Source organism: Panthera leo, chromosome A3 (assembly GCF_018350215.1).
Source record: "Panthera leo isolate Ple1 chromosome A3, P.leo_Ple1_pat1.1, whole genome shotgun sequence".
Taxonomy (NCBI): domain Eukaryota; kingdom Metazoa; phylum Chordata; class Mammalia; order Carnivora; family Felidae; genus Panthera; species Panthera leo.
Window position 1 is genome coordinate 15,531,949 of NC_056681.1, and position 70,770 is coordinate 15,602,718.

Sequence of the window (70,770 nt, forward strand, 5' to 3'; positions counted from 1 at the left end):
TGTTCCCTCCTCCCTTGGCAAGGACCAGCAGGTGTTTCAATGCAGCCCCAACAAATTAAGAAATATAGCAGCTCAGGTCCCATCCAAGACCCGCTGCATCAGAATCTGCGTTTTTTTCTTTTTTAATGTTTATTTATTTATTTTTGAGAGAGACAGAGTGTGAACAGGGGAGGGGCAGAGAGAGAGAGAGAGAGAGAGAGAGAGAGAGAGAGACAGAATCCAAACCAGGCTCCAGGCTCTGAGCTGTGAGCATAGAGCCCAATGCAAGGCTCGAACTCATGAACTGTAAGATCATGACCTGAGTCGAAATTGGACGCTTACCTGCCTGAGCCACCCAGGCACCCCAGAATCTGCGTTTTGTGGTTCTTTTCACATTAGTATTTGACCAGCCCGGCGTGCCTGTTTGTAGATTCCCAGGAGAGCATACACTTTATGTGGACGAGAGGGTCAGTACCAAGTGGGTGGGTGCATTTGTATTATAGATCTGTATGTTTACAGGCACCCTTGTGCATCTCTGTATGTAAGTGTGATGTGTCTCTTGTTTAAAGGTGGGCAGCTTTTCTTGAGGGCTGACTATACGTCAGACACCCTGGAAGTTCCTAACATGATCATTTATATCCTCTGTCTCATGTGATTTTCATAAAGGCCTTGCAGGGAACAAAGAGTGAGGATGATTTGTGTTGAAAGCCTTAAAAATATCCAAACCCTTTGACCCAGTACATTGCACTTCCAGACATCTGTCCTAGCACAAAAATCTGAAATAACGAAAAAAATGATTCACGTACAAAGATTTACATGTACATGTAATCTATAATAGAAACCAAGAACTGGGAATGACTGTTTGTCCAGTGGAGATACAGGAACGATGACACAGGCTTGAAGTGAACAATGTGGCCATTAGCTGAGTTCAGCTGAACCATGGTTTCCTGTCCATGCCAAGTACATGCTGTGCAAAAGGTTGATAGGGCAGATCGACCTGGCCCCTGCTCTCATGAAGATCATGAGAGCTATGAAGTTTGCATAACACTGGGAGATTGTGTTAGCATGTAAACCAAAAAAGAGGATCTGAAACGGTATATCAAATGTAATTGCAATCAAGGAAAATATGCACTTGAATCAGAAAGAACAAACCATATCTCCCCTCCAGACTGGGAGCTGGGAGGGGGCAGGTGACCTGCTGGGCTGTACACACAGTCCTGTGAAAGCCTTGACTTGTTTTCTGTATAAACTGTTTCCAATTCCCCACAGGTTGCAAGAGTCGCAGTTTGAAAGGAACAAAGGGAATGTTTTGTGAAATAACATTCAATACTAGCTCCTTTGTGGAAAGGATAGCTTTGCAAATTATGGGGAAAATTTTTAGGAAAACGTTTCTCTGTCTCTGTGTAGATTTAGACTGTACATTATCTGTGACTTGTCCATGCTTCAGGGTGTGCGTGTTGTAAGCCCGTCTGTCATCCGGTCCAACCAATACTCACTGGACACTTGGAAAATAAAGATTGCGTGGAAGTCACAGCAGATGGAGAGCTGAAGACGACTAACCATGTTATGTCAATGCCCACTCTGGATCACTTGAGGAAACTTGGAATGCCAAAGACCTCCTCCCTAGGCCATCTTGCGTCACCCTTTCCAGAATGAGGACCCCAGGTGCAGGGAAATACAGTGCTGGGCTGTGCCCACACATCACTTCATAGGAAAGGGAGGCTGAGCCCTGAAAAGAGAGGGATTTCTGGGTTACACACGGAATGTGCTGCACAACTTGCTCGGCTCTTTGTCTTTCTACTTGTCTTCTCCAATTGTTTGGATAATCATTACATAAAAAAAAAAAAAAAGAAACTCTTGGGGCGCCTGGGTGGCTTAGTCGGTTGAGCATCCTACTCTTGATTTTGGCTCAGGTCACGATCTCACAGTTCACGAGATGGAACCCCACGTCTGCTGACAGTGCAGAGCCTGCTTGGGATTCTCTCTCTCCCTCTCTCTCTGCCCCTCCCTCACGTATTCTCTCTCTCTCTCAAAACAAATAAATAAACATTTAAAAAATGAAACTCTCATCAACGAATTAAAAAATACTGAAAGAGTTCAGAAATTATATTTGATTCCCTAATTTTTTTTAAGACAGGTGTTTTTTTAAAAATTTTTTAAATATTTATTTATTTTTGAGAGAGACAGAGACAGAACGCGAGTGGGTTGGGGCAGAGAGAGAGGGAGACACGGAATCCGAAGCAGGCTCCAGGCTCCGAGCTGTCAGCACAGAGCGCGACGCGGGGCTCAGACTCATGGGCCGTGAGATCCTGACCTGAGTCGAAGTCAGACGCTCAACCGACTGAGCCACCCAGGCGCCCCTTAAGACAGGTTTTTTAAAGAGCAGTTTCAGATTCACAGCAAAATTAAGAGACAGGGACAGAGATTTCCTGTAGCCTCCTCCCCCACATGTGCAGAGCTTCCCCCACGATCAACATCCCCCACTAGAGTGGTACATTTGTCACAATCCATGAACCTGGGTCGCCTGGAGTCCACAGTTTCCATTAGGGTTCACTCTTGGTATTAAACATTCCATAGGTTTGGATAACTGTATAATGACATATATCCATCATTATCGTATTTCACAGAGTAATTTCGATGCCCTAAAAATCCTCCACCTCGTGATTTCCCCATCCCCCATCCCTGGCAACCTCTGATCCTTTTATTGTCTCCTTAGTTTTGCCTTTTCCGGAAGGTCATAGAGCTGGAACCATACACCATGTAACCTTTTCAGATTGGCTTCTTCTACTTAGTAATATGTATTTACGTTTCTTCCCTGTCTTTCCATGTTTTCGTGGTTCATTTCTTCAGAATAATATCCCATTGTCTGGAGGTACCACAGTTTATTTATCCATTCACCTACGGAAGGGTATCTTGGTTGCTTGCAAGTTTAGGCAACTATGAATATAGGTGATATTAACATCTTTGTGTAGTTCTTTTGTGTGGACATAAGTTTTCTGGTCCATTGGGTAAATACCAAGGAGGATGACTGCTTAGTCATATGATAGAAGTATGTTTAGTTTTGTAAGAAACTGCCAAATTGTCTTCCAAAGTGGCTGAACCATTTTCCGTTCCTGCCAGCAACGTATGGGAGTTTCTTGTTGCCTCACATCCTCGCCAGCATTTAATGTCGTCAGTGTTCCAGATTTCAGCCATTCTGATAGGTATACAGAGTATCTCATTGTTATTTTTATTTGCATTTCCCTGATGACGTATGATGTGGAGCATCTTTTCATATGCCTATTTGCCTTTGGTATATATCTTCTTTGGTAAGTTGTTTGTTCAGGTCTTTGGCCCATTTTTTAATCCAATTGTTTTCTTGTTGCGTTTTGAAGAGTTCTTTGTATATTTTATGTAACGATCCTTTATCAGATGTGTCTTTTGCAAATATTTTCTCCCAGTCTGTGGCTGGTCTTCTCATTCTTTTGACATCGTCCTTCACAGTGGAGTTTTTGGTTTTGTTTTTTTTTAACTTTAATGAATGTTTTTGCAGTGGTCCCTTTGAATATTCTTCCTTAGGTCAGATGCCCTGAGAAATGTGTCAGAGGCAGAGATTTACGTGCAAGAGGTTTACTGGGGTGTATTCTGAGGAATAACAGCTGTGAGAAGTAGAAGAAGCAGGGCTGGGTAGAAGGACAAGTGCACTTGTGATGCAGTTACAACAGGGGTTCAGCCGATCCCATGGGGAGCTCAGGAGTTACAAGGGCCCTTCAAAGGTGTCCCTAGTCAAACTAGGAAGCTAGGCCTTTGTGCCCCCAACATTCACCAGTCAGCAGACACAGGTTGCCCCTGGGAACAGGGCATTACCCTTGGATGAAGCAGATCACTTTGGCTGGAGAAATTCCCAGGGAGGGACTCAGCTGTGTGCGTCAGCAGCCAATCCTCCCTGCACTCAAAGGCATGGGCACCTCAGTCCCGTGGGAGGATCTGGACGGCACACCACAGCATCCACTATATCATCTGAAAAATATAAACTTGCAAATAAAGAAAAAGAATGTGAGGCTTTGAGTTCCACCACTGATTTGTTGCATGATCTCAGGCACATCCTCTCTTTGGACCTCACTTTCCCCATCTATCCACTAAGACATTACTAGACGGACAGCCTCTGATTTTCTAGGTATTACTAGACAGACAGCCTCTGATTTTTCTAGTTGTGGCTAATTGGGACACTCATAAGTCACAATCACGAGGCAAGCAAGTGTCCTGGAAGCTGGCCATGGTAGCCAGAGAAGAGGAGGCTGAGGTGAGGCCAAGAGATTGGGGGAGTTCCTAGAACAAGATGAGGTGGCCTATCTTACCGGGGGTTTCCCTCAAAGGTACTTCTATGAATCATTAGTTTGTAAAACAGCAGAACAACGTGTGGCATTGAAAGTCAGCTGAACCAACCCTTCATTACACAAATGAGAGGTCATGTCCAACATCACACACTGAGTCAACAGCAGATCTGGGGACAACCATAATTCCTGAAGCCTGGCCAGGTGGTTTCTCAATGTCCCCGCCACCTATACCTCCGGAGACTGAGTCAAGGTTTGTTTTGGCTGAAAGAAAGGGATGCCCCCTCCAGCCAACTTCCACGAAAGGAGATCTATTTGAAAAGAGTCAGGATGAGAGGAGATTTTCCCTATCCTCTTCTTAAGAAGGGGAAAAACCAGGGGATTGGAAAGAAGCAGTTTGAGCACAGAGCTGTCGGTCAGTGGAGGGCAAGTTCAAAACGTACCCAGAGTGCTGGAGACGCACACACTCTCTTAGCGTAATAAGGTCAGAATTAATAGACCCCATGTCATAAGGTCAGATTCCTTCATATAAACCTCAAGAGACTTTCTGGGAAAAATTCAGATTAATTTTGTGGTCTAGGTATTGGATTTTAGACAAGCTGCTCGCTCTCAAGTGACCTTGAGCCAGGGTGAAAGATTGCAACCTTTTCCCCTTACTCACCTCCAAAAGATTGTTTTTTCTCCCTCCCCTCTTCTAGACGATCACTGCTCTGGCCACACAGAATCCACAGACACTGAAATTTGAGTCCCATGCCTCCCCACCAAACACCAGAAGCATAGGTGAGAAAGTTACTTGCTATTTAGTGGACTGGAGGGGGTGGGTCACGTGTCGATGCATGGTATTCCTGTCGTGAGGGATGACATACTCCAGGAAAAGGAGATACAGTAGCACAGAGAAGGGAACTTCATAAAAAAGGAAAAGGCTTTGAAAAAGAGCTGGGAAGGAAGGAACACTTGGGGAGTCCTCCAGAGTTCTAGGGCCTATCCACAGGGATGCCCCAGAAGGCCTGGCCCCAGAGCAGGAGCCGGGGAAGGCACTGTGCGGTCTAAGAGAGCAGAGGGTGAACATCTGCCTCTCCTCCAGCAGCTCAGCATGGCTACAGATGGAAATGCCTGGTGAGACTGTCTAACCCCGCTCATGATCTGTCGCACATAATGTTGCATCAGGGAAGGTTCTCACCTGCAGTTGACAACCTGGCCAGAGAGAGCAAAACTGAGGTTTCAGGTTCTTCTCTCTTCTTTCCCATCCCCAACCCCACCCAGAGATGGACTAGAGGCCCTTTCATATGGCATCCATGATGAAATGAAGCATTACAAAGAACTCAAAGGCAGGAAATGAAGCAAGGCCACCCAGGGGGCTGAAAACAGACTCCAAACAGCAGTCAGGAACCGTACGATTCACGTAACACACAAATTCCAAATCTCAGTGCCTTAGCCCAGCACAAATTTATTTCTTGCTCATGTAGTAGTCCCAAGCAAGTGGGGAGGACAGGCCATGATCCACACAGAAATTAGGAATCCCAGACTCCGTCCTCCAGGTCCTTGACGTCCTCTCCATGACGCCAGCAGACGGCGAGAGAGTTTTATGGGGCAGGTCCAGAACTGGAACACATCACTCCCACTCTCTTTTCACTGACCAGAGCTCAGTCACTAGCTATACTCAGTTGAAAAGGGAGGTGAAAAACTCAGCCTAGCCGTGTGCCCGGGGAAAAGTGGGCACCGTGGGTACTGGCGATCGCTAAGGTTAGTTATCTTGAGTGCCGTCTCTCTGTGGCTGCAGGATCTTTGCTCTGGAGTAGTCCAGCTTTTCCAGAGAAGGATCCTCTCAGTCTCTGCCTGATGGCTTTAGGCCTGGCTGCAGAAGGTCTGCAGCTGGGGGGAGTGAGGCTGGGGTGCCGCTGAGGTGACGGGAACCTCACCATTAGCGAGCAGCTTTTCACCATTTCCTGTCATTAGGGGACAGTCAATGGGTTACTCATTTCACGTGTTGTACCTCCCATCCTTATAATTTTATAGAATTCACACTGCTATTATCCTCCCCATGTTACAGATGACAAAACAGAGACTCAGTGGGACCAAGTCCCACAGATTTGCCTCGAATTACAGAGCCCGTAATGTACAGATGCAGGATTTCTTTTTTATTTTTCTTTTTAAATTTTATTTGAGAAAGAGAGGGTGTGGGGAGAGGGGAAGAAGGAGACAGGGAGACAGAATCCCAAGCAGGCTGCATGCTCAATGCGGAGCCCAACAAGGGACTTGATCATGACCTGAGCCTAAATCAAGAGTCAGACGCCCAACTGACTGAGTCACCCAGGCGCTCCCAGATGCAGGATTTAAAGCCATATCTGCTTGGCTCTGAAATGCTCTCTTCTTTTCCATTTCCTAGCTTGGGGGATAAAACCACACACACGCAGATCTGTCTTTCTTCACCTCACCCCTCATCCCCTAGACCAGACGCAATGAGTCAAGGAAGACAGAGATGCAGAGAAAACGGTGTATTTATTTTTTCAAGAACCAGTAGACATTTCCCTCTTGTGTGCCAAGCCTCACGTTGGCTGCTGGGCACACGCAGATAAACCAAGCCTGACCTTAGGCCCCTGGAGGTGTTGGTCCCAAAGCCACACATTCATCAAGGCACTTTCCTCTTTCTCTGGTTTGGGGAGAAAAGGAATCCTCCAACCACACGTACCAGGAAGTCCTAATCTTGTTGAAGTGGTGAGAACGTATCTGTGGAAAGAAAATAAAACAGAACCTCAGCACAGGAACAATCCCAGTGATCCTCGTGTTCCTCCCACCCAGAAGGTCCTCCTTTCAGAGGGCCCTGTGTTCCTTGGGATAAGAGAGAGAACACGGTGCTGGAATGGTCAAAACAGCAGTGGTCTTTGATCTAGGAATCAAGAACGAATTCATGTTGTCCGTTGACTCTCCGCTTCCATCTTCATTCTAGTAAAATCAGGGCATTGGGCCAGATAATTCAGGAATGGCCTCTACACCTGGGCATCACACTGGGCTTTCTTATGGTTCCAGGTGACCTAGCCCTAGCGAGGCCACAACCATGGCAACGCTCTCTCAATGCACACGGCACTTCAAGTTTTAAGAGACACTTTTACATGTAGTATCTCAGTGGACATACTTGTATCCGCTTTACAGATGGGGACACTGGAGCTAAGAAGGATACAGGCATTGCTCACCGTCACATAGTCAGCCAGAGGCAGAGGTGATAGGAAAAGATCAACTTCTTGCCTTTGGTATCATGGCTCCTTTCGCCTGGCTCATTCCAGGAATCCTTCCCTTCCAGGACCCAGAACTGCCAGTCATAGGTGGCCCTGGGGACTGCTTGTTTAGAAAACCGGGGGTGAATGGTGTCGAAGGGCAGTGGGTCTGCGTGGTGGGTGGGGAGGATACGTAGGGAGAGGCCAAGCATCCTCCTTCACATGGGAGAGCACCAGGGAGTTGAGACCTGTCGTCGGCTAGGGAATACGGGTCTGTGCCAGATCTTACCTTTCAGTGGCTCAACACATGAATTCCCACATGGCCCCTTGCAGCACTTCAGACCGGTCAGGCAGTCACCGTCATTCAGGCAGGTGTCTAGGGGGTTGGGCTCCTTACACTCGCCAATGACCAGTGGACACCTCCCAGGATTGACCTTAACTGGTGAGAACAAGGCATGCCAATCACTTCCTCTCTACCTCAGCACCCAGACTGAGGCCAGTGAGTGTCCCGAAGGAGCCCCCTTTCCGCCAAGGGGGCCCTAACCAGTGCTGCAAGTGTCTGACAGACAGAGTGACTCATTAGCCGAATGAGTGGCTGAGGGGCTGGCCGGCTGCCCCCCCCCCCCCCCCCCCCGCCTCCCTCAACTTCTCCAAGATGTGTGTCCTCAAGTTAAAATCCCTCTGGTCCTCTCTTCCAGGACTCTGTTTCCTCACCTTGCTCCGATGGGTCTACAGGATCCATGCATTTGTTGCTGCAAATGCTGGGACAGCATTTCTGATCCTTTGGACACTGCCAGTCATTCAGGCATTCATGGGGCTCGTACACAAGGCATAGGCCATGAGGTCTGAAGGGGCAGGCTCCACTCTTAACTTTTTCTACGGGCAAGAACAAAGGAAGAAGAAGGAGATGATTCTGAGTCATGACCACCATCCTGGACTGCCACCATGGCTGATTCCCAGCTACCAATGAATGCAACGTGGACTGGCTCAAAAAGTCTTGAAAGTGTAGCCTTCAGCTGTTGCGAGCCAGTATGAGCCACCTCCGGCACGCAGCCGGATAGAGCTCATGGTCAGGTGCTCCCAGCCGGGGATTGACTGGGAGGGAGGCAGAGAGGGACTGCCATAGCAGGAGAGGCGACTCGTCAGAGCCCGAAGGGAAGATTGCAGATCGGTTGACAAGAAAATAGAGAAAGAGAGCGACCTTGAAAAAAGAAACAGTAAGAGAAAAAAAGAACATTTTGGAAGAGTGACCAGACAGAGACTGAAATGATGTGACAGAGAAAAAGACCAAATGGTAAAGAAGAAACTGTAGAGAAAGAAAAGCAAGCAATATGGGGGCTGGAGTCAACCGGTCCATCTGGCAGAAGGTGGGTTTCTGGATGCTCAGAAACTCTTAGCTGAAGTCTTCAGAGAGACACTTGAAATTAGGGACCAGGAGGGGCGCCTGGGTGGCTCAGTTGGTTAAGTGACCGACGTCGGCTCAGGTCACGATCTCACAGTTTGTGGGTTCGAGCCCCGCATCGGGCTCTGTGCTGACAGCTTGCTCGGAGCCTGGAGCCTGCTTCAGATTCTGTGTCTCCTTCTCTCTCTGTCCCTCCCCGGCTTGTGCTCTGTCTCATGCTGTCTCTCAAAAATAAATAAATGTAAAAAAAAAAAATTCTTTTAAAGAAATTAGGGGCCATGGGCCGGACCACTGGAAAGGTGGCTACAGGGTCAATCCCTGGATTAGCAGGAAGAGGCTACCGCCATGCGGAGCCATCACTGACCCTGGCACCTGGATACGGCCTAAGAGACTCCAACTCACCTGTGCTAGTACCTTCTGCAGTCCAGGGTGTGAGGATTTCAAGGGCAAGGAGCACCGTGAAGGTGATGAGGCTGCTCGGTTTCATAGTGACGGCAGATGGGGCAGTGGAGGCCAGAGTCAGCCTCTCCCTTTGTACCTCTGCCTGAGGGTGTGGTCTTTCCAGAACTGCCCTGGGCCCTCCCAGCTGCTCTTTGTAAGCAGGAAATTCAGGGGAAAACAGGAACTCCACTGTATCCATGGCTCTATCCCCCAGGAGGGACATGTGTAGAAAGGGGGGGGGGGGGTTGTCACCAGGCTGGTCAGGAAACTTCTGGAACCACCTGCCTTTGGCCTTTGGAGTGGAGTGGGGGAGGGGCCACGAGGGGAGAGCACAGGGTGGAACAGAAGGACATTACAAAGGAGCCTCTCTACTTGCCTTGACTGTCCCACACTCCTGGATTACCGGGGTCACTCCCTTTCCCAGACATCAGGGGACAGATTCGCCTGCTCGCTCCAGACTTGTTTTCACGTAACACATACAGTTCCAGGCACTCGGCCAGTCCCACCGGGGTTTCTCAAAGAGCCCCTGTAGGATGGTGAAGAGAGGACAACAACCCAAACCACTTCAGGCCTCAGTCTTCCCATCTAAGAGATGGGGTAATAATATCCAACTGGGTCACTGAGCAGGACTGGAGATAAAGGGGGTGGAAGAGGCTGGAGGAGAGGGAACACTTTCCCCGAGCACTGGGTGGAGGCGAAGTGCATGGGAATACACCCATTTTGAGCTACTTGGCCCTGAGATGAGCCCATAGAACTCTTCCCAGCTGTCAACTGAACAGCCGGGTAAGCAAGGAGGGTCGTTGAACGTGCTCAGAAAGTTTCCCCACATCCCAAATTACCTCCACCGTGCTTTCATAATTACACGAAGGTTCTCATTTTACTGAGCATTGGCTGTGTGGCAAGGAGTTCGTGTGGAACATTTCTAAATATCAAAAGGAAGCCCATTACGGTGTAACCAAGAAAAAAAAAAAATGCATGGGATAGCCAGGCCAGACTGGAAAGGGTCAGAGGGCTCCAGGAAATTCACCTTCTGGAAGGTGAAATTAATAACACACCTGATGCATACGAGCTCATGCGGAGAAGATTTCGGCAACCAGCGAAGAGCGTGCAGTTGAAAAGCGGTATGTGCTGGAAAACCAACCAAACACACCCCCTGACAATTTTTCATGTCAAAGAAAATACAAAGTTGCGCCAGAAAGGAGAAGTAGGCGGTTTGCTCCTAGCTCAGCTGTGGCTGGTGTTCACACAGGCATAGTAATGTAAACAGTAGTGCTGATCTCATCAAATTGTCACAGGACCCTCCCGGGAGGGAGGGGAGGGAAGGGTGAGCCTGTGTGCTAGAGGCCGAAGGGGGCAAAGGACGGGACGAAATCTTATTTTCTTTTTTTCTTTTTTTTTTATGCTAATTTTTTAAAATTTATTTTTGAGAGAGGGAGAGAGAGACAGAGCATGAGTGGGGGAGGGGCAGAGAGAGAGGGAGACGCAGAATCCGAAACAGGCTCCAGGCTCTGAGCTGTCAGCCCAGAGCCCGATGCAGGGCTCGAACTCACAGACCGTGAGATCATGACCTGAGCTGAAGTTGGACCCTTAACCAACTGAGCCACCCAGGTGCCCCAAAACTCAACCAGTTTAGTGTGCGGTTCTGAATCTTGACAAAGGTGCGAAGCCACATAACCACCATCACAACCAAGAGAGAGAAGAGTTCCATCCCCCTTCAAAATTCTCAGGCACCCTTTGGAGTCGATCCTGTGCTCCGCCTTCAGCTCTTGGCAACAATTGGTGTGTTTTCTGTCCCTCTCATTTTGCCTTTTGGAGGGTGTCATATGAACAGAATCAAACAGGATGTAACCTGTTGAGTCTGCCTTCTTTCACTTAGCAGAATGTCTATGGTCCCAGGAGTTCGTTCCTTTGCAAGGCTTAGCAGTATTCCCATTGGATGGAAATGTCCCAGCTTAGGCATTCCCCAGTGCAAGGAATTTTGGATTACTCCTAGTTTTTGGTATGATGAAAACAAAACTGTTGTCAGTATTCACGGACAGGTTTTTGTGTTCATGTGACTTACATTTCTCTTGGGTAATTTCTAGAAGCAGATTGATAGGTAGCGAAGAAATGTGTGTTAACTTTATACGAAATGGCCATCTCCGGAGTGGCTGTACCATTTTGCATTTCCACCAGCAGTGGATTCCCACCAGACTTGTCATCGCTTCGCATCACTGACAGCACTTGGTATTGATGGTGTGTGTGTGGTTTTGTTTGTTTGCTTGCTTTTTGTTGTTGTTGTTGTTTTGGTTTTTGGTGTTTTTTTGTTGTTTTTTGGGGTTTTTGTTTTTGTTTGTCTGCTTGCTTTGGGCCATCCTAATAAATAGGTAGTAGATTTCATCGAGCTTTTACTTTACATTTCCCTAAAGACTAATCGCGAAGTGATGATTTTCGTGTGCTGATCTCCTATCTGTATGTATTCTTTGGTGAAGTGTCTGTTCAAATCTTTTACCCATTTTTATTGGGTTGTTTTCTTATTACTGAATTCTGAAGTCTTTGTATATATTCTATATACAAACACTTTATCAGATATGCATTTTGCCGGTAGTTCTCCCCAATTGGCGGCCCGTCTTTATTTTCTTAACAATGGTTTTCAAAGATCAGAAGTTTTAGGGGCGCCTGGGTGGCTCGGTTGGTTAAGCGTCCGACTTCAGCTCAGGTCATGATCTCACGGTCCGTGAGTTTGAGCCCCGCGTTGGGCTCTGTGCTGACAGCTCAGAGCCTGGAGCCTGTTTTGGATTCTGTGTCTCCCTCTCTCTCTGCCCCTCCCCTATTCATGCTCTCTCTCTCTCTGTCTCAAAAATAAATAAACATTAAAAAAAAATTTTAAGAAAACAAAGATCAGAAGTTTTTAAAATTTTTGTTAAATTTTTAATGTTCTTATTTATTTTTGAGAGAGAGAGAGAGAGCGAGGGGCAGAGGGGCAGAGAGAGAGAGGGAGACACAGAATCCTAAGCAGGCTCCAGGCTCTGAACTGTCAGCACAGAGCCCGACGCAAGGCCTGAACTCACAAGCCGTAAGATCATGACTTGAGCCAAAGTTGGACACTTAACCGACTGAGCCACCCAGGCGCCCCCAGAAGTTTTTAATTTTGATGAGATACCACTTATCATTTTTTCTTCATTATGATTTTGCTGTTGCACCTGAGAAATCTTTGTATAGCCCAAAGCCACAAAGATTTTCTCCGTATGCTTTCTTTTCAAAGTTTTATAGTTGTAATTTTTGCGATTATGTCTGTGATCGATTTTGAGTTAGTTTTTATAAATGATGTGAAGCATGGATCAAGGTTAATATTTATATATATATGGATGTTCAGTTGTTCTGGCATCGTTTGCTGAAAAAACCATTTTCTTTCCTCCAGTGAATTCTCTTTGTACTTTTGTTAACAATTGACTCTATTTCCATAAATCTCTTTCTGCACCCCTATCGATGCACAGGCCTGTCTTTTGGCCAGTACCACAATGCCTGCGTTGCTGTAGTGCTATGGACTGAATGTCTGTGTTTCCTCAAAATTCATGCGTTGAAGCCTTGGTCCCCATTGTAGTGGCACCAGGAAGTAAGGCCTTTGGGAGATGTTTAGGTCATGAGGGTGAAGCCCTCATGAATGGGATTAGTGCTATTATAAGAAGAGATATGAGAGAGATGATCTTTCTCTCTCTCTCTGTCATGTGAAGACACAGTAGGAAGGTGTCCATCTGCAAACCGGGAAGAAGGTTCTCACCAGACACCAAACCTGCCAGCCCCTTGATTTTGGACTTCCCAGGCTTCAGAACTGTGAGAAATCAATTTCTGCTGCTTAAGCCACCCAGTTTAGGATATTTTCTTATAGCAGCCAGAGCAGATTAAGACATGTAGCTTTATAGTAAATCTTGATTCCAGCCCAAGTTTTTTGACTATAGTTTACAATTAAGTTTTATAGCTGACCCTGTCTGTGCCCTGTCCATAATTTCAAGGCATTCACCATCCCGGTACCTTCTAGTGGCATCTAATATAAGTACCTGGGCTATCCTGCCTGAAGGTTGTCTCTCAGCCCAAGTCAGGGGAGCCAAATGCTTCAGCCAGTGACAGATAGGAACTGGAGGATAAATACCCCATCTTTTTACCCTGGATGGGAAATTCCAAGGCAGGTTCTATACCACCTTCCAGAGTTTTCTGATAGTATTGAGCCCCAGTTGCCCATAATAGCTATCTTCTCAGTATTGCACTCTTCTTGGCTTCCTTCTTCCCTGTCTCACAAACCTATTCTCTGAATAGTGTTCCTTGGATCACCTCCTAAATAAGTTACTTGTCCTCAAATTACTGCCCCAGGGTCTGCTTCCAGAATAACTCAACCAAAAAGATATATCCCAGCACCTAGCTCAATGACTGGCATATGTAGACTGCAACTGTCATCAGACCAAAGACAATACCTCTTATGTAGTTCAGGAACATGACACGGTACATATTGAATGAGTGAAACAATAAATAATTCATTGAATGAACTAATGAAGGAAGCCTGGAACAGCCATTAGCCAAGCATGAGTCCCCCCTTCCCAATTCATGGTAGTCCTTGGGGACACTCATTCAAGTCCGGATTTGTAGTGCTCCTTTCTTATATTTGGAAGAGGTTCTCTGAAACACGCTAACAACAATCTCTAAGGGGAACGAAGGGTGCCTCTACCGTGAGGCAGGTCACTTGAGATGGTGGCCTGGTGCCAACACGTTGGTGGAGGGTGTCAGGATACAAACCTGCTGGACTGAGCCAGAAGGTGCAGATTGAGAAATGGGGTAAAAAATAAGGGAGCATCACATCAACCACACCCCCTCTCTACCAGCGATCTGATGGACAATGGTAGCTGTCAGATCTCCTCCCACCGGAAATGAACTTTACAGATGAAGTCCTTCCTGCTCAGGTTTTCCCTACCCGGCTCTTCCTAGAAGAGCTAGACCCTAGAAGGGTCTTTTGAAGCTTACAGAAGGTTTGAAAGACCTCTCGACCACCCCCACAAATCTGTTGAGTCTGTGGAAATAAACTTGCACAGTGCCATGCCATGAAGACTTTGCAATTGCTTGCTAATGCAGCATCAAGTACATGGATATTGATTATATCGTGACTATTGGAGTTCTTGAATATATATTTGGCCTCATAAATAATCATGTATGTAAAATGAAAGAAGACCTCAGTTTTCATCAGTGATTGATAAAAATTTTAAAGTCTGGGGGCGCCTGGGTGGCTCCGTCGGTTAAGCGTCCGACTTCAGCTCAGGTCACGATCTCGCGGTCCGTGAGTTCGAGCCCCGCGTCAGGCTCTGGGCTGATGGCTCAGAGCCTGGAGCCTGCTTCCGATTCTGTGTCTCCCTCTCTCTCTGCCCCTCCCCCGTTCATGCTCTGTCTCTCTCTGTCCCAAAAATAAATAAACGTTAAAAAAAAATTAAAAAAAAAAATTTTTAAAGTCTGATCATATATTATTATTCTTTAAAAGCAATAGATTTTTTAATTTCTTTTTAAAAATGTTTATTTTTGAGAGAGATGGGAAGTGCAAGTAGGGGAAGGGCAGGGAGAGAGAAGGAGGGAGAATCCCGAGGAGGCTCCATGCTGTCAGCACAGGGCCCGACGTGGGGCTCGAACTCATGAACCGTGAGATCATGACCTGAATTGAGGTCAGGTGCTTAACTGACTGAGCCACCCAGGTGCCCCATGTTGTAAGTGATTTTAGAGTGAAGAGGGCTGAAAGGTTTCACCTGCAATTAGATCAGAAATTTATATTTTTTTTAAGTTTATTTATTTTCAGAGACACAAGGCACCTGAGTGGGGGATGGGCAGAGAGAGAGAGGGAGAGAGAGAATCCCAAGCAGGCTCCATGCCATGAACAGAGCCCCACCCAGGACCCGAACTCACGAAACTGTGAGATCATGACCTGAGCCAAAACCAAGAGTCAGATGCTTAACCAACTGAGCCACCCCTGGAAACTTAATTTAAAAATAACAAACCACTAGGGCCACGTGGGTGGCTCAGTTGGTTAAGCCCGGACTCTGGATTTCAGCTCAGGAGATGATTCACGGTTGATGGGATGCAGCCCTGAGTAGGGCTCTGTGCTGACAGTGTGGAGCCTGCTGGAAATTTTCACCCTCTCTCTCTGCCCCTCCCCCACTCGTGCTAGCTCACTCTCTCTCAAAGTAAATATATAACATTACAAAAAGTAAAAACGTTCTTTAAAAAAAAAGCAAAAAAAAAAAAAAACCCCACTAAAAGCAAAATATAGGTCTCCTCTGACACGACCACACTCATTTTCATCCTCCCCTCCCAGAGGCAATCACAAACGTCAGAACACCAGTGGGGCTGAGGGATTCAAGAAATTCAAATACCTATAAAGAAGTAATCAAGATGGAATAGTAATGCCTCCAGGTGAATTTCATTATAAAAGTTTCCATAATCAACGAACAGACTTTGGGCAAGTGTGGAGAGAAGAAGGACGACCCAGAACCTACCTGTGCCAGCTACATAATCTGCGGGGCCCAGTGCAAACCAAAAATGCAAAGCCCCTTGTTAGAAACCGTTAAGGATTTCAAGGTGGGGGCAGCAGAGATTCACCCCAGTGTGACTGTGGGGGTTCCTGCACCCACGAAGCTGGTGCACCTTCTGGAAAGTCCCGGTGCCGCAACCAACCACCTCTGTGATGCTGGAAGAATCACCAGCCTTCTGAGGCACGGTCTCCTCTTGCCTCCAAGGAGGGCTTTAACTTCCTCACTCGGTAGAGTTGTTATCACATAGAAAGCCGTCACCGTCAGTAAATAGTGGCTATGATTTTTACCTTAAGGGCCCCGCACACATCACCGCAGCGGGTGCTGCTGAACTGCATTCGGGGCCTCAGGCCGTGGTGTCTGCACTGCAGTTGTTCTGTGCCATCCACCTCCTGCCCGCTCTTGGATCTGTTTCTCTCTGCTCTGACCAGCACATGCCCCTTTGCCTTGGCTGCAAGTCCCTTCCTCCCCCCGACCCACTGACACTGTGTCACCAACTTGTGGCTGTGCCTGGGGCCACCTGACCTTGTCCAGATATTGTCATTTTATTCCATGTTATTTAAGAAGGCTATTTTTTTAAAAACGGGACTTCAGTATTTCTTCTTTTTTTTATGTTTATTTATTTTTGAGAGACAGAGAGAGAGAGAGAGGGAAGGGGAGGGGCAGAGAGAGAGAGAGAGAGAGAGGATCCAAAGCAGGCTCTGACGGTCAGCACAGAGCCCCATGCGGGGCTCGGACTCATGAAATCACGACCTGAGCTAAAGTCAGACACTTAACCGACTGAGCCACTGAGCCACCCAGGTGCCCCAAGGCTATATATATTTTTAAAGGCAATTATGCCAGTTCAGAGATAGGACAAGTAGAGAATCCTTCTTTGGGTCAAGATCTGAGTGCACGTGGAGGCTCCAGGAAAGAAACCTGAGACCAGTGCCACAGAGAGATTTGGAAAGAGTGGGCAAAAAACAGGGAGTCTTACAGATAAAATTCTTCCCATAACACTGTATATTAGCTATACTGGAATTAAAAAAAAATACAAATAAAATAAAATACAAAAAAATAAATAACTAAGATCCTTCCCAATCATCAGAGGGAGACAGCTGTGACCCCAAGACTTCCTACCGTCCTCACAGCCTCATCGATCCCCACAGCCAGATTCTTCCTGGTTTGAATTTTGGAGGTTTTGACAAAGCTGAATTCAATTCCCTCCTAGGCACTGCCCCAAGTCTCTGCTGAAATGGGAACTGAAATGGGTCCCCAGGGGAGTGGCCCTGGAGGGTGGTGAGGGAAAGAGAAAGTACGATCGTCTGGGGAGCCAGCAGAGAGGACACGGTGGGACAGTTGGGGGACTCAGCCAGTCCCCCAACCACATAACCCCCAGCACAGAAGCTCTGTTAAGGGTGCTGGGACCGCACTGGAAGACTATAACCTGCCAGAAAGCATAAATGAGAAGATAAAGCTTGCCAGCTGTTTCATTATAGATACTCAATATTCTCATGTATTTACCCCAGCTTTTGTTCTTCTTCTTTTTTTAATGTTTATTTATTTTTGAGAGAGTAAGAGCACAAGCAGGGGAGGGGCAGAGAGAGGGAGACACAGAATCCTAAGCAGGCTCCAGGCTCTGAGCTGTCAGCACAGAGCCCGATGCAGGGCTCGAACTCACAAACTGCAAGATCATGACCTGAGCCAAAGTCGGACGCTTAACCAACTGGGCTACCCAGGCGCCCCACCCCAGCTTTTGTTCTGTGTGTTATTTTACAAAATTGGAACTATACTGTCTAGAGTACCTCAAATTAATTTGTTTTCCTTAACATAGCAATGCAGTACACAGCTTGAAGGTTAAAATGCTACTTTTATTGGTAAAATTCGTACTCAAGGATAACAAGGATAATTGTCACTACTGGGTCAAGTTGTATGCCATGATTACATTTCATTCTTCGTACAATTTTTGTTTCTTCCAGAGATGAATTGCCTTATTATTTCATTTTTCTTCCCCTTAAAGAAAAACAATTCTAGCGAAGTCTGTGAGTCTCCAATGGCACCTGTAAAATGCCTCTGACCAAGACAGTAAAAATACAGAAGATCTAAACAATATAATTCACACTGTACTTTTGTAGATGTGCGTTTAATTTTGGACACTGATAACAGAAACTGTACTGTTTCTCAAGCAGTGGAACATTAAAAAATATTCATTATATACCAAATCACAAAGAAATCCCCAGTATGTTCTCATAAAATAGAAACAATACAAATGATATTCTCTAGTAGCCATGCAACATAGTAAGAGATTAGTAATACTTTTTTTAAGTAATTTTCTTCCCAGAAATTTAGAAATTCTGTAAAACAATGGTTGGTTAGGTCAAAGAGGAAATAAAAACTAGAATCACAGAATTTCTAAAAATTACTCATAATGAAAATGTTGTATATGAGACTCTAAGTGATGTGAGTTAAGCAGTAATCCAAGAAGCATCCATAGTTTTAAATATGAATAGAAAAAAAATTGAAAGGGTGAAAATAAATTAAATACCCAGCTCAAAAAGTGTAAAAGAAACACAAAAGTAAACCAAAGTGAGAAAAATAAAAAGCATTACTATAGATAAAAGCAGAAAGTAACAAGTTAGGAACCCCAAAAGTATGCTGAACTAACCAATAAAATGGTATCTTCAGAAAAAGATCCATAAAAATACATCAATGGCGAGCTAATCTAATCAATAAAGTAAGGAAGCACAAATACACAACATAAGAAATAACAAGGGAAAATACCTACCTACCCAACAGGGAAAATTCTTTTTTTTAAAGTTTATTTATTTTGAGAGAGAGTGGGGGACAGAGAGAGAGAGAGAGAGAACAGGGGAGGGGCAGAGAGAGAGGGAGAGAGAGAATTCCAAGCAGTTAGCTGTGCTGTCAGCACAGAGCCTGATGGGGGACTCAATCCCAGGAACTGTGAGCTTATGACCTGAGTCAAAATCCAGAGTCAAACGCTTAACCAACTGAGCCACCCAGGTGCCCCTCAACAAGGAAAGTTTCTAAAATCATGAGAGGTTTATTTGCACAGAATTATGTAAGTAGATATAAAATTTTCTCACAGATGCTGAAAAGACCTTCCAAAAAGTCAACTCTCATTCATTCTTTTTAAAAACTATATACACATTTGATAAACTAAAAAATTGACCAAGACCTACTCCATGGAGAGACCCAAATCCTTTTCCATTAAGGTTAAGACACAAATCCTTTTTCATTAAGGATAAGACACAAATCCTTTTCCATTAAGGTTAAGAAGAAAGATATCCACTAACTTCACTACCATTTCATATTATACTGGAAGAATTAGCAGTGTGTTGTACAGGATTTTAAAAATTAGACACATGAAAATTACAAATAAATAATTAAAATTATCATTGCAGATGACGTGATCGTGTATCTATCAAAGTCAAAAGATTCTATGCTAAACCCAACAAAGAATTTTGTATTAATATTAAAAAATCATTGCTTTTCTTATGTATCAACAAGAAGTTAGAAGATTTAATGTAAGGGAACATTTCATTTATAACACAACAAAACATTTAAACACCAGAAATAAACACCATAAGAAATTACCAAAATTTTAAAGCATTTCTGAAAGACTCAAAAGTACACTTAGTTAGGAAGACATCCCTTGTCCTTGGATGGAATGCTTGCAGCATAATAAAACTGTCCAATTTCTTCAAGTTAATTTCACATGACCTCAACAAAGTACCGATTAGGTTTTTTTTTTCCCCCAGGGCTTAGAGGAGTTGATTGATTCTAAACTTCATATGAAAAGTAAACAAGCAAGAATAACTAGGAAATCCCTGAAAAAAGGAAAGTATCAAAGGACTAGCCTTACCATATGTTAAATGATAGTATCATGTCTCTAGAGTTAAAGCAGTGTGGTATTGGTATACGGATAGATTAGTTAAAGGAACAAAATAGAAAGCTCCAGAGAAGACTCAGCTACAAATGGAAATATAATGTATGATAAATGTGGCATTTCAAGTCACTGGAGAAATGATATAAGGAAAACTGTAATAATTTTTCAATGCATGTCAAAAAAAAGGAAAGAGAAAAAAGAAATTATAGTCAAAATCAAAAGACAGAAAAATTTGGAACAAATATTCTCCGTTAATATCATAGAAAAGGAGCTAATCCCCCTGATATATAAAAAGCTTTTTATTTTTTATTTATTTTTTTAACGTTTATTTATTTTTTTGGGACAGAGAGAGACAGAGCATGAACGGGGGAGGGGCAGAGAGAGAGGGAGACACAGAATTGGAAGCAGGCTCCAGGCTCTGAGCCACCAGCCCAGAGCCCCACGCGGGGCTCGAACTCACAAACTGCGAGATCGTGACCTGAGCTGAAGTCGGACGCTTAACCGACTGAGCCACCCAGGTGCCCCAAAAGCTTTCTAAAATAAAGAAGAAAATGATCAGAAACCGAAGAGGAATGTGGGTAAAACACAGGATAGAAGATTCATAGGAAAAAAATTAAAATTGCTCTTGAAATAAGGAAAAAATAAATATCAGCCTCTCGTATAGGAAAACCACGCATTGAAATTATGCTCTGATACCATTTTCTACCAGACTGGCAAAAATCTAAAAGTTTAACAGCAAACTCCATTGGCACAGCCGTGAAGAAGCAGTCTTTCTCAGACATAGCTGGTAGGAATCCAAAAGAGTGCTGTCCCCGGGGATGGGGATTTATCAGTGTTTAACCAAATTATGTATGTATCTATACTGTCAGTAATCCCATTCTAGGAATCTCCCCCGAGGACGTATGTCAACAATCATGCTAACATAATTAGTGACATTTGTAATAGCAAAGATTGTAAATGCAAGACAAGGAAATGAGAGAAATAAACTTATGATCTCTCCACACAATATTACAACACCATTAAAAAAAAAATCGAGTGATGGTCTCTATGAGCTGAGATGAATTCTCAGTCACACTGCTAAGTGAAAATAATGTATGTCCTAAGCTATCCTTCACATAAGAGACAAATGCAAATAAGAATATATATTTTTCTATATCATAATATATATTATTATTATTTATATTATTATATATTATATATATAATGAAAATGTAAGAAAGATAAAGCATAAATGAATAAATGAGTGAAATTGTTACTTAAAGGGATTGGGTGGAAGAGGAATGAGAAAAAGCTGCTATAACTGTAGCGTTTTATATAATTCTGATTTTTCACCCCCAGCTTTATTGAGATATAATGACCTATAATGTGTAAGTTTAAGGTGTGCAATGTGATGATTGGATACATGAACATACCGTGATGTTTTTCCCACAATAACACTAGTTAACACATCTTTTATCTCAAATAGTTACCATTTTTGTTGTAGTTGTTGTCATTAGAGCGAGAACATTAGAGCTCTACTCTCATAGCAACTTTCAAGCATACCATACAGTTCCGTGAGCTACAGTCACCATGCTCTACACCGATCCCTGGAACTTAATTCCTCTTTTATTTCCAAACTTAGTTATCTTACGACTGAACGTTTGTACTCTTCGGCTATCTCCCATTTGCCCCACCCCTCCACCCCTGGCAACCACTATTCTAATCTGTTTCTATGAGTTTGATGTTTTCAGATTCCAAACGTAAGTGGGACGGGATAGTGTTTGTCTTTGTCTGGCTTATTCCACTTAGCATAATGCCCTCAAGGGCCATCCATGTTGTCACAAATGGCAGGATTTCCTTCCTTTTTAACGTCTAGAGAATATTCCATTTTATGTATGTACCACGTTTTCTTCGTCCATTCATCTGTCAGTGGACACTTAAGTTGTTTCTATGTCTTGGCTATAGTGAATAATGCTGCAGCGAACATCGGAATGCAGGTATCTTTTTGAGATGGTAACTCAATCTCCTTTGGATATATACTCAGAAGTGAGACTGCTGGATCATATGTTAGGTCTATTTTTACTTTTTTTTTTTTTTTTTAGGAACTCTCCTACCGTGTTCCCTAGTGGCTGTACCAATTTGCATTCCCACCAACAGGGCACCAGGGCTCCCTTTGCTTTACATCTTGCCAGACTTTGTTATCTCTTGTTTTTTTGATGATGGCCATTCTATCAGGCATGAGGTGGTATCTCATTGTGTCTTTGATTCGCATTTCCGTGATGTTTAGTAAAGTTGAGCACCTTTTCATGTACTTGTTAGCCATTTGTATGCCTTTGGAAAAATGTCTGTTCAAGTCATCTGTCCACTTTTTAATTGTTTAGGGTTTTTTTTTTTTTTTTTGCTATTGAGTTATATAAATTCTTTATATATTTTGGATATTAACCCCCATGTCAGATATATGGTTTGCAAATATTTTCTCATCCTGTAGGTTCCGATGTCAGGAAGCTTTCCCCCTATATTTTGTTCTAGTAGTTATATGATTTCACTTCTTATGCTTAAGGTCCATTTCAAGCTAATTTTTCTGAGTGGTGCAGATAGGGGTCCAATTTCATTCAATTGTATCTGGATATCCAGCTTTCCCAACACCATCTATTGAAAAGACTATCCTCTCCCCACTGAGTATTCTTGGCTCCCCCGTCAAACATTAGTCAACCATGTATACGAGGGTCCATTTCTGGGCTGTCATTCCATTCGTCCATGTGTCCACCTTCATGCCAGTAATATGCTGTTTTCCTCTGTGCCCAATGTGGGGCTTGAACTCATGACCCCGCGATCAAGAGTTACACGTTCCACCAACTGAGCCAACCAGGTGCCCCAATACTACACTGTTTTTATTGCTATGGCTTTGCAGGAGAGTCTGATATCAGGAGGGGTGATGCTCCTAGCATTATCCTTTCTCAGAATTGCTTTGGTGCTCCAGGGTCTTCTGTGGCTCCATAGGAATCTTAGGATTGTCTTTTCCATCTCTGTGAAAAATGTCATGGGAATTTTGGTAGACGTTGCATTGAATCTGTAGATGGCCTTGGGTAGTATGGACATTTTAGCAATATTAACTCTTCCAACCCGTGAACACAAGGTATCTTTCCATTTATTGGTGTCTTCTTCAATCTCTTCCATCAGTGTCTTTAGTTTTCAGTGTACAGATCTTTCATCTCCTTGGTGAAATTTATTTCTAAGTCCTCTGCTTCTTATCCTTTACAGTCCACATGCTTTTGCAGGGAGGCCACACACGCAGATGTCCTGTCACTCATTTTCTACATCCAACCACCAGACCAATGAAGCTGTATATGAGGAAGAAGCATGTTCATTTGTTCATTTTCCAATCAATGGGCCTTTCCAGCGTGTCCACTCTGTTACTCAGAGTGTGCAAGTCCTACCCAGGCTGCTAGGGGCACACAGATGAGTCAGGCCAGATTGGAACCCAAAGGAGGTATTAGTGATAAAACCAGGGCTTCATCAGGGACGCTTGGGAAGCTTTGGGGCTTAGTGGGGAAAGAGAATTCAGAGACCACATACACCAGGGATTCGTCTGTGGAGAGAAAATCAGGTCAGAGTGATCAGACTAGAACTAGCCAGGTTACCTCCAGGTCCATAGGCATCCGTGGCCACCAGCCTTCCGCATTTCCTTAGGCCAAGCAGAGAGGGAGAATGGAGGTGGTATAGTTACATGAGCACTGCTCATGAGGTCAGGACGCTGACCTTCAAATCCTAGCTTTTTACTGCATCGGTGCCTTCATTTTTCCATCTGTAAAATCTGGCCATTGGACTAATCCAAGGAGTTCTTTATATTCTGGTCCTATTGGGTTTGGCCCTTGGTATCAGACTAGACCCATTCGACCTGGGGAATGACCACAGCCACGGCCCTCCGCATACATGAGCACCGCAGCACACAAGATTCCCTGCACCACTGTTGCCTTGAAGGATGCGATTATGGCCATCGTAATAACGAAGAAACTGAGTGTCACCGAGTCTCAGAGAGGTGCTGCCACCTGCCTGAGGCAACAAGCAAGTCAGAGGCAAAGCGGACATTCAAACCTCGGTCTCATGCGCCCTGTGACTGGGCTGCTTCTCCAAGCTTCTCCCTCCCAGGGCCCAGGTCAGAGAGATCGGGCCTAGAAGCACAGGCACAGGTGACCCTCTAGGTTCTGCGCCTGGAGGATGGCAGGAGGTGGTGTGGAAAGGCAGAGGTTCTGTCAGTTGTTAGGGGTGAGGCAGCCCCTGGCCAAGGACAGCAGAGCGTCAGGGGATTTAGGCCACGCTGGCGGAGGGGGGTGGCCGGTGTGTCCTCTATCTGAGCCTAGCCCTTCTTACCTTCCTCAGAGCCCTTGTACCAGAGCCTCAGCCCCGCCTTACCCGGCCCCACAGAAGCCAACCCCTCTCCCCAGTGCCCCCAGGCTGAACCATCTGGTAGAGGAAGGCCTGATTCCTTTAATCCAGTGGGCCCCCTGGTGGACCGGCTGGTGGTTGCCCTTCAGTCAAGAAATAAGATTTACAACGTGGGCAGTGGCAGAGACCTAGCCAGGCCTTGTCCCCAAGCAGATACAGAGCGAGCCCTGTTGCACCCCAAGACTCTGTCCTCAGTCTCAGCCTTTGCCCTTTCCTTGTAGATAGGAGCTTCTCCCCCAAGTCCAGAACATTCGTAGGATTCCTGCACCTCACGCAACAAGCACGAGGCCAGCATCGCTTCTTCTCTGAGCATGGCTGGTCATCCTGGCACAAAGCTGAGGGCCGACAGACCTGGCACCAGTCCAGGGAGAGGGGCAGGCTCTAGCTTTTTCTGCTTCTGGGACAACAGGGACAAGAAGGACAACAGGGACAAGAAAGGAGTGCATTTGACAAGTGTGCAAGAGACCATCTTCCCAAGGGGTAAAAGGAGTACCCAGAAGCCCAAAGGAAGGGGGGAGTGTCAAGATCCTTCAAGACCCAAAGCAGCCATGACCCAGAGACGGGCGAGGAGAGAGTGCCAGGGACCAGACTGATAGGTGGGCAATGAGAGTCACCGGCTCAGGAGGGAAGGTAGAGGGTTCAGATTCTGGTGCTCCTGGCCCAGGGAAAGAGACACACGGAACAAGGAATGGCAAAAACAGAGAGAGGGAGGAAACGAAGACAAACATCTAGAAACATTATGATGAAAACTGAGAGTCAGAGACAGAAAGACAGGCAGAGAGAGAGAGAGAGAGAGAGAGAGAGAGAGAGAGACAGTAATAAAAATTTAAATGACCCAGAACTTAAAAGAAATCCAGATAGATATCGAGAGGGAATGCGGTGAAGAATAAGGGGACAAGGAGATATACGTGAGGTGACACGTATACGTGGAGAGATACGTGAGGTGAAGGACAACAGAGAGACAGAGGGAAATGTGGCAGACAGAGCTGTTTGGTCAAAGGATGATTTCAGGTGGTTCAGACACACTCGGAAATGGGGCCCTCACAAAGAACTTGCCACTGTTTGCCAGGGTGCCCTTTCTTGGCCTGCCCAGTAGAAGGACTTTACTGAGCTCCTGCCTTGAGAAAGGAAGAGAAGGTCACTCCCAAGCTAGCCAGGAGCCCCTCCATCTCTGACCCACTCGGAGAGATGTAGTAGGTGAAATTCATTCAGGCACCCTCTGTCAGCGCGGCCGATGTTCTAGATTGTTCTGTGTTCTGAGACTTCCTCCACCATCCCCCATCTTGTGCTCCTCCTCCAGAGGAGGCAGCCCTGCCTTGTGGTCTGGGGGCTCTCCTTGTCTCCTTGCCTCCCACTGACCACCCCTGCCCCCAGGCATTTCTCCCAAAAAAACTCTTGATTATCTAATCTTATCTTGACATCTGCTTTTCAGAGGTTCCAAAGAACGCACACATCCATTTGTTTTGACTTGAATTATTCAAGCAGGGACGGAAAAGAAAGTGCGGAGGCAGAAGAAGTTTTGGAAAAGTAAGAACATGTGTTTTTCTAATACATATCATTATTAAATGAAGACGGTTTTCAGATTTCATTAGAAACATTAGAACGAGTGAGGTCCCTTGGGTGCCTGGGTGGCTCAGTGGGTTAAGTGTCCGACCTCGGCTCAGGTCACGATCGCACTGTTCCTGAGTTTGAGGCCCTGCATGGGGCTCTGTGCTGACAGTTCAGAGACTGGAGCCTGCTTCGGGTTCCGTGTGTGTGTCTCTCTCTGCCCCTCCCCTGCTCGTGCTCTTTGTCTCTCAAAAATAAACATTGAAAAAAATTACAAAAGGAAAGAGTGAGGTCCCCGTTGTATTTATTTATTTTTTAAAAGTTGATTTATTTATTTTGAGAGAAAGGGGGGGAGGGGCAGAGAGAGAGGGAGACAGAGAATCCCAAGCAGGCTCCGCTGTCACTGCAGAGCCTGACGTGGGGCTTGATCTCATGAACCATGAGATCATGACCTGAGCTGCAATCAAGAGTCGGATGCCTAACTGACTGAGCCACCCAGGCCATTGTATTTAAATGAAAATACTCATCATATCCTTAAAATTTTAGCACTTGCAACCATGTAAGTTATGATGAAAAATATTATACGTCAACTTAAAACATTCTAGGCAACGGCAGCTTCACAAAACTTTGTTTCAGGTGTGTGTGTGTCCAAGAAAAATAAATTTTTTGAAGGCCACGTTCCCCGACCTGAAATCCTTGTGTGACCCCTAATCAAGACTGAATCACATAGCAGAAGGTAAGAAATGCAAGGGTATCATTTCATTATTAGGTAGCTTAGGGGCTGCACCCCCACACTAAGACTTAAGGTAGCTAAAGTGGGTCACAGTGTTTCTTTTCCTGATTTATGATGGGTCTACATTTGAGACCCTAAAGTAGCTTGGAACAAAGGCACGACCTGCTCCATTTCCAGCCCTAAGTTCCAGACGTGGCCCGAGAACACTCTACTCGCACGAGTGGAAAGGCAGCAACACCAGAGACAATCACCCGTCTTCCTCATCCACCTGGGGGTAATGTGTACAGCTTTCACAGGATCCAGACCCAGAAGATATGACTCAAAAATGCCCCTGGAATCTGACCAACAAAAAACCTGAAGGTCAGGAGACACTGCGAGAGAGAAACATATCCGAAAAAACAGAAGTGCAAGAACCAACCAAAATGAAATGTGAAACAGTAACTTCTACCCTTTTTACAAACTCTAAAGGACCCCCCCCCCCCCCCCGGGGAAAAGGCTGAAAGAGAAGCGAGGTGGGGGGCGGGGGGACATCCAGGAGTCATAGATTTTCATGTAGTTTTAAATATACAACACAATTTCTTTCTGTTGTTTTCATATTAATAAGCATTTAACTTTTGATGAAAGAAAGTTTGGGGAGTGAGCAGAGTGTGGAGGAATTGGGGGTCAGTTATCCAGGTCTCAGCCGGTGCCATGGGTCTTCTCAGGTCTGGTTAAGAAGGGGTTTCTACCTGGGGAGAGAGGAAGGAATCAGAGATGTGGGAAGGTGCAAACTGTAGTGGGGTGGGTGGGGGGCATAGATTGGGTCCCCAGACCACTCAGGGCCTGAATCCTGCCAGCTACTCTCTTCCCAGGGGCACTGGGAGGTGCTGCCCGGGAATCAGGGACAAGGGAGAGAGAATTCCAGGAGAGACATCCTCAGGAATGAGAATCTTAGAATCCCTTACCTCACATTTTTAATGTGGAGAGGAAAGTGATTCACTATTATAAGCTGTAAGAAAAAACAATGGCAATTGAAAATAATCATACTAAAAATTCGGGAACAGTTGAGGGGCTTGGAGATCATCTCATCCAAACGGCGCCACCATTCAAAAGAAAGGCGTGATGTCTATTACAGGAAATTAAACTGCGCCTTTCCTCGGAAGGGGGTCTTGGGGCCTCCCTCGCTAGGGCCCACGAGACGAATTTCAGGGTAGATCCCAATTGTAAAGCTCTGTTCTCCAAGGTTTCCCAGGGCAGTGACCGTTCTCGATTCCCTCCGGGACACCGTGTTCTTCGGGTACATTCCTGGGGCAGAGGCTAGAGCAGCAGACGCGGGGTTGGGGCGGGGGTGGCCGTGTCTCACCTCAATCCCAGCTTGTCAAGGGCTCCAGACACTGCTTCTTGCAGTTGTAGAAACAACACTTCTTCGTCCTGGGGCAACCCTTATCGCGCTTGCACGCAGGGAAGAGGGTGAAAGGGCATTCAAGAAGAAACTCTGGGCAATAGCCAGGTTTCTGGTAAGCTGGGGAGAAATGCCACAGGGTGAGGTGGGGGCACCGGAGCGTCGTGGCCAGGCATCGAAGCCGGCAGGTCCCCGGGACCGCTCCGAGGAATGTTCCCCCACCCCGGCCACACGCGAGCCCGCTGCGCCCGGACACACTCACGCCTCTGCCGCTTCCGCCTCGCGGGCTGCGCCGTGTGCAGGCAGACGAGGAGGAGGAGGAGGATCACGGCGAGCGCGTAGAGGCCAAGCGGCTTCATGGCGCGGCCAAGTGTGCGCCTAACGCGCGGGCAGATTCTTGGCTTATATCGCCTCTGGCGGGGGCCCGCCAGCAGGGGGCGCTGTGGTTCCCAGGGTCCAAGGTCACAGGTGCCTCTCTGGAACCGGGAAATAGCAGCGGTTTCCTTCCCCACACCCCCTAGGAGAGGCTCTGCAAGAACTCCTAGGCGTCACTTTGTAACTTGCGAGAGCCCAGGAGAGCTCCCGCCTTTTCAGGGAGGGTCCGGGCTGGCCTGGCCCCTGATTCTTCGTGCTTCATGGAGTGGATTTTGAGGCAGTAGGAGGGAACTGGCTTTCCCCAGGGGCACTCGTTAGATCGGACAGACTCTGCTCTTCTCACTGTGTATCCAGAACGATGTAAAACCCATCCCTCTGAGCAGATTTCAGAAATGGGTACATTTGAAGAGCTTACTTTGAACAAATGAACATTGGAAACACACACAGGCACAAAAACAGGGCAAGAAAATGAGCTATTAGCAAGATAATATCTAGATTTATGGAGACTATCAATACATTGGGCACTGACGAGACAGAACTTTAAGATGTGTGATGAATGTTTTCTACCCCCGGTCTTTATGCCTCCATGACCTCGTATAAACTTCATTTGCTGCTGAGGTCAAAAGTCTAACTGCAGGTCACTTTGGAATGTGAAACCAAGGCCCCAAGACCGTGCTGGCTCTCCCTGCCCTCCCATAAAAGTGTATGATGTCCCTGCTTGCTTGGTGGCCCTTTTCTTTTTTCTTTTTTTTAATTTTTTTTAATGTTTATTTATTTTTGAGACAGAGACAGAGCATGAACAGGGGAGGAGCAGAGAGAGAGAGAGACACAGAATCTGAAACAGGCTCCAGGCTCTGAGCTGTCAGCACAGAGCCCAACGCGGGGCTCGAACTCACGGACCCTGAGATCATGACCTGAGACGAAGTCGGACGCTTAACTGACCAAGCCACCCAGGCGCCCCTTGGTGGCCCTTTTCTGCAGCTCTCTGCCTCCCACAGCTGATCCCGATTCTCCTGCGTGTATCCATAAATCTGTTTCTTCCCGGAATTGCTTAACATGGGTGTGGTTTTTTTCAACACTATATGGTCGGTTTAACTCTCAGAAGTCAGTAGAATACTTCTTATTAACAGATAAAGGGAAAATCATGATCATCTTCACATCAGCAGTAGAATATATAAAAAAATCATTTCTCTATTGATGGTAAAAGAACATACTGGCACAGGGTTAGAAGTTCACTGAGTTCATTTGATAGCAAGCGTCTATGAAATCCCTGTTACGGAGGTAAGTACTTTCAGAATGCTGGAGTCAGAGCTGCTCCTCCATAAAAGCTGTTCGAACACTACAAATATTGTCAAAATCAACCTTTTCAGAATGTTGGAGCTTACCAAAGGCTTGCAACAATCTATGAAGTCTTTATTCAAGAAGAACAGGTGAATCTCAGCGAGAAGAGAGAGCGCTGTGACCAGTTGATTTGCCCTGTTCCCATCCCTTTCTTCCTGGCTGTGCGGCAGCCCGGAGGCCAGCGGGCTTGCGCTGTGGTAGCTCTGAGGACCAGCAGAATGGCAGTTGCAGGAACAGAGAATGGATTTGATGCTACTCAAAAGCTCCGTCTCCAGAAAATTGTCACTATTTGACCTGTCTGGCACCTTCCTTTTTTTTATGAAGAGCCTGTATTTATTCCACCTAACTCAGAGCTTGCTTTTTGTGCTCAGTCCTCTCCCTGGGTCAGTCCTTTTGACATCGTGGCTTCTTCAGACAAGGAGACCAGTTGGAACTAGTGAGAGGCTGACCACAAACCCTAAAAGGAGGAAGTGGGGAATGAAATGTCTAGGAGGTTTTGAAGATTCTATCCTATTCACGAGAATTCATGGGAATCGAGAAGCCCACACACACGCGTGGGGTTGTGCTTCTGTCTGGGGCTGTGTACGTGCCTCTGAATAGAGGCCTGCTGCTCCATTTACATATTGGCCACATCCTTAATCTCGATTAGGATTTTATGGAAGATTTTGATGGTTGTCATGAACTTACTATTCAGGTTGGATACCATCACTATCTTGGGATCTCTCTTGGTGTCCACCTTGTTGTATATGATTGAGTGGTTCTTGTTTTGTTTTGTTTTTTAATTTTGTAATGTTTATTTTTGGGAGAGAGAGAGAGAGAGAGAGAGAGAGTTGTGGGGGGAGGGGCAGAGAGAGAGAGAAGGAGACACAGAATCTGAAGCGGCCTCCAGGCTCTGAGCTGTCAGCACAGAGCCCCGCATGGGGCTTGAACCCACAAACCACAAGATCATGACCTGAGTGGAACTCAGAAGCTTAACTGACTGAGCCACCCAGGTGCCACGAATGGTTCTTGTTCTTGATATTAGCCTGGCATGTCACTGTATATAGGCCGTGCCCTTGATCTTGATTAGGATTTTGTGTCTGATTATGATCACTGTCACATACTTGCTTTAAAGTTAGTCTCCAAAGTTGGTCTTTGGAGCCAGCCTGGTGTCTGCCTTTTTGTCCAGAATCGTGTGGACCTTGTTTTCTCTTTAGAAATCCATATGATCCATCTGGTAATTGATAATAAGAATCTTGGGGCTCAATAGTCTCCAAAGTTCCCTTCCATTTCTTACCACTACCCACCTGTTCCCAACCACTCATGATATTCCCCAAAGGGCTGTGGTTTGTGTGGTTTGTGTTGTGGAAGACTTTGTTCCAAAAAAAAAAAAAAACCAAAAAGAATTAGTTCCCATCAGGGAAGAGAGTATGTGGTTCTCTCCTAGCACCCAGGATACCCTTAAAAGCCATTCTCCTTGACTAGCTTTTCCCCTAAGCCCACCTCCTACACTCACTACTGAGTCCCTTCATAGCTGCATGCTTCTCAAAAATGAGGAGCAGAGGAAGGACAAAGATATCGGACTTCATCTTGCCAGGAAAGCCTTGGCTGAGAGCTGAGTTGAGTTTCTCATGTATGCCTTCCCTTGACTGTGTGTGTCAGGGGTCAGCCAAAGTTACAAAAGGCCCTGCCCTTTCTTCGCTTATCAGTAAATGCCAACTTCCTCACTCCTGCTCAACAGGGGCCACTGTCAGAGTCCCCAGGGACTTTGCAAAGGGATACAACGTTGGAGGCCTTTGTCTTCCCCTATAAGCTCCAGCAAATCTTTACCAACACTCATAGATCATCATGCTAAGCCTTCTGTATTTACAGAAGAAACTCAGTCCAGAGAAAAGAGACTTACTTCAGGTTACAAAACTAATCCTTCCATGATGCCATCATTTATTTTTTTTTAATTTTTTTTAACGTTTATTTATTTTTGAGACAGGGAGAGACAGAGCATGAACGGGGGAGGGTCAGACAGAGAGGGAGACACAGAATCCGAAGCAGGCTCCAGGCTCTGAGCTGTCAGCACAGAGCCCGACGCGTGGCTCGAACTCACGGACCGCGAGATCATGACCTGAGCCGAAGCCGGATGCCTAACCGACTGAGCCACCCAGGTGCCCCCATGATGCCATCATTTAAATACTCCATCACAGAAGCGCCTGTGTGGCTCAGTTGGTTTAAGCGTCCAACTCTTGATTTCAGCTCAGGCTCATGAGATCCAGCCCCTTGTTGGGCTCTGTGCCGACAGCACAGAGCCTGATTGGGATTTTTTCTCTCCCTCTCTCTCTCTCTCTCTGCCCCTCTCCTGCTCACTCTTACTCTCTCTCCAAATAAATAAATAAACATAAAAAATTTAAAAAATATTTAAATACTCCATCACAAATGTAACCCTGTACTTCTCCTTGTTTCAAAATGGTCTTGAGACAACATTCTATTTCACTGAGGAGGAACAGTCATAGAGGTAGAAAGACATTGAAGACAAATGAAAGCCAAAGAAAGAAGACTTCAAGAAGTAAACAGTGTGCACCAATTACAAAACTGACTGTGAAGTTCATCACAATAAAGACTGACATGTGCCCAAAGCTTTACTGTCTCCAGCTGCTGCTAGTAACCTTAATTACAGAAGATTAATACAATTGTTGGGTTGAGTTGTCAGTTGGAAGATAGAGAACAGAAGTAGTCTTTTCAAGAAGTCCGAATTTGCAATGGAATGGGAGTCTGGGCTGTACCTGTGGGTAAGGTGAGCTCCAGAGATATTTTCAAAGGATGGGAGGAATTTGACAGGTTTTAATGGTGATGGCAATGAGTATTGGATAAAGAAGTAAGAGTGTTGGTTTTTCTATCGAGTTCTTTTCAGTAAATCTACCTAAAAAACAAAATTAAATTTTTTAAATGTTCATTTATTTACCAAGAGGGGGTGGGGAGAGGAAGAGAGAGAAAGAGAGAAGGAGAGAGAGAGAATCCCAAGCAGCCTCTGTGGAGCCCAACAGAGGGCTCGATCTGTGAGATCATGACATAAGCCAAAATCAAGGGTCTGATGCCCAACTGAATGAGCCATCCAGGTTCCCCCACAAATTAATTTTTTAATAAAAAAATTTCCTGCATCAATAGTAAACAGCTACAGCCCAATAGTCTGTGAGGAATGTTTGCCACCATCGATGAATTTATTAATATATTGAGAGAGGATGCAAAGAGAATATTTCCAACTTATCTGGAGAAGTGCAGCTTTCTGCAAATGTGAGAAGGTCCTGAATAGTCCAAAGAGCATTCCTTTACTTTGACCCATGAAATTGGCTAGTGGACAGACCACAGGACCAGTGAAGCATCCCAATAGTGACCGTGTGTGGATTCAAAACACCATGGAAGGTGGTTCTGAAGGAAGGATGGCTTTGACAACATATTTCCAATCATTCTATCCTAAAATCCTGATCTACTTGTAAGGAATGCCATATGTAAAGGGAAAGATCAACCAAGCTTTTTATGTAAAGAACAGAGATTAAAAATTACTAAGTTGTCAAACATAATGCATGTGGGCTAAATGGTTTCACTAAGCCATTCTGAGCTCCCACCAAGGTTATGTGTGTGCCCCAAGGGTGGTAATATCAAAAGCTGAGGGGCAAAATTTCCCTTGGGCAGAGACCTGAGCAGATTAGGTTGAAATGTTCCTGAACTGTAATTGTCTACAGTGCCTACTGTGCCCTAATTACCTTTGTACTCCTTCCTGCCATTCCCTCAGGAAAATGCCAGAAACCACTCTGTTCCAGGTGGGCCAGTAGAAGAAAGGATCTGACAGCATTAATTTTAGTTATGAATCCAAGAACAAAATCTTTGTCGCATCCTGTGTGCAGAAGATACAGATAAAACAAAGGGGCTGAAGATTTGCAAAAACAAACCAGAAAATCGCAGACCAAAAATAGCATGAGATTATGATATTCATATTAGAATACAATTCAGGGGTGCTTAGGTGGCTCAGTTGGTTAAGTGCCCGACTCTTGGTTTCAGCTCAGGTCATGATCTCATGGCTGTGGGATCGAGCCCCGCAACAGGCTCTGTGCTGACAGCAGGGCTGACAACATGGAGCCTGCTTGGGATTCTCTCTCCCTCTCTCCCTGCCCCTCCCCTGCTCTCTCTCTCTCTCTCTCTCTCTCTCACTCACTCTCTCTCTCTCTCAAAAAAAAAAACTTTAGAAAATAGAATTCAATGAAATTTGAAAAAAATGCATTTCAAAATTTAAAAAGAATGTATTGATACAAATGAAAGAAGCAATCAGTGTTTTCAAAAGCAGAAAAGTGGTAGTATCGGTGAATAAGTCCTTGGTACGATGTCTTGATAGGGAAAGGAAAAGCTCCTCCTGGAAAAATCAAGAAGAGGGAGGAAAATATTAAAATATGTAAGATTTGATATGAGAATGGGAAAATAACATGCCCAAAGGAAAAAAAGAGGGAATTTCACAGTGTTTTGCTCAGTTCAATGCAAAATTACTTGACAACATAGAAAATGTTACAGAATGAATTACCTCATTGCTTTAAGAATAGATAGAAAACCCAAACTGTACAAATATGAAAGAGGTACAGGAAATTGTCTATTCATCTCTTGCCTTAGTGCCACAAAGCGCTAGGCCTAGATGATTTAATATAGAGCAATAGGATGAGAGAAATCATAGTGGAAAGCTCCTGCAGAAACTTCCTTAAGACTGTGGAAGGAGAAATGGTTGCGGAGAAAGTTCAAGCCCCACATTAACATGTACAGGAGCAGGATGGGTGACAGGGACATTCACCGGGCTGATAATTTGGATCAGCTGATACAGCAAAGCCCACCCCTCTCTACCACTTGTATTTGGAGTAGTGTTCATCTCCAAGAGTTTTACAGCTAGCAAGACTACCCATCAAAAATGAAAGAGAAATTAAGACACTCCCAGAAAAATAAAAACTGAAGGATTTCATCATTGCTAGATATCACCTATGAGAAATGCTAAATGGAGTCCTTGAGGAGAAATGGAAGAACACTCCACAGTAATCCCAAACCAGAAAAAGAAACAAAGAACAATAGTAAAGGTAAATATTTCATCCACATTCCTGGTTACAGCTGCCATAATAATTCAGCGTATACATGTGCCACCATTGATTAATCACCCTCCTTCCTGTGTGTGGGCATTTAGTTTGTTTCCAGTACTTTGCATTTGCAAACAATACTGCAATTAATACATTTACTTTAATTCCACACTTTGGCTTATATTGTTCTATGGGTTTGGAATTGCTACTGGACAAGTATCACTCGCCACCGGAAGGTATAACCCTATACTTTCGTTCAGGGTCAGGCTAAACTAATGTGTCAATGGTCGTTTTTGAAAAACTCCTAAATCCCCCTGCCTTGGTCTACCTCCTGTGGAAAGAAAAATGATTTGAAATCAGAACAGATAGTTCCCATTCCCAGCTCTGCTCCCGACTCCTAAACAGTTTTCCATCTGTAAGGAGGATGTGGTTTTCTGATCCTGTCCACAGGGATTTCAACTCCAAACTCAATGTAGGGTTGTGGCTTGGGGCATCTGTTATGAGCTGCAAAGAACCTGGATGCCTGGGGACAGACACACATGGCTGGTTAGAACAGAGTCTGCAAGGTCCTGGAAAGTGGCTCAAGTGTAGCTAAGCTTATAGCGATACTCGTTCTTCTAACCCCGGGGTGCACAAAGACCCTGGAGAGGGGTATCTGATTCTTTGTCTCAGCAACAGATAGGTGGTACTGGGGAACTGTGGGTCTCTTGTGGAGGGTGGTGTCAAACAATGACCTATTTTCTGGGCTCTTTACTCACAAGCCACACTGAACACTATCTCCAACACAGCTCCATGGATGTAGCTCAGAGATTCTGCCCAGGGTAAGAGGCAGTCTGTAACAACAGAGAGCTCTGAAGCTCTCCCCCCAAAACTGACTTTATTTAAAACAGAACGTGGGAAAGTTCAAGCCTATAGGCGCTCTTGAACACAATGAAGATTTTGGTGGTAAGCAATTAAGAAGAAGTTGGCAGCTCCGTGAGAGCAAAAAGCTCAGTGACAGGCCAACTAGTTGACTAATTTACAACTAGTAATTCCCTGAGAGATTCATGGAAAAAGAACCCTCCTGGGTGGGAACAAATCTCAAAGACTGACCTCATAGACTACTTCTGCAACGGGGCTCAAATAATTGGATAAAACTGTGAAACAATTTCTGCCACAGGGAATGTTTGGAAAAAATAGAGCAATCAATTGTCAATTTCGTGGAGCCTACAAGCTGGGTGTGATGCTGACAGCCACACAGCTTAACAGACAGCCTGGAAGAATGATGGTGATCTTTCTAAAGTAACACTCACAGGCTGGGACATGGGAAAGGACCTAAGCTTGTTAGAAATTTTCAGTATTTGAGTGTTTTTGGTATTTGGAGGGATCCAACGTGCTCTCACCCAGGGCAGTTTTGCCCCCCTGAGGACACCAGACAATGCCTGGAGACATTTAGTCACACCACAGGGGGATGATCTAGGCAGAGGCCAGGAATGTTGCCAAGCATCCTACAATGCACAGGAAAACTCTGATCCCCACAAAAAAAAGAATTATCTATCCCAAAATGTTAACAGTGCCAAGGTTGAAGAATCCAGGGTTGGGTGTCGTGGACCAGTACTTGTGTTCATCAGGGACAGTTAAGGAAAGGATGTGATTGGGTGTTGAGTCCTCCCTGAAAGGATCAGTGTCAAGCAGACTTTGGTCAGCTGTCCTTCTGCATCTTAGTCTTTTTTTTTTTTAATTTTCTTTTTTACATTTACTTATTTTTGAGAGTCAGAGACAGAGCACGAGCGGGGGAGGAGCAGAGAGAGAAAGAGACACAGAATCGGAAGCAGGCTCCAGGCTCTGAGCTGTCAGCAAAGAGCCCGATGCAGGGCTTGAACCCACAAACCGTAAGATCATGACCTGAGCTGAAGTTAGACGCTCAACCAACTGAGCCACCCAGGCGCCCCTGTGTCTTAATCTTTATGAGACTTTGGTTCTTCCAGTGACTCTGTTGCTCACAATACCTAACGGTGTCCTAATCCATAGATTCCAGATTCTCAGCAGGAGATCTTCCGCTCTTGGTTTTATTTTGAAGATCAATTTTTTAAACCAAGAGTTTGTTTTGATTTTTAGTTTGTTTACTTTTTAGAGCCCATTGAACATATTCGGCAACATGCTTGCAATCTTCTAACTGGAATTTCCCATTGCAATTAATGTTTTCATAGCAAGTGCCCTATTTCAAGTAGAAGCCTATTTATGAAGGGACAGGACAAGTCTCCCTTTACTTCAGCTGTTAAGTCCACCCACAAAATTGTTTGAAAATTTTCAGTCTATTTTTAAAGGCTCTTTATCTTTATTTTGTTACAGATTTGGTTCTTTGTGCAGTTTACCCTTGAGAGACAGTGTTTCTGAAATGGCCCTAGTGTGTTTCCTGCTTTTCTAGTGCTCTCGAGGCCATTTTAAATAAGAAATTACCATATTTCATAGATCAAGTAACTTTCCTACATTCAATAACCAGTGAGAAAACATAGCAAAAGATAAGATTCCATTCACAAAAACAGACATATATATATATATACAAATAATTTTTTATTATATATATATTATATATATATATATATATATATATATAATTTTTTATTATTATTTTAGAGATAGTGTGCAAGCATGGGAGAGGAACAAAGAGAGAAAGAATCCCAAGCAGGGTGTACCCTCAGTGCAGAGCCCCATGCAGGGCTCGATCCCACAACCTTGGGATCATGACCTGGGCCGAAACCAAGAGTTGGATGCTCAACCTACTGAGCCACACAGGTGGCCCAGATACACTATTTCTTACACTATAAATTTGATGCATTGCAATGAAATAACCAATAGTTAGGGTTTCTAAATGATTTAAAATTGTTCTAAATGCCACCTGATAAAGAAAGCATTTGAGATTTGCCAGGACAAAACTGATGATAAGTTACCATGGGAGGAGTTACCCAATGACACATTTTCCCCCTTGTGCTAGACTGTCAGGAATTTTATTTTATTTTGTATTTTATTGAGGTATAATTGACACATGACATTATATTAGCTTCCAGTGTATGGCTTATGACTACATATAAATATGCACTGCGAAATGATGACCACAGTAAGCTCAAGGACACATAAAATTTTTTTTAGTGTTTATTTAATTTTGAGAGAGAGACAGAGTGTGAGCGGGTGAGGCACAGAGAGACAGGGAGACACAGAATCCGAAGCAGGCTCCAGGCTGCCTGGAGCCCGACGCAGGGCTCAAACTCATGAACCATGAGATCATGACTTGAGCTGAAGTCAGACGCTCAACTGACTGAACCATCCAGTGCCCCAGCTCAATGACACATATTAATGCAACCAAAATTATCATAAAAATACACCAACATAGTTAGGACATACAGTAATGGTGGGGGCATACAGACACATGTCAACGGAAGAAAAGGGAAATTCAGGGCCTATAGGAATTTATAAATGGTAAAGGCAGAATTCCACATCACCAGAGAAGTGTCAGAAAATTCAGTACGTGATATTGAAAGAGATGGTCGGCAATTCCGGCAGGAAATACTGGATTTCTGTCCCATCCATTATCTCAAAACAAGTTTTAGATGATGAAGGATTTAAGTTATAAAAATACTCAAAGAAAACATGACTACAGTTTTGTATACTACTGATATGGAGACGACCTTCTGAAAGCCAGTTGATATAGCTAAGCACATACAAATGGAAAACTTTTGTAGGGCAAAAATCAATCAGAGAGTAGGAAAAACAATTCGAAATTGGAAAAATAAGAGTAAAGACATATGATGGAAATATACATTCTATAATGTATCAAAAGACTGTTTATAAAATAATAAAGAAAAGAGATGACCTAATAGAAAAATGAGGGGCGCCTGGGTGGCCCAGTCGGTTAAGCGTCCGACTTCGGCTCAGGTCATGATCTCGCGGTCCGTGAGTTCGAGCCCCGCGTCGGGCTCTGTGCTGACAGCTCAGAGCCTGGAGCCTGTTTTGGATTCTGTGTCTCCCTCTCTCTCTGACCCTCCCCCATTCATGCTCTGTCTCTCTCTGTCTCAAAAATAAATAAATGTTAAAAAAATAAAAAAATAAAATACAATCTTAAACAAATAAACATGACTCCTTTTTTATTTGGGCCTATGAGACTGGTTCCCCACCACTGATTTGGGCCAATTCCGTCTGTCACTGGCCTTTGCCTCCCTTACTGTGAAATGGGTGGCTTAGTCGCTTAGGACCTTTCTTGCTTGAGAAACACTCCAAGAGTCTCAGCAAAGGTCTCTCTGCCCTGTAAGGAGGAAATTGGCAAGAGAAGAGCAGAAAGATCAATGTGAGGACATCAAAATGATGCGAATGCCTCGTGATAATGGCTACCCGGGCCTTTTGTGCACTGTCTTCTTATCTTCTCCCCAAACCTGCATATCTTTGATTCTACTCTTTGTCTTGAGTGATGTTGTGACCATGGAATGCCTGCTGGGAACTTGATTTCTGGTTCAGGTAGAATGAATAGATCAACAAGTCTTTTTGGAAAGGCTACCAGTCCCCCAGGGTTAGTCAGCTAGTCGGCATCCTATGGAAAGAGAAAAAACAGTATCGGGACAGGTAGTTCCTGGCCCAGCTGTGCCCTTGACGCCTAGTGTGGACTTTGATGGCTCCCCTAGGCTTCAGGTTTCCCATTGCAGGAATCTGGATTATGGCGGAGGGGATTTCCAATCCAAATGCAGCAGAAGGTTGCAGCTCAGGGCATCTGTGACAAGCTGAGAAGCACGCGGTGTCGGTGCATGACCCTTGTCACGCTGACCTCCTCGGGGCAGACACACATGGCTGACTGGAACAGAGTCTCCCCATCTGAGGATATTCTGGACAAGGAGAGCCTAGAAAGAGATCAAAGAATGTCCAAAAATTATCAGCGACCCTGCCTTTTCAGCCCCCAAAGTGCACACAGAGCCTGCAGATATGACATCAGGGTTTTATCTCAGCAAAAAAACTCATCAGCTGGAGAACGCTATGTCTTCGGGAGAAGCGCGGTAGCAGTTGAGCTGTTCCCAATTAACCTCTCAGGGTAATTTCACTAATATCACACAGCCTCTCATTTCCCGCCTTTCCCATCGTCACCACTACATGCAGTTATGAGGCAGTGGGTGGTTTCGAGGATGCCGGCCAAGAGGCCTTGGAGACCCTCCTGCTCCGATCCCCTTCCTTTTCACACGTGGTTCAACTACAGGCAGCAAGTTCGGCCAGACCCTTGAGGTGGGAGTGTTTTAGACAACGTTCATTTCTTGACTTCTAACCGTACACACACCGTTCCTGTAATGAGGGAGTCTCCTGCCAGGCTCGTCTTGGCAGTGGGAGGCTGAGGCCAGGTCCCCCGCAGATGATGGAAAGTTCAGATGCCTGCTGTCCCTGCCTTCTCTGCAGCCACCAAGTGTGGTTCAAACAGCACATGCATGGACTGTCACGGATGTGAGGACTAGTGGAAGTAAGCAGTAGACACGGGGACAGAAAGAAGTGAGGATTTATTCCGGCAGCCAATGGCTGCAGCATCTCACTGCCAGGGAGGGGGGTGAACGCGATGGCCAAGGCTTTGGCCGCGTAGGCTAACAAGATGTGACGTCAGCTTGCCCGGAGGCAGCAGTGCTGTGCTTTATTGTGGTTCAGGAGGAAAAGACCGTGGGACAGTGTTATTGAATAAGTGTTCCCATAAAAACACCAGGCTGCAGACTAGGGAAGACCAAGCACCGTGTAGTGTGGAAAAGCGGAGAATGTAAACCAGGATTAAAATAGGAGCAGACCGGAGTCGGGCTCTGTGCTGACAGCTCAGAGCCTGGAGCCTGCTTGGGATTCTGTCTCCCTCTCTCTCTGCCCTTCCCCTGCTCACATTCTGCCTCTCTCTCTCTCTCTCAAAAATAAAACATTAAATTTTTTAAAATAGGGGCAGAAAATTGATTTGGGGTTTATTAAAAGTCGCCTTGTGAAATAAATGACTGTCAAGGGAGAAACTGGTAAGACAGCTGTCTCGGTGTGTATTTAGCTCAGTATGAGAAGGCACTTTCCCAGGACATTCCCATGGTGACTAGGGAGTGTGGCCTCTGTTTCAGAGGCAGGAACCTTTATGCCATTCCCTTTGCAAATGTCACCTCAAAGAGCTTCGTGGGGAGTTTGGAACCTTATGGAAATCCACCGTGGAGAAGCTACTTAATGTCTGTTGACTGCCCACTGTGTGGGACGCCCTTCTTGTATGTTGGGCGCCCTTCTTTCTGAGTCTGTATTTGAGTCTGGATGAGAGGCAGAGACGGTTTCCCATTGCAGGAACTGAACAAACAGACTCACTTTCATTCGCCCCCGACCCCCAGGGCTGCTCAGCAAATCCGAAGTTCCCCCTGGCACGTCACATCTCCCCGAGTGGCTCCAAGCAGCAAGGACGAAGGGGCATTCTTCCCCAGGGCCACACAGTATCACTGTCCACACCAGCGCCTGAGTCACGGGCACCGGTGGCCCCAGGGAGTGTGCGGCAGCCAGGTGTCCCCATCACACAGCTGTGGAACTGGCTGTGTTTCTGGCTGTGGTCACACTGGACGCTCTCGTTCTTACGATACACCCCGCAGCCCGAATCTTCATAAATCCCTGGAGGCACATTTTGCAGACTGGGTTCTTAGCGTAGCAGTGGCTGGGACAGAGGGAGGGGCGCAAGTTCCATTGCAAAGTGCCACCAGCAAAAGTACCGGAGAGAAGCAGGACTGGGCCCACGAAGGGAGCCAGCGCCATGCTGACCTGACCGCGTCTCTGCCGGCCCCACCGGGAGCCCTGGAGCAAGCATTTTCCACGAGGAGTCCTCCCTTGGGCAGAAAGTACCATAGCCCTACCCTGTCCCTGGCTGGGGGGCCCCAGCTCGAGCACCAAGGTGGTGCCTGAGAAGCATTTAGTTACGCTTGCACAGCTGGGCCGAGAGGGGCTCCTTGAAGGGGGTCTGGGCTGCACCCGTCCCAGTCAGACCCAGTGCCCGCCTTGTGCTGCAGTCACACTGGGGAGCAGTACCTCCAGATGGATGCTTTTGCGGAGGGAGACGCCAGAGGATGGGGGTGAGTGGGACAAACTTCAGCGCCAACCCCTGCTGTTGGCGTCAGGCCCACAGCCACTCTTCCTCGTCACCCTGCTGGCCACTCCATTCCACAGCCTCCTTGTCCTTGGCCGCCATCAGTGTTACGCTCAGTGGCTTACCTGGTGGTGCGACCAAAACCCTTCTTCTGAGGGTCACCACACCTTTCTCGGGCCAGGGAAAGTGGTCCTGCTGGGACCACTGGGACTGCTGGGCTGGTCCTCGCTGAGATCCGGTGCAGGTTTAGGAAACCTTTTCAGATTGGTTTCATGGATCAGCTCAAGAGTCTGCCCTGGGATTCTCCTGACATTTGTCCCCAGCCCCGCTCTGTAAAGCTGAAACATCATTCCCCATCAGCCTTGAAAATAGCAGCCCGCCTGTGCATCGGGAGAGACAGTCGCTGGTCCCCTCTGTCCTCACCCTGACAACAACCATGCACGCGGCACCTGACAGCCTCCTCACCCTGAGGACAGCAGCCAGAAGCGGTGAGGAAGGAAGCTGGTCTGCCAAGTGGTCTCAGGATGATTTTGTCTCTCTCAATAGCGTTTTCCACTGTTGTACTTCATTTTATTTATTTTTGCTTCCTTTCTTTTTATCAAAGAGGGGCGCCTGGGTGGCTCAGTCAGTTAAGTGTCCGACTTCGGCTCAGGTCATGATCTCGCAGCTCGTGAGTTCGAGCCCCGCATCGGGCTCTGTGCTGACAGTGTGGAGCCTGGAGCCTGTTCCTGATTCTGTGTCTCCCTCTTTCTTTCTCCCCTTACCCCACTCATGGTCTGTCTCTCTCTCTCAAAAAATAAATAAATAAATAAATAAATAAATAAATAATAAATAAAATAAACATAAAAAAAAGCAAAGTTAAGTAGGTAGAGATTTGTCTATTTTGTAAATATTTTTAAAAATAAGATTTTGATTTATTAACCAGAGCTACTGTTTTCCTAGGCTCAACCTCATAAATTTATTATTTTGCCCATATTATTATCACTTTTTTAAACGTCCTCTGGTTTACTCTGTCCTTTTTTTCCTGACTTTTTGTTTGTGTGTGTAAATTTTGATCTACTTGTTTTTTTAAAAAATGTGTATTTACTTATTTTGGAGTGGGGGAGGGACAGAGAAAGAAAATCTCAAGCAGGCTCTGTGATGTCAGCCAAGAGCCTGACATGGGGCTCGAACTCACGAACTGTGAGATCATGACCTGAGCCGAGATCAACAATCAGACCTTTAACTGACTGAGCCATCCAGGTGCCCCCATTGTTCCTTTTTCACTGATGTAAGTATTTAAGGATACTCTCCTCTGATCTTCTGTATCCTTACTTTTTGTTGTCCGTTTGAACCATCTTGCAGTGATGGTGTGTTAAATTCTCCTGTGGGTGACCTTCAATCTACGTCTCCCTGCATATCCTGTAGATCCTGATTTTTTTTTAATTGAAGTACAGTTGATATATGATATTATATTAGTTTCAGGTGCACAACATAGTGAATCACCGATTCGATACATCATGCGATACTCACCACAGTAAGTGTCGTCACAGTCTGTTGCCATACAACGTTATTAAAATATTATTGACGGGGCACCTGGGTGGCTCAGTCGGTTGGGCATCTGGCTTCGGCTCAGGTCATGATCTCACAATTGGTGGGTTCAAGACCCGCATGGGGCTCTCTCTCAGAGCCTGGGGCCTGCTTCCGATTCTGTGTCTCCCGCTCTCTCTCTGCCCCTCCCCTGCTCACACTCTCTCTCTGTCTCTCCAAAATAAATAACAATGTTTTTTTAAAAATTTAAAAAAAGTATTGACTGTATTTCCTATGCTATACTATTCATCTCCGTGACTTATTTACTTTATGACTAGAACTTTTTACCTCTTATTCGTGTTTTGCACATCCTCCACTGCCCTCCCCTCTGGCAACACCAGTTTGTCCTCTGTATTTATGAGTCTGTTTCTGTTTTTTGCTGGTCTGTTTCGCTGTAGTAACTTCTTTATAAAGGAACATGCTGTATGTATTATGTGGTGTTTATACACTTAAAATGCATATCTTAAAAAAATAAAAAATGAAAATAAAAAATAAATTAAAAATTTTTTAAAATTTTAAAAAGGGGCACCTGGGTGGCTCAGTCGGTTCCGACTTTGGCTCAGGTCATGATCTCATGGTTTGTGGGTTTGAGCCCTGCATCGGGCTCTGTGCTGACAGCTCAGGGCCTGGAGCCTGCTTCAGATTCTGTGTCTCCCTCCCTCTCTCTCTCTGGTCCTCCCCTGTTTGTGGGCTCTCTCTCTCTCTCTCTCTCAAATAAAGAAATAAATAAACATTTAAAAAACTGTATATCTTTACTGTGAATTGTGGTTATTAACATTAAAAATGTCCTTCTGACAACTTGAGCCACAAAACAAAATACAACCCAAAATCATAATGTCTGCAAGTCTACACTGATATAAATGGATAGTTAAGTAAAAAAAAAAAAAAAAAAAAAAAAAAGCAAAAAACTAAGGAGAATAGACAAATCTTTCATACAGATTAATTCCAAAGAATGTCTTGAGCCTCCTCTCCCTCAAGGAGTATCGTAAGTGTGGGGTATGCAGAGTGACTTTCTCCCTGAGAGAATAACATGGAAAGAGAGGAAAAAGAATAACTTTACAGCATAGAAGCCTGACGAACCTGACAGCCTAATCATCAGGTCAGCATCACCAGCGCTAAGTCAAGTGATGAGAAGGGCACTTTGCCTTGGTGGTCTTCCTCCGAAAAACCATAACCCCTGTCTAATCATGAGAAGAACAATCAGACACACCCAACAGCCTAACCAGTGCCCCTCTAAACTGTCAAGGTCATCAAAACATGGAAGGTCTGAGAAACTGTCACAACCAAGAGGACCCTAAAGACCCTCAACAGCTAAATGTAACATGATATTCTGGGTGGGATTCTGGCAGGAAAAAAAGAACATAAGGCAATAAGAATAAAGTATGGACTTTAGTTTGCAATAATGTATAGATATTGCTTCATTAATTGTGGCACCTGTACCATAGAAATGCTCTACTCGGGACTTTTTTCTGGTATTTTCACACTTACCGGAGACATCTTCTTGGAATGATTTTAGTTCGGTCCTAAGTTCTCCATTCCTCTCGTCTTCTTTACAGATATTTCTGGACCTCGCTTTTCTCACGGAAAGGGGTAGAAGCAAGAATTCAAGAGACGTCTCCTTGAAAATCAAGAGTCTTTTCAGTAAAGGTAATTTGAAGGTTTTGCTGTTCCCTGACTTCTGACTACATTGATGTCAGGGGGTTTATGTGGTTTTATTCTTCTTCTTGTTGAATTCTATAGTTACGGAAGAATGGATTTGGAGATTTAAATTTACAAGGACACCAGCTGCCCTGGAAATCTGGTGAATTTTTTTTCCCAGTTATAGTGAGATGTCAGTGTCCACTGACAGATGTGTGGATGAAGAAAATATGGTATATTCAGTGGAATATTATTCAGCCATATAAAAAAAAGGAGTTCCTGGATTTTTGACAACATGGATGGACCTTGAAGGCATTAGGCTAAATGAAATCAGTCAGACAGAGAAAAGCAAATACTGTATGATTTCACTTATGGAGAATCTAAAAATATCAGCTCATAGAAACAGAGTAAAATGGTGATAGCCAGGGGCTGGGAGAGGGGAGGAAATTACCTGGTCAAAGGGTACAAACTTTCAGTTATAAGACCAACACATTCTGAGGAGCTAACGTGGAGCTTGGTGAATATAGTTAATAATGTAGTATTATATCCTTGAAAGTCACTATGAGAGAAGAGTATTAATGTCCTCATCATAAAAATAACAAAATGGTAATTATATGAGGTGAAGGATTTGTTAACTACCCTTATCATGGTAAACATTTTGGAATATATACATGAATCAAATAATCACACGTACCCTTCAAATCATACCATATGTAAGTTTTATCACAATAAAGCTGGGAAAAAAGTCAATTGAAGAGGTAAATATTGGTATCTTCACCATGTGGCATCTTCCCACAGATCAGTGAGTATTCAATCCTTTTTTTATGTACCTCGTGAACACTTGTATAGGTTTCTTTTTTAAAGTTCCTCCCGCCTCTTGTTACATTTATTTAAAGGAATGATATAGGGATGCCTTGTGGCTCAGGTGGTTGAGCATCCAACTTCGGCTCAGGTCGTGATCTCGCAGTTTGTGGGTTTGAGACCCGCACTGGTCTCTGTGCTGACAGCTCAGAGCCTGGAGCCTGATTTAGATTCATATTCTGTCTCCTTCTCTCTGCCCCTCCCCCACTTGCACTCAGTCTCTTTCTCTCTCTCTCTCTCAAAAATAAACATTAAAATTTTTTTAATAAAAATAGATAAAGGAATGGTATAATTTTGTTGATAGTGTAAGTGCAATTTTAAATTTTTTATTCTGATTACTGCTTGTTTATATTAAAAATAGGATTTATCATTTACTAACTGTGTGACTTTGGGTGGTTACCAAACCTCTCATGGCTTCAATCTTTTAACAAAATTAAAGATGTGTGATAATACCCATTTGAGAGGGTTCTTCTGAGACACAAATAAGACAGTACATATAACACAGTTAGTATAGGGTCTGGAACAGAGAAATAGTACATAAAGTAATCCTCGTGGGGTGCCTGGGTGGCTCAGTCGGTTAAGCGTCTGACTCTTGGTTTTGGCTCAGGTCATGATCTCACAGTTCGTGGGTTTGAGCCCTGTGTTGAGTTCTGTGCTGTCAGCACAGAGGCTGTTTGGGACTCTTTGTGTCCCTCTTTCTCTGCCCCTCCCCTGCTCATGCTCTCTTTCTCTCAAAATAAGTAAATAAAAACGTTTTTAAAATGTAATAAAAAAATAAAGTAATCTTTGTGCCAGTGCTGCATTTTGCACTTGTCAGGCCAGAAGTTTGGGCACGGCTCTTGCCTACTGTCCAAGGTGTCCTGGGATCACGGCTTCAGTGCAGTGCAGCCGGTCCCCTGGAGAACGAGAGGGAGCCCTGGTTTGCATGCTTCTGGAAAGGGCAAAGGACACTGCGCTCCCTGTTCTCTCACCCTGAGTCTCTGCCCCCCACTTCCACTCGCAGCAGGAACTCAACACAAAAAGAGTTGTCTCAGGTCCAGAATGGCTAAACTGTACTTCTGAATAATTATATCCAACCCCCTCAAATTTAATAGACAAATGAAGCTCAGGGAGGGAAAGACATTTGTCCGAGGTCATCCAGCAAGTGGGGAGGCTGGACTGGGACTAGAACAAAGGTCCTCTGATTCCTAAGCCTGTGCACTTTCAACTCCACCCCGAATTCTCCTCTTTCTGTGAGAGCCTCCTTGTTCAAGGGCAGTGGAGCAGGTGGGTCAACAGCAGAGCCATGAGGTCATTCAAGTTTGCCTAACACACACCATCCACGATCTGCACTACTCGAGTCTGCCTGCCCCCATCTTGTGTGTCTCCGGAGGACACTGTTCACCGTCCACACTAAAGGATCAAGGACTTAGTGCATCTTGTCTCCTCATTCACATCTTAAAATAGAAAGCTGGGGGAGGGTATGGCTTAACCCAGAGGAATTATGGGTTAATGGAGGCATCTCAGGCACGGACAGGTGAGCAAGAGGGGATTTCCAGTGTCTCTCTTGAGAAGATCCCTGGGGAACAAGAAAGGAAAGGAGGGAGGGCCACTGGAGCTGGCTGGTCACACTGGCGGGCTGGCAGTAGCGGGGTCAGGATGTGGGGTCGATTGGAAAGAAACTGCCTGCTGTCTGTGCAACCTTTTGTTTTTTATTCCCTGGCCTTAGGCGAAAGGCAGCATCCCCTAAAGAAATGGAGACTCCAGTTGTGGGGTCAGTTAGTGGAGTTCTCATATTAAGCCCTAGGAATGGGCCTCTTCCACCCCTGCTCTCCTTCACATCCCGCTGAGGGGAGGGACACTCAGCCCCTCACCCATCTCCCTGGGGCTTCCAGGAGCACAAAAATCATGGGAGCCAGAAGCAAATGGAGCAGAAAGTGGTCTTTTATTGCAAAGTCAACGAGAGAAGCAGCCAAGTCCGGTCTTGGGCATCCTGAGTGAGAGCGAGAATGCGCTGGCCGGAGAGGGTGGTGCGACAGGGCCAGGGCCAGCAGCCCTGGGGACTTCACAGGGGCAGCAAGGACACGCCCCACCTGGCCGGGAGAGAAGAGGACCAGAGAAGTGATTCGGCAGGTCAAAGCACTCAGAGGCAGTGGAGGGCAGGATCACGTCCACGTGACGGCCCTCTCAGGTCGTCAGTTACAGGCTCAAAGAGCCTCAGTCCCTCCATCCCCTCTCCACAGCCTCCCTCTCACCCACCCAGGCTCATTCCCATTGCTCAGCCTTCTCTGTGCCCTCGGGGTCTCCTCCTGCTCCACCAGGTTCTCACCTCACTGGGGATCCAAGCAGGCCAGCCCACAAGGGCCCTGACAGCACTTCTTGGCCCCGGGGCACTCGGTATCCCTCAAACAGCGGTTAGGGGGGTTCATCATGGCGCACCGCATCAGAATGTTGGGGCAGGAGCCAGGCTTAGTGGACACTGGAACTTTGAGCAGATCTTTGGTTTTGACTGGATCTTGACCTCTAACCGGATCTTGTCCTTTGACCAGAACATGACCTTTGTCTGTGCCTTGCCCTTTAGGAGGAACGGTTGAAAGAAGAAATGTAGCCACATTTAGACCCAGTGCACCTGCTTCACTATCTAGTCTTTCCTCTTCGTCCAACCGCTGCTCTCTGCCGTGTTTCCCAAACCATGGCCGGAGATGGGGCAGGGTCATCTGGGCTAGCTGGGGTCTGTGCCCTAGGAAAGCTGTGCTCTGGGCTTTGGGGAGAGGGTCTACAGGACCACGGTTCCCTTGGGTATCCATTTCTCCCCCCGCCCTCCATGACAAGTCCTCTCAGGAGGAGAGGCCAGACAGGGGTGACTTCCAGAGGTGAGAAGGACACATTGTCATCTCTGAGGCAACTTGGGGGGTGGGGAAAGAGCCCTGAAACATACACCAGGAGCCCTGAGCTCCCTCCTGGCTCTGGAGGTTGTCTGGACAATCAATGTCCTCCTTGGTAAAATGGGGGTCTTCAAACTACAGGATTTCTGAGGTCTTGTTGGTGTGCAATCTCCTTTTAGAGGCTGATTACTCAGGTGCTTTCTGGGGGCAGACAGGCAAACCCCACACCCAGACCCAGACTCCTGGGGTTCCCCACTTCATTGCACATTCTGCCCAGCTATCAACCCCTGAGGCCAACGCCACATGGCCACGCTTTGTCCGGCAATGGTCCTGATAGCTCAGTCTTAGCATGGAAAGCACATGATTCTACTGGACAACTTCTGCTCTCTCTGGATACAGCGGAAGCAGCCACAGACCAAAGCATTCGATCCAGCCTGCCTGCTGCCCCAGAGTGCTCCCTGCCAGGGCCCAATCCAGCCTCACCCAGGCCATTTGTCTACTCACCTGTGACAGCCGCCTGTGCTGCCAGAGTCCCAAGGATAAGGAACACCGCCAGGACCAAGAAGCTGCTGGGCCTCATGATGTCAGGAAGATGCGTGTGGCCAAGAGCTGAGGCCACCCCGTTTTATGCTGTCCAGCGTGGCCTGGAGCCAGGGGGCGGGCCTGTGCTTGTCTCTGGCACAAGACCTACATTTTCTTAATTCTACCAGGAAGTATCCACCCCTATCCTGGGAGGGGCCGTGGGACTTTCCCCAAGGATTGTTCACAGAAGAGAAATGGCAGATACCATGTCACATCAGCCTGGGAGCTGTCCCCCTTTCTCACAGAGAAGCAGGGCTGGCTGGCAGGTCCAGTGTTCTGAGTTCCCCCATTACTCCTGTTCCTGCGGGCCCCACCCAGATCCATCCTAACTGTTCACCCCTCCCAGCATCAAGGCTTTTCTTTCATGCCTTCCTGGCCCTGAGAAAAACTGTTGAAGGGAAATTTGCTTTGAAAGTCTAATGACAAATCACCTCACTTTGCTATTTCAATGGGTAGTCTCTGAGATGCACCACGAAAGTAATAGGGAAGGCGGGATTCTAGATCTCACAGAGCGACTCTAATCAAACTAATGCTGGGTGAAAAATTCAAGTCTCACAAGAACATATTTTGTTCTTAGACACGCTTGTGTCTAAGGCTCAAAACGAAGGCAAACTAATAGATTGTCTAGGCGCACTTAGATATGTGGTAAAACTCATTTACTCGGGGGGTAGATGAAAATGAGGAAGCCATATACACACAAAATCTAGGATCGTGGTTAACTCTGGAAGTGAGGGAAGAGACGTTCTGGATGGGTGAAAAGTACTCAGGTTGGTTTAAGTTTTTGGTTTCTGATAATGTGCTAGTACTTGGGTTGATTGGTGATTTCCCTTGGGGTGTGTGAGTGTGTGGGGGTGGGTGGATGGGTGCACGCACGTGTGCGTGTGTGTGTGCGCGCGCGCGCACGCGTTTCCAAGGCTACGGGGTAAAATCATTTACGAATTATCTTCACCTTCCATAAACCCACACCTGTTGCTCTCTCAAGTGGTTTCCAGTCTTTTACTATCACGAAATACACATGTGACTTTTTGCATTAACTTGCAAGCTTGCTTCCCAGAAGCAGATTTGCTAGTACAAAGATTAAATGCATTTGAATTTTTTTCCTGGCATAGTGCAGTACGGTTAACAAATGGATTTTATATTTATTTAATGTGTACAATATGATGTTTTCACGTGTGTGTACACTGTGAAGCGATTACCACAACCAGGCTCATGAACACATCCATCGACTCCTAGAGTTACCATTTTTTAAGTGCTTTTGAGATTTTTACAATCTTGTCTTAATTCGCTCAGTGGGGGCTGTACCATTTTGTACCCGCACCGGCAGCGGGCGACACGTCCTGTGCCATTCCAGGCACACACGGTGCGTCTGATGTGGGGATGAGACTAATGTCTCAGTCTGGTAGGTGAGAAATGATACTTTACTGATGGCTTTAGTTAGCATCTCTCACATTTCCATGTTTGCACATTTTAGGAGCCCCTGACGTTTCTTCTTCTGAAAGCTTCTTTTCCTGTGCTCACTTTTCTATACATTCATTAGCCTTTTTCTTCATTTTTAAGCACTCTTTATATATGATGGAGAAAGGTCCTTTGTGGCATGGTGTGCAAATGAAAACTTTAATGTCATGCTAAGACCTGCTCAGAACAGCTCAGGCCACCGTCCTTTCCTCGTCTTACCTGGACATTACCTCCTATTGTTTGGGTTTTTTTGCACATAGTGAGAGTGTGTTCTTAATAGAGTTATATTAAACAAATCTGGCTATGGTTCTATTAAGAAGGCTGCACGTCCTATTAGTAGAGGTTCACCAAACAGTTGATGAGGGGATAGAGGTTAGGAAGGTAGGATAGGAGAAGAAAAAAAGGTAAATAAAAGAAAAAAGTATTGTTTCACCAAAAAACTCATCATGTCTGATGTGATCCTATTATACGTATAAATAGAAAAGGGATGAATATCACTAGATCTGTTTACTGAATCCTAGCAATGTTCATGAAATCCTACCAACAGAGAAAAACAAGTTAGAGGGTAACATATGTGTTTGATAATACTTTGGTAGAAACACATACAACTGCTATGCATGGCTTTATTTATGTAGGAAAGAGGAAAAAGTTATGAAGGAATATATGCTACCCTATTAACATTGCTTACATCACTGTGATGGGAATAGGAAAAAGCAAGATAAGTAAGTTTTCCTTTTTTTTTTAAAGCGTGTTTATTTTGAGAGAGAGAGAAAAGGGGAAGGGCAGAGGGAGAGGGAGAGGGAGAATCTGAAGCAGATTCCATGCTGTCAGTACAGAGCCCAACATAGGGCTTGAACTCACGAACCATGAGATCATGGCCTGAGCTGATATCAAGAGAGGGACGCTTAACTGACTGCGCCACCCAGGCACCCCAACTAGGTTTTCCATTATACATCTAGTTTCTCAGTTTTTCACTTGTCACAACAAAAAGTCACTGTTGTGATCGAAAATATCAAAGAAAATTAGCATCAATAATTAAAAAAAAGAATTCAAGGGGCGCCTGGGTGGCTCAGTTGATTAAGCAGCTGACTTCGGCTCAGGTCATGATCTCATGGTTTGTGGGTTCGAGCCCAGCATCAGGCTGTGTGCTGACAGCTCAGAGCCTGGAGCCTGCTTTGGATTCTGTGTCTCCCCCTCTCTCTGTCCCTCCCCCACTCATGCTCTGTCTCTCTCTCTCAAAATTAAATAAAAAATTTTTTAAAAAAGGAAAAAAGAATTCAAGGAAACACGTGAATGAAGAAAAGAGTATAACGGACAGTAACATCTAAATAAACTATATACATGGAATATACACATGTAACCATTGGTGCCAGTGTTAATAAGGGGTGCTGAAAATATAAGTGTCATAATGTAAAAATATAATAGTGCGTGTCGGGTATGATTCAGATGCAGTGGAAAGAAATCAGTCCAGGTAGTTCAAGCAGAAGAATCCAGCTATTGTGTGAACGCATTTGATTGTAAGAACTTGAATCACATCTGCAGTCCTGGAGATGAAAGAGTCTGGGACACATATCACTGGATTTCCAACTGCTGCAGGAAAGCATGCTGGGAGCAGCTGAAATGCACATCGATGAAGACACTGAACAGTGCATGTCACCATCCACTCTTTTTTTCTCCTGCCACTGTTCATGCCCCTGGTCCATCCCCTACTTACACTTCCAAACATCAGCAAATATTCACCTCCTAGAAGGAAGAGTGTGCACCTTGAGCGGGAAGTTGAGGTGAGCAGGGCTGAGAACAAGAAAGGTAAGGTACAGTGCTGGGAGGTGTCCAAAGAAAAGAAATAAGAAAATGCATCCGGGAGAAGGAGGAGACGTATTGAGGAGAGAGGTCATCATCTTGAAACACCGGAGCAGTATCTCTTTGGCCATGGCCGATGGTAGGAGACCTCTTGTTTCAGACCAGTACGTAAGAATCGGGAAAAACCCAAGTATTTAAGGAACTGCCCATTATTGTAGCAACGGAGGAGGGAGCCCTTGAGCTAAGAAACTAAGAAACACCTTCCAACCCCCTTGCTAACCCCCCATACTCCCTCCCAACCCCCCACACCCGTACCCCCGCTCCTACTATATTCCTTTCAATAGCTGGTCCTTGAAAATCTAGTGATTTTAAAATAAGAAAGAAATTTGGAAATCACATAAGCCATACAAAAATACTAATTTTGAAAGCAGAAATGAGTCGCAAAACTTAAAAACATTTAAAATGGGATTTGGGGGTGCCTGGGTGGCTCAGTCGGTTAAACATCTGACTCTTGATTTTGGCTCAGATCATGATTTCACAGTTTGAGGGTTCAAGCCCTGCTGTGCTGACAGCACAGAGCCTGCTTGGGATTCTCTCTCTCCCTCTCTCTCTGCCCTTCCCCCCTGCCCTCCCCCCTCCCCCCGCACACGCTAACGTGCTCTCTCTCCCTCTCAAAATAAATAAATAAAATTTCAAAAATATATACATTAAAATGGGATTTTAAAAGTCCTAAGTGAAATGCCACCACAAAACTGAAAAAATGGATATTCTAAAATGAACATGGAAAATTACTGAAACAAATTGAAAGTATGAAGAACCACATAAAGCAGAAATATAGAAATTCAAAGAAGCGATTGCAAGGTAGCAGGAAGATGTGAAGTGAAATCTGAAAGAGCTCAGAAAAGAAATTGAAGACAAGGAGAAAAACAACGCACAAATAAAAACTAAGGAAGGAAAATAAGGAAAGCAAAGAACACAAAATAAAAATTAAAAACAGCTTTAAAATGATTACAGAGAAAGCCTTAAGTATAAAAAAGTCAGTAGAGACCCAACAGACATATAAATCAAGTCCCACAAAGAAGAAAACCAAAACAACAAAATAAAAGAATTATTTAAAACTGTAATTGAGGAAAATATTTCTGAAATAAAAGCAGGCTTGAGTCTACATATTGAAAGTTCACATCGTGGAAAACACAAAAGGCATGCAAGTCAAGTATTTAGACTGTAAAGATAGAAAACAGAAGCCCTTAGGAAGCCATCACCCCTCAAAAAATCCAAAATCCAAGCTAATCAGATTAAATGATAGCCCGAAAAGAGCAGAGCCAAACTTGAAAGAAAAATATGCACTGAGGATTTTTTACACAGCTAATCTGTCTGTTAAGTAAAAAGGCTACAAGAATATATTTCTGAGCATGCAAGAACTCAAGGAAAATTGTTTCCAAGAGCTTTCCTGAGCGTTCTAAGGGATGAGATACACCCGACCCAGAAGGTTTGTAGGAATTACCAAAATGACTCATGTTGAACACTGGACATTTTATTTTATTTTATATTTTTTAATTTTAATTAATTTACTTTTTAATTTACATCCAAGTTAGTTAGCATATAGAGCAACAATGATTTCAGGAGTAGATTCCTTACTGCCCCTGACCCATAAGCCCATCCTCCCCTCCCAAAACCCCTCCTGTAACCCTCAGTTTGTTCTCCATATTTATGAGTCTCTTCTGTTTTGTCCCCCTTCCTGTTTTTATATTATTTTTGTTTCCCTTCCCTGTGTTCATCTGTTTTGTCTCTTAAAGTCCTCATATGAGTGAAGTCATAGGATTTTTGTCTTTCTCTGACTAATTTCACTTAACATAATACCCTCCAGTTCCATCCATGTAGTTGCAAATCGCAAGATTTCATTCTTTTTGATTGCCGAGTAATACTCCATTGTATATAGATACCACATCTTCTTTATCCGTTCATCCATCAGTGGACATTTGGGCTCTTTCCATTGCTGCTATAAATATTGGGGTGCATGCGCCCCTTCAAAACAGCACACCTATATCCCTTGGATGAATGCTTAGTAGTGCAATTTCTGAGTCATAGGGTAGTTCTATTTCTAATTTTTTGAGGAACCTGCATACTGTTTTCCAGAGTGGCTGCACCAATTTGCATTCCCACCAGCAGTGCCAACAGGTTCCTCTTTCTCCGCATCCTCGCCAACATCTGTTGTTGCCTGAGTTGTTAATGTGAGCCATTCTGCCAGGTGTGAGGTGGTATCTCATTTGAACACTGGACATTTTAACTGCGGAAATAAGACTAAGGCAAAGTGGTAACAAACAGTATGTAAATATGCCATGCTGCGAGAACATATAAACAGTAAAACTTCCATCAACAGGAGGAAGAGGGGAAGGAAGGTAAATAAAAGAGTAAGCTCGTTGATTGCTTTACATATAATAGTTTCAAGATGAAGGATATTTAAAACACAATAAGCTTCAACAGAGTTAAACACTATCAGGATAATGAAAAGACCACCCGCAGAATGGGAGAAAAGATTTCCCATTCAGGCATCTGATAAGGGCCTAGTATCCAACAACAATAAAAAGATAAATGACCCAATTTTAAAATAGTCAAAGGCCTAAATGTCCATCAACTGATGAATGGATAAAGAAGATGTGGTTGAGAAAGAATGAAATCCTGCCATTTGCAGCAACATGGATAGAACTGGAGGGTATTATGCTGAGTAGAATAAGTCAGTCAGAGAAAGAGAGATCATATGTTTTCACTCATATGTGGAACTTGAGAAACTTAACAGAAGACCATAGGGGAAGGGAAGAGGAAAAAATAATTACAGAGAGGGAAGGAGGCAAACCATAAGAGACTCTTAAATACAGAGAACAAACTGAGGGTTGATTGGGGGGGTGGGAGAGAGGGAAAAATGGGGGATGGGCATTGAGGAGGGCACTTATTGGGATAAACACTGGGTGTTGTATGTAAGCGATGAACCACGGGAATCTACCCCCAAAACCAAGAGCACACTGTCCACACTGTATGTTAGCAAACTTGACAATAAATTATATTTAAAAAATTAATAAAAATTTTAAAACATGGTCAAAAGACTAGAATATACTTTTCTCTGGAGAAGATAGACAAAAGGTTGATGAGCACGTGAGAAGGTACTCAACATCATTAGCCATTAGGAAAACGCAAACCCAAATCACAAGATACGACTTCACACCCTGTAGACTGACTATAAATTTTTTTTAATTTTAAGTTTATTTATTTATTTTGAAAGAGAGAGAGAGAGAGAGAGAGAGATTGAAAGAGAATCTGTCAGCACAGAGCCTGACACAGGGTTAAACCAAAGCAAAACCAAAGAAACAAATATTTGCAGGATGGGATTAAAATAAGTGGTTATTAAGCTCATCTTATTAAATCCTCAGAACGATCCTGTAAAATAAATATTATCTCTATTTTATAGAAAAGTAAACTGAGGTTTAAAAAAGTTAGGTGACTTGGGGCACCTGGGTGGCTCAGTCGGTTAAGCGTTCAACTTTAGCTCAGGTCATGATCTCAGGGTTCGTGAATTCGAGCCCTGCATCGGGCTCTGTGCTGACAGGTCAGAGCCTGGCCTGCTTCAGATTCTGTGTCTCCCTCTCTCTGTCCCTCCCCCACTCGTGCTGTTTCTCTCTCTCTCTCTCTAAAATAAATAAACATTAAAATTAAAAGAAAAAAAAAAAGTTAGGTGACTTGTCCAAAGTCACACAGCTAGAACCTGGTGGTGTTATGCCCAGAATTCCTGATCTCCAAAGACCGCCAGGGAGCCGAGTCCGATGCAAAAGCAAAAGAGCCTTTATTCGAGCTAGCTCGAGCTCAATCCCCTACCTGCACCGACGCAACGGTGAGATACCGGGGAGAGAGAGCGAGTTTCAAAAGCACAAAGGTTTTATAGGGGTCTAGGGGCAGTTGGTGAGGTAATGGCTGTGGCCTCAGCTGATTGGCTGGGGAAGGGTCAGAGTCCTGTTACGCAGGTCGCTGGGCGCGTTTTGATCAGGAAGTTTGAACGGGTGAGCGGGAGGTTACTCAAGGGGAGGAGGCGTGGTCTAGGTGAAGGACACAGAACAAGATGGAGTCGGCCGGCGTAGGCCCGCCCTTTTAGTGGCAGTTGGATTCAAATCCAGGTCTGCCCGACTCCAGTTTACATTGGCTAACTACTTTACCATACTGCCTCTTGCGTATGACATGTTAGTAGTGCCCCTAATATGTAAACAGCTTTTACAACTCAATAATAAAAATAAATGTATTCCCAGTAAAAGTGGGCAAAGTATAAAAACAGGAAATACACTTGGTCAGTATAAACATATGAAGAAATGCTGTCACCAATTTCAGGGAAAGGTAAATTAAAATGAGATACTTTTCCATTAGTAAAGGTTTTATATACTTCTCTCTTAATATCCTGTCTTTCTTTGCTGAGTATATCTGTTAAGGATCTTGGGTCACAAGCAACAGCAACTGAATTTTAGACTGTTCTCTTTATGACACTGCCTTCTCCATTCAGGATTTGAATGGAGGGGTGGGCAGGTAAGAGAAGAGTCAACTCAAGCCTGAGTCAAACGCCCTCACCGGTAGCAGGGGAAGTATCTGGTGATTGACAGCCAACCAGAATTACAGGACTGGGGAGCAATGACTCCACCAAAGGAAGAGATACCAGGCAGACAAAAGCAGGAGATTCCTGCTACAGAACAACAGCCGCTCACACACTCATTTACATCTTTTCTGAAATGCAATTTGACCGGGTATTCCAAACCTGAAAAGCGATCACTGCTGTTGACCCCGTGTTTCTTTTTGTTTGTTATTTGTTTGTTTGGGTTTTTAAAAATTGGGTTTTGGTTTTGAGATTCTTTACTGAGGTATAATTGACATATAACATATTAGTTTCCAATGTACAATGTAATGATTTGATATTTGTATGTACTGTGAGATGATCACCAAAATAAGTCTAGTTAACGTCCATCACCACATGTAGTTACAAACATTTTTCTTACGATAAGAACTTTTAAGACCTACTCTCTTAGCAACTTTCAAATATGCAATACCGTATTATTAATTATAATCACCATGCTATATGTTACATCCCCATGGCTTATTTATTTTATGCCTAGAAGTTTATGCCTTTTGACTGACCTAGCATTTCTACTTTGACAAATTTACCCTAAGAAGATAGAGATGTGGGGGCACCTGGGTGGCTCAGTTGGTTAAGCATCTCACTTCGGCTCAGGTCATGATCTCATGGTTCATGAGTTTGAGTCCTGTATCAGATGAGCTCGAGCCCCACATCAGGTGAACTGGAGCCCCGCTTCCAGTCCACACTGTCAGCGTGGAGCCTGCATGGGATTCTCTCCCCCCCCCTCTCTCTTTCTCCCCCTCACTCACTCGTGCTCTCTCTCTCTCAAAAATAAACCTTAAAAAAGTGACAACTTAAAAAAAGAGAAAGAAAATAGAGACGATTCAAAATATATACACAAAGGTTGCTGTCACGGCTTTATTTGAGTGAAGAAAATGGAAACCTAAGTGCTACAATAGGAAACTATATGCTTTAGCATATCAGCCTTACAAAATACCATGTAATCATTAAAAATGATGAAACTGGAGAATACTTCACGACACAGGAAAATGTCTGCAAAATCATCTTAATTGAAAAAGCATTTCTTCAATATATATGTGTAGTTCGTAATCAGGGAAAAAAACCAGTCCCATAAAATTCTCCTATTCCAAAAGAAACATCACATCATAGAACATAGGGCCCTTCGCTCTTTTCCTGAGAGCTTCAAAGACAGCAGGAGGGATTCTAGTTAAACCCAACGAAGAACTTCCCAACTGTGAGGGTTGAAAGGAATATCCTCTTTCTTTCTTGGCGTGAGATGAAGTTATATACCTTGCTCCCAAGGCCTGGTAACTGATGGGGACCATGGGGAGGCAATGACAGAAGTCCCACCTTAGTTAGGAATTAACTGTGGGTTCTTGAGTCAGTCCCCGCCCATCCCCGGCTTACAGTTTCTTCATCTTTCAAATGGGAGGGTGATGAGGAAGGCCTAGATCCCCTGCGGTCCTGGTAAGATGCTATGGTTCCACGGGGGTTTCTGTTTGGGGCTCCTTAAGACTCTGAGCCCCAGTGCCTCTTCTACCAAATGCAGGAGCCAAATAATGTGAAATCTAAGGTGCAGTCCTTGGCTCTGATGATTTTTTGCTCAGGATCTCTCAGGGCCAGGGAAAGAGGCCCAAAAGCCACCTACATCTGCTGCAACCGGTAACCTCAGCCAAACAAACATCCACCCAGACAGCTGAGCCAGCCCAGGGCAGAGGGTGGTTCTACCAGAGGCCACTGGAGATGACGTCACCAAAGGCGGGGAGATCTCTCTCTCTCCCATCCACAGAAGCCCAGGAGGGGCCAGAGCTACCCTCACTCACTGTGCCTGCCTGACCTTAACCCCAATTCCCCCTAGGCATCCAGAACTCTGCAACCCCCTTCTTGCCATTCCAAGCCGACCTCTATCTCCTGCCTAAGCCGTTGTTGGGGCTTCGAGACCTTCGAGAGCCAGGAAAGGGATTGTCTGTCTCAACAACCTTCATCCTTTAGACAAATGAGAAAAACCGAGGCCTGAAGAGGGAGCAGACTTGCCTGAGATCACAGCCCAAGTCAGCAATACAGGCAGGACTGGATCCTGGCCCCCAACACCGAGCACCTGCTCCCACCTATCTTTGGTTCTTGCACAAGGGCCCTTGCACTGGAGCTCTGGGGCACGGGGTGGGGCCAGGACAAGGCAAACAGGTGCCATTCCAGCCACCTCCTGTCCTTCCTCCCCTGACTCAGCTGCTCTAGCCTCCCTGGAGCTGCGGGAGTTCATTTAAGGGCCCCTGGGCCCTGGATTTATTAAGTGCCGGCAGCAGAAACATGAGGGCCTGGGGCCTTCTCCTCCTGGTGGCCCTCCTGGCTTTGGGGAGCCAGCTACCTGCTGCCTTGGCCAGGAGGAAGGGAGGTGAGTGTGGGTAGGTTTCTCTGCTCTGGGGACCTGGCAGCTCCTACCTCTCTGGGGAGAGTGAGGGTCTGGGGAAAGCAGGCAATGTAGTGTGTGTGTGTGTGTGTGTGTGTGTGTGTCTTTGCTGTGTCTGCACAAGTATGTTTAGGTATGGCCAATGTGTGTCTGTGCACCTGTACATGGGTGAACACACATCCCTTTGTGTCTCTGCGGTGGGGGGAGCAAACTTGTCTGTACCTGCTCTCCCACGTTGTCTCCATGGAGGTATTAGGGTCTGTGGGCCCCCATGGCAACGAGATGACCCTTTCTGTCATCTTCTGTTGCTAACAAGGTTGTGACGGGTCTGGCCCCTGCCCATCTTGTTTCCGTCTTTCTCGAGTCCTTCCTGTCCCAGAGCCCAATCTGTGCAAGGGACTCTTGAACTGGGCAGGGATATGGTTTCTGGGATCTGTTGTTAGGAAGCTCCACCCTCACCCCTCTTTTCCCCCAGCCTCCTTGAAAAGCCTGGGGCTTACCTGTCAACAGGTGAGGGAGGATGGGGCTGTTGAGTAGCTAGACAGGTGCCTCCCCACCTGGCCAAGGTCTCCACCTCCTGTCTTTCTGCGACGGGTACACTGTGACCTACATACACCTGTTCGTCCCTGGCCCTGCCTTGGGGGAAGCAGACAGTAATGGGGACAGGTTCCCTCCTAAACAGGTCCTGGAGAGCAGTTCCCTGCATCTTCTCTGCCCCCTCTACTCTAACTTGTGCCTTCCTCAGAGGCAGGGTTTGGGGAGTAGAGTGCTCAGAGACCCCAGGCTGAGGAGGGAAGGTTGCTAGCAAGTTCCAAGGCCAGACCCCTGCTGGCTGGGATTCATGTGTCCTCACCACATTCCTCCCTCACTGAGATGCTGAGAGATCGGGACTATTTTTATCCCCCTTTTGCAGGTGACAAAACTGAGCCACTTGAAATGCCAGTCCTGACCCTCTCTTCCTGTCTGTTCCTCAAGTCTTACCTCCTGGTCCCTCCTCCTAGAAGCCCTCCTGGCTGTATGATAGGGTCCCCAACCCCAGCCCACAGGGAGCTCCTTCTCTGACTTCAGACAGCTCCTCCCAGCTCACTCCCCAAGGCTACCCCAGGGACCTCAGGGTCTTCCCACCCATCTACCACCAGCCTGGGGAAGAGGCGCTAATCCGAGGAGTGGCCTCCCTCACAGACTAGCTGTTCTTTCTCCAGCAGGGGGCAGCAATTTAGTATAAGACAACCCAATCCAAGCCAGTGAAGTCAGTTTTGAGCACTTACTGTGTGAGCAAGGTGCCTACTGTGTGTGTGGCCAGCATCCAGTCAGGAGCTGGAGGGGGGAGGTAGACACAAGGTAAAGTCCCAGCACCGGATCCAGCTGGTGCTGGGGACTCTTGCACCTTTTCTCTGATGCTAGACTAAATGAAGGCCTGGGACTGGCCTCCATCCTCTCTACAGGACTCAATGGTGGCCAGAGCAGAGGGGTGGGTCATCAGAGGAGTCAGAGTCCTAGCCCAGGCCCTGTGGGTCTGGGCAGTCAGTGCCCTATCAACCGTTGCTTTCTCCCTCTCAATGGAAGAAGGTACAGATTCAAGCCTTCTGCATGACATCTGGAAATGGCCCAAAATGCTAACAAGAAAAATGGCGGGATAAGCTCTGGGACAAAAATTCTAGAGCCGTCTGAGGACTACCTTAAAGTCAGAGTTAATACAGATCCCTGAAACAACGCCACTTGGAACAGGACAAGCACACAGTGCGGTTGTGGCTGACTGTGGCTGTGTGACAATGCACCAGGCTGGCAGCAGCTGACATTGTCACGATGCTGGACCCCCTTCAAAATCCTTTCTTTCAAATAGTCGCTGAGCCACTGGTGTTCTGCATTAAGGGCTGTACTTTAGCCTAATGGTGAGAGAAGCAGGTGGGGGTGTATTCTCATAGCCTCCAGTCAAGTGAGAGAAGGAGACAAATAGAGTCGGAGTCACAGCGCTGAAGGAAAGATCCTTTGGGAGTGTGTGGGGTGGGGGACGGGGCTGACCTGGTTAGTCAGAGGCCGGAGAGGTAGGTCTCCCTACCGCTGAGACCTGATGAATGGGGTGTAGGCCAGAGCACAGCAGAAGCAAGGCTCTGAAAAGAGAAGCAGCTGGAAGCAGAGCAGGAGCCCCAAACGGGAAGGTGTGGAGGCTGAGAACAGTGAGGTGGGCAGCCCCAGACCAGGCACAGCCTGGTGGCCCAGGTGTAGATTTTGAACTTCATTTTTTCCTATCCTTCATGTCATTGGAGTCTCAAACCAGCTCCGGGAGGAAGGAGTCCAGTTTTCCACTGCACAGACAGAACACTGACGCTTGCAGTAAAAAACAAACAAAAGAACAAAAAACCAAAAACCATAACCCTTGCCAGCCATTTGTAACACTGTGAATGGACCTCGAAGGCATTACACTAAGTGAAATAAATCAGCCAGAGAAAGACTAATACTGTATGATCTCACATTGGAATCTAAAAATCAAAACTAAACAACAACAACAACAACAAAACAACAGCAACAACAACAACAAACAAGCTCATAGGTACACAGAACAGATTGATGGTTGCCAGGGGGCGTGGGTGAGAGGTGGGTGAAATGCGTGAAGAGGAGTCAAAGGTACAAACTTCCAGTTATAAGAGAAATAAGTCCTGGGGATGTAACATACAGCCTGGTGACTATAGTTGACAATACTGTGTTGCTTACTTGAAAGTTGCCAAGCGAGAAGATCTTAGAAGTTCTCATCATAAGGAAAACGATGTGTAACTGTGTGTGGGGACAGGTGTTAACTAGACATGTGATCATTTCACAATATATACAAATATCGAATCATTTTGTTCTACACCGGAAACAAATACAATGCTATGTCAATTATACCCCAGTAAAAATTTTAAATAAAAGTAAAAGCACGTCCACCCACCCACCCCCGCCCTAAAAAACAAAAACAAACTTGCCAAAGGACAGGCAAGAAGTAAGGGGTAGAGACTTCAGACCTTGTGATTCCCAGGTGGGTGCTTTATGACGTGACTCTGGACTGCCTCCAGTTGCAAGATTCGGGGGGTTCTCTTATAGAGAAATCTGGGGGCTGCCCACCGGACGACGGGCCCTGCCTCCTTTCGGTGCCTGACCACTGCGTGGATGACAGCCAGTGTCCCGCAAGGATGAAATGCTGCTACAAAGCTTGCTTCCGCCAGTGTGTCCGTAAGATCTCAGGTAAGTGTCCTCCACCTTGCGGAGCGCCCGAGTCCCGAGCCCCACGCAGGGCTCAGCCAGGCCCCTGTGTTGCAGTCAAGCCCGGCAGCTGCCCGGAGGACCGCCTGCGCTGCGTCAGCCCCGTACAGCATCTGTGCCACCAGGACTCAGACTGCAAGGGCTGGGCTCGCTGCTGCCTGGGCGCCTGTGGCCGTGACTGTCGCAGCCCTGCACGAGGTACGCTACCTGCGCATGCGTGGCAGGGCCTTTCCCTCTCTCAGCCCCTGCCTTAGACGTTCTTCCAGTTCGGTAAGCCTAACCGGATACCCACCTTCCCAGAGGCCTGGGGCTGCCCACACCAGACCTGGGGAAGAGGGTGGGATGGGAGGGGTCCTCGTCAGGCCCATGGAGGAAGCGGACACCCTCCGTTCTCTTGTGGACCTTGCTGTGTGTCCCCTGGACCACAACCCTAGACTTTTAGCTCTGAACTTTGGTTTGTCCTTGGGAAGAAGGGTGGGCCGTCCTGCCTTAGTGGCCCAGGGCTGGGCTCGGGGGGAGGGGGGGGGGGTGAATGGGGGATCAAAGTTTCTAAAGAACCCAGAGCCATATGGTGGGTGGGGTAACCCTTTCCTTCTCTCTCCTCAGGCTAATTCTGGTTTCGGATATTCAGGATGGGGTTCATAGCAGGAAGAGGTGATGATGGGGGGAGCCTGGGACCCCGCCCAGACAGCACTATCTCTGCCAGCGGCAGTTCCAACCTTCTGATGAGCACTGATCTGCTGTCACTTCCCATCCACCCCTCGTTTCTCTTCCTGGGAGTCAAGGTGCACAGATAGACTCCTGTCACCCTGTGCCACCAACAATTTCTTCGTACAGTTTCTCCTAAAATGCCCAATTCAGATAGGCCCTTCTTTTGGGGGGTCCTAGCCCCTCCCTCAGGCAGCCCAGCCACCACCAAGGTATGTTCTAGCAGAATTTTCCAGACATTACCTAGCCACATACCCCTTTCCACAACTTTCGCCACACCTGCAAAATAGCATTGCGATATCTTGTGTACTCTCTGTACTATGTATCTAATGTTTTTCTTTAAGTGGACTTGCTTTTGTATATAAATAAATTTATTTCCAAAGAAAAGCTTGCTACCATCACTATAAAACGGGATATGCAGGATGACTGCCTCAAATAAAATATAACTGTAACAGCAAATGCAATGAAAATGGCAAAGTTCCATTAAAGTCGGTCTTGTCAGATCACACGGTATTAAATAATGGTATTGAATTCTACCTAAGTGCTGCCACCCGCCAAGGCTGCTCTCTGTCTCTGTTGTAAAGGAAGATGAGCGGGGGGGTTAAAGATGTGGTAAAGACACAAATCTCAGAACTGTGACCTCCCTCCTGGGGTAACTGAGTTGTACAATTTTGCACCCAGGTACACCCTATGATCATTTCGAATTGCTGCACATGTGGGGAATGTTGCTTGAATGGTTGGGATGTCGTTATTTTGGGGAGGGTGTGTCTCCCATTGGGCAATACCTCACTTACCTCGATTTCTCAAGGGCCGGTCTATAGTCAGGGCCTAAGAGGGCAGAGAAGGGGGTCAATGAGGGAATGACATGCTAAGGGACATTCCTGGACCCATACAGCTGGATTCCTGACTGTCCCATTCACCCAGGATTTGCTTTGGGGAGGGGAAGGAGGCAGGCAGATTTCTCCCTGTTTTATCTGCTGGGTTTCCTCTTGTTTCCCAAGAGAATCTGGGGCTGGGAAGTCAACTGTGCAGGTTAAGTTGGGAATCCTGGGTCTTCTCTCCTTGTTCCCTTGACCTGGCAGTGTGGTCGCAGGTGAGTCACCACTCAGGGATTCTATTTGCCCTTTGGAAGATGGAAAGGATTCTACTCCCTCTCTGCCATAGTCCTTCTCATGGGGTTCAAATGGCTGAGCTGTTGACTCCAGAGGAGCAAATGCTAATGTATGGATACATGGTGAAGTCCAAGAGAGGAGAGGGAAGAGAATCATCTATGAGCTTGGATATTTCCCGTCTTTCTGGGACTCAGTTTCCCATCTGTAAATTCAGGTGCTTGGAACAGATAATACGGTATATTGTACTGTTGCCCACAGATGCCTCTTCCTTCCCCACCGTTACCATGGCTTCCCTGTGGGGGGAGAGGTCATCCGTGGCCCAAAAAGTTAGGGCTTGGCCCTGGAACTGATGGGACACGGATGCAAGTGACAGTGTGCCAATTTCAAGGCAAGGCACCACCCTTCTTGGAGCCTCTGCCCTCTGCCATGAGAAGTGTTTGCCCAGAAGCCCTCTGGTCTCAGGATGAAGGATAACTGGGGCAGGCCTGGGCTGAAGCTGTCAAGACTCTAACTTGGAAGAGCAAAATAAATGTTTGTGATAGGAAGCCAGTGAGATCTGAGGGCGGAGGGGGGCGTTCATTATTGACCTATAGCAGTGAGAGCTTGTGGAATTCAGATAATGATTGTTTCTCTTTAGCGAGTGCCCATTCTATGCCTCACACTCTAAACCATCATCTTATTCATCCATCCCATCACCCTGAGAAAGGTCGCCATTGTTATTCCCATTTGACAAGAAGAGCCTTTGAGATAAGTGATTGTCTGAAGTGGGTTCCCTGGAAGCAAATCTTTAGATGAAGGTTCACAGGGTGGTGATGCTTTGGAAACGTTCCAGGAAAAATGGGTCTGGGAGCAGAGAAGTATACCAAAAAGGGAAGGAGGCCAGTAAGGGTGTGACAACAAGCAAAGTCTCACAGGGGGGTCTAGAGATGAGAGTAGGTGACTCTTCAGAGCTGTCCCGCAGAGCAAGGGAGCTGGAGCATTTATGCCTCTGTATCCCTCAGGCATCAGTTAGTAGTACCTATGGGACGGAGGACATAAATTCCCAGGCACTTCAGGGACATCTGGGCGGCTGAGTCGATTAAGCGTCCAACTTCGGCTCAAGTCATGATCACACAGTTCTTGGGTTTGAGCCCCACATCAGGCTCTCTGCTATCAGCACAGAGATTGCTTAGGATCCTCTGTCTGCCCCCCGCCCCCCCAGCTCATTCTATTTCTCTCTCTCTCTCTGTCAAAATAAATAACCTTAAAAAAATTCCCAGGCACTTCAGGCTCTCCCGTGTGTGGCATAGCAAGCTGCAGGAGGCTTAAGGATGCCAGTTGACAAAGAGATTCAGATACTAACTGTCAGGAGGGAAAGCATCCTAGGAGCCGGTGTGCACAAAACTGGAAAAGGGATCTGAGTTGATCTGGGCAATGCATGGTCCTCACCTGCTACAAAGATGAGAGCCACATGAGGACAGTGGAGGAGGAAGCGACAAGGAGCCTGGGTCTTCAGTGCCCCTCACGGACAGCTGCACCCAGACTGCTGAAAAGAGTCACCTCCCCTCCAGTTAAGCCACCAAGGCTTGGTTTGCATTCTTGCAGCTAAGTTGAATCGTACCTGAGATGCTGGGTGAAGAAAGGCAGGAAGAGTTGTTCATGGAGGAGCGACAGCATGCGTTACTTCTCACCATGCTCCTGAAAGGCAGGCGTTGTTCCCATTTTACAGATGAGGAAGCTGAGAATCCAAGAGGAGACATCACTGGGCCCATGATCCCACAGAGATTTAGTGGGAAAGGCAGGACACAAACCCACTGTATTCGTTATTTATCACTGAGTAGCAAATTACCACCCATGTAGCAGCTTAAAACAGCACGCATTTATCATTTCATAGTTTCTGTGGGTCAAGGATCCAGGCACAACTTAGTTGGGTCCTCAGCTTCAGGGTCTCACAAAGCTGAAATAAAGATGAGCAGCTAGGGCTGGTACCTCACTGAGTCTCGACTGCAGAAGGATCCACTTTCAAGTTCATTAGGTTGTTGGCAGCATTTCAGTTCCTTGAGGGCCGTAGGACTGACTTCCTCAGTTTCTAGCTGGTTGTTGGTCAGAAGTTGGCCTCATGTCCTTGCCTTTCCAGCACGGCAACTTGCTTCGCCAAAACCAGCAGGAAGTCAATCTTACGTTACTCAATCCTGGAAGCCACATTCCCTCACCTTTGCCATATTCTGCTCATTGCAGACAAATCAGGAAATCCTGCCCATCCATGCTCAAGAGGAAGGGATTACACAAGGGCATGCATACCAGGAGGCAGACATCACTGGGACATTCTAGAAGCTGCCTGATGCACCGACTCTACTTAAGTACAAAAATGTCTGCACTTTATGCAACATCAGACTTACTCTTTGGGGTAAAGCCTCATGGATCCAGATGGCCCTTTCTGGCCAGGACTGAAAGAGAATTTGGGGCACAGCCCAATGTAATGGGTACGGATACCTCTTTTAGCCTCAAAAGCCCATAATGACCCTCTTCCCACTCTACATTGGTGAATTCGTCCAACACTCCATTTACTTCCCACGTGATCTGGGGATGAAACCAGATCCTAGATTCAGTGTCTTCTGCCCTTGGGAAATAGGTCTGTCTTTTCTCTTTTTGGAAGCTACTGGTCCAACTCCGGGGTAGAGGGTACCTCTAAGTGGGGGCCGTGAAGGCTGCAGAGAGAGTACTAGGCCAAGAAATGGGAGACCTGCTTCTCTGCAGATCTTCATTTCCTTTGTTGGTAAAATGAGGGAATTGGGCAAGTTGTTTGTGAACTTCCTGCTCTAACTTCTTACTTTGAGGGAAGAACTGAACTGGTAAAGTCTAGAGCTGCAGTGTCCAGTATGGCAGCCACTGGCCCCATGAGGCTACTGAGTGTGTGAAATGTGATTATTCCAAATGAGAAGTACTGTATGTGGATACAGGAGTCAGAATTTTATGATGATTCCCGGTGACCCTCCCCCCGTATAACCTCCTCCTCTTGCAGTGTAGATGGAACATGTGAAATGTGTTATGTGAGGAAAGGGAGACTGTCCTGGGTGGGCCTGTCCTAAGCAGATGATGGTCTAAGAGCAGAGCATTCTCTCTGGCTGCTCACAGAAGAGGAAGTCCACACACTAGGTTGCCTGGAAGAAAGCAAACATCCATGCGGTGAACTGCCCATGGGGCCATGTGGCAAGGAGCCACAGGCAGCCTCCAGAGGCTGAGAGTGATCCCCAGCAGATAGCCAGCAGGAAGATGGGGACCTCAGTCCTGCAACCACAAGGAAATGAACAACCTGTGAGCTTAGAAGTGAACCCCGAACTTCAGATGGGAACCACAGCCCTGGCTGATACCTTGACTTCAACCTGGTGAGACCCGGGTTGAGAATTCAGCCATGAGGTGCTCAGATTTCTGACCTAGAGGAATTGTGAGATAATAAATCTGTATTGTTTTAAGTTGCTAAGTTTGTTGTAATTTGTTACACAGCAATAAAAAACGAATATCTTGGATTTCCAAGACTTAGTACGAGAACAAAAATGTGGGGTGCCTGGGTGGCTCAGTCGGTTGAGCGTCTGACTTCGGCTCGGGTCATGATCTCGTGGTCCATGAGTTTGAGCCCCACGTCGGGCTCTGTGCTGACAGCTCAGAGCCTGGAGCCTGCTTCAGATTCTGTGTCTTCCTCTCTCTCTGCCCCCCTCCCACTCATGCTCTTTCTCTCTCTCAAAAATAAATAAACATTTAAAAAAATGAAATTGTAAAATACCTTCTTAGTAATTTATCGATCCCATGTTGAAATTATATTAATTTGAATATAGTGCGGTAAATAAAATATATTATTAAAATTAATTTCATCTGTTTTTAATTTTTTAAGTTGCTATCAGAAACATTTATTTAAAAATTTTTTTTAATGTTTATTTATTTCTGAGAGAGAGAGAGAAAGAGTGCAAGTGGGAGAGGGGCAGAGAGAGAGGGAGACAGTATCCAAAGCAGGCTCCAGGCTCTGAGCTGTCAGCACAGAGCCTGACATGGGGCTCAGGCTCATGAACCGCAAGATCATGACCTGAGCTGAAGTCAGATGCTCAACCGACTGAGCCACCCAGACGCCCCTTGCTATCAGAAAAATTTAAGTTACATATGTGGCCCACAGACTATTCAGTGGACAGTTCTGTTCTAGAGGTCCCGGAAGTTAGCCATATGACCTTAGGAGTGAGTCACCTCACTCTCAAAGCCTTGCATTTCTCTTTTATTAAATTTTTTAAAGATTTTTTTAATGTTTATTTATTTTTGAGAGAGAGAGACACACACACAGAGTGAGAGCAGGGGAGGGACAGAGAGAAAGAGAGACATAGAATCCAAAGCAGGCTCCAGGCTCTGTGCTGTTAGCACAGAGCCTGACGCTGGGCTCAAACTCACAAACCGCAAGATCATGACCTGGGCCCAAGTCGAACACTTAACCAACTGAGCCACCCAGGTGCCCCTATTTTTTATTAAATATTTTTTAATGTTTATTTATTTTCGTGAGAGAGATAGAGTGTGAGCAGGGGAGGGACAGAGAGAGAGGGAGACACAAAATTCCAAGCAGGGTCCAGGCTCTGAGCTGTCAGCACAGAGCCCGATGCAGGGTTCAAACTCATGAACCGTGAGATCACGACCTGAGCCAAAGTTGGACATTTAACTGACTAAGCCACCCAGGTGTCCTAAAGTCTTCCATTTCTTATCTTTGAATAATAATAGCACCTATCCATTTTGCAGCATAAATGAGATGAGGCCTGTAGGACCCGAGGCCCAAGGCAAGGTCTTAAAAAATGCTGGTTATTATGATTATTAATAATAACAATTAGTATATGTGAAATAGAAATCCTTTCTTGAACCCAGATCCTAGTCTCCAGCACCCTCTCTCTGTCCAGACACACAGTAGGCACTTGATGAATGCTTGTGGATTATATAATCTTTCTTTTTAAAAAGATTTTATTTTTAAGTAACCTCTATACCCAACATGGGGCTCGAACTTGCAACCCGAGATCAAGGCTCACACACTCCATGGACTGAGCCAGCCAGGCACTCTGGATGACATAACCTTGACAAAGCTCTGACACAGTTCTCCTTTACCCTATCAACCCACTTGGAAGGTGGAAATCAGGGACCCATAGCTAGGGGGGAGACAGAACTTCTGGGGGACAAAATGATCTGTTTCAAGCTTCACAGCCCCAAGGGGCTCTTGGGGAATAAGGCCCCCTTCTCTAACTCCCTAAGGCAGAGCCCCACCTGCAGTCCTGGAAGACATGAGACACAAGACCAAGCTAGGTGACCTGCGCAGGTGATCTGTCCTCGTCCAAGTCTGTGTCAGGAAGGACTTGGATAAGTCACCTGAAGCAGAGTGCCTTACACATGTCAAGGGCGCAATTAAGGAAGGGATTATTACTGCTGTTGTTGTTCCTTTGTAGGCAAAACCTGGGCTGAAATCCCTCCCTAGTGGCACCTCAGTCTCCTAAATGACCCCTCCTCCCCTGGCCCCTGACTGGGGGGAGGGGGATGTTCCTGGCTGTTGGGCCCAGTCTCCAGCCACCATCTCCACCCAATCGAGTCAGGAATAGAAACCACCGCCTCCGACAGCCCGCGGTCTCCCTCCCTCCCTCCCCCGGCAGCGATCGATGTGGCCTCCCCCGCGGGGGACAGAGGAAGACAGGGAAGGAGGGGCGGCGGGGCCTCCGGCAGCAGCGAGGTTCGGCGGCGCCGCTGGGACAGAGACGATCCCGGCCTGGCCAGCGGCTCCCCAGCCACGGAGCCCTCGGGGACTGAAGCACCTGGTGGGCGCCCTGGAGGGGCCTTGACAGGTAAGGGACCTCCCCTGGGGAGGGGCGTGGCCCGGGGCGGGGGCTGCACAGTGGGAGGCGAGGGTGGGGGCACTGCCTTTTCAGCTCCAGAGTCCCCTCCTTGAGACCCTCCCCCTCGCCTGGAGGGAGCGCTGTGGGGTGGCAGTGACCTGGGGTCGGTCCTATTGGTTCATCTGTAAAATGGGATTAGAAAACCTCCCTAGCAGGATCGGTGTAGGCATTGAACCGAGTGAAGCTGTATATAGAGCCCTGCGAACAGCACATAGTAGGTGCTCAAAATAAGTTTGTGGAGAGAGCCTTCAATGGAAAAGCCTAGTTTCCAACCTTAACTGTGTGCCATGGACT

The 70,770-nt window shown here is 45.9% G+C and overlaps 3 protein-coding genes and 1 long non-coding RNA gene across 4 annotated transcripts; 1 reads left to right on the forward strand and 3 right to left on the reverse strand.

Annotated features, from left to right (window-relative positions):
- Positions 1-6,772: 6,772 nt before the first annotated feature.
- Positions 6,773-9,436, reverse strand: LOC122214892 (antileukoproteinase-like). The gene is made up of 4 exons (XM_042930118.1): positions 9,309-9,436; positions 8,219-8,380; positions 7,794-7,943; positions 6,773-7,019 (listed from the first exon to the last, which is right to left on the reverse strand). The coding sequence occupies exons 1-4, from the start codon at positions 9,391-9,393 to the stop codon at positions 6,991-6,993; spliced, it is 426 nt and encodes a 141-aa protein (XP_042786052.1). The 5' UTR covers positions 9,394-9,436; the 3' UTR covers positions 6,773-6,990.
- Positions 9,437-26,203: 16,767 nt separating this feature from the next.
- On the reverse strand, positions 26,204-28,248 carry LOC122214893. Its single transcript, XR_006200133.1, has 4 exons — positions 28,122-28,248; positions 27,821-27,979; positions 27,423-27,466; positions 26,204-27,206 (listed from the first exon to the last, which is right to left on the reverse strand). It is a non-coding gene; the product is annotated as an uncharacterized LOC122214893 (long non-coding RNA).
- A 19,465-nt stretch (positions 28,249-47,713) lies between these two features.
- Positions 47,714-49,256, reverse strand: PI3 (peptidase inhibitor 3). Its single transcript, XM_042930119.1, has 3 exons — positions 49,171-49,256; positions 48,111-48,356; positions 47,714-47,874 (listed from the first exon to the last, which is right to left on the reverse strand). The coding sequence occupies exons 1-2, from the start codon at positions 49,244-49,246 to the stop codon at positions 48,112-48,114; spliced, it is 321 nt and encodes a 106-aa protein (XP_042786053.1). The 5' UTR covers positions 49,247-49,256; the 3' UTR covers positions 47,714-47,874; position 48,111.
- Positions 49,257-62,605: 13,349 nt separating this feature from the next.
- Positions 62,606-63,990, forward strand: WFDC5 (WAP four-disulfide core domain 5). Its single transcript, XM_042930120.1, has 3 exons — positions 62,606-62,756; positions 62,832-62,972; positions 63,381-63,990. The coding sequence occupies exons 1-3, from the start codon at positions 62,705-62,707 to the stop codon at positions 63,383-63,385; spliced, it is 198 nt and encodes a 65-aa protein (XP_042786054.1). The 5' UTR covers positions 62,606-62,704; the 3' UTR covers positions 63,386-63,990.
- Positions 63,991-70,770: the final 6,780 nt, after the last annotated feature.

Coding starts and splice junctions, on each gene's coding strand:
- LOC122214892 (XM_042930118.1), bottom strand. CDS start 9,393: ATGAAACCGAGCAGCCTCATCACCTTCACGGTGCTCCTTGCCCTTGAA. Junction 8,381..9,308: donor TGCAGAAGGTACTAGCACAG/GTGAGTTGGAGT, acceptor TCTTGCCCGTAG/AAAAAGTTAAGAGTGGAGCC. Junction 7,020..7,793: donor ATGTGTTGAGCCACTGAAAG/GTAAGATCTGGC, acceptor TTCTTTCCACAG/ATACGTTCTCACCACTTCAA.
- PI3 (XM_042930119.1), bottom strand. CDS start 49,246: ATGAGGCCCAGCAGCTTCTTGGTCCTGGCGGTGTTCCTTATCCTTGGG. Junction 48,357..49,170: donor AGCACAGGCGGCTGTCACAG/GTGAGTAGACAA, acceptor TTCCTCCTAAAG/GGCAAGGCACAGACAAAGGT.
- WFDC5 (XM_042930120.1), top strand. CDS start 62,705: ATGAAATGCTGCTACAAAGCTTGCTTCCGCCAGTGTGTCCGTAAGATC. Junction 62,757..62,831: donor GTGTGTCCGTAAGATCTCAG/GTAAGTGTCCTC, acceptor CCTGTGTTGCAG/TCAAGCCCGGCAGCTGCCCG.